We start from the raw sequence: 69,782 nt of genomic DNA on the forward strand, positions 1-69,782 counted from the left end.
GTGCCATAGATCTCCGTCCACGAGCAAAATCTCCATCTTCAGCTTCCATAACTCGAAATCCTATCCTCCAAACTTCTCTACTTCAATTAGCTATTGACAAGCCGATACCTTCCCAAAATTCGAATTTTTTTTTTTGGGATCTCTCTTCACCCAGAAACCCAACCTACAAACCTCACTCCAATACTGGATATTAGTATTCGATGCAAAATCACAACGAAAATAAGCGAGAAAGAGAAATCGAGACACAAAATTTTGTCCTAATTCACCCTTAAACTAAAACTACGTTCAGTAGATGATTTCACTATAATTAGCACATCGCACCTTTCATTACATAACTCAATTACAAACGAAAAAATATATATATAGCAATAGCTATTCATGGACGTAAGCTCAAACTACCAATGAAAAAAATATGAGCTTAAACTATAAAAGCCCCATGGTGAAGCTTTTTTAGATCCACGTACCTTCCTGTCGATGGAAAGTGCGAACCACATCCCACAAATATAATGTAGAACAAAGCCACTAGAGCTCATATTGATTGTGAGTCGAGTACGGGGCAGTATAATTAAATCACTACTTGCAAACCCAAAATGTTAATCAATTACTGATACGGGAAAAAGGGGATGGTTCGGTTGCTGAAACTGCGAAAAGTTCCGCATCTTCAGAACAGAAGCTAATTTAACCTATTGCATATGTAGCTCAGAAACAGAACTGGACAACTACATCTTCAGAAGAGATAGGATAAAGCAAAATTGGGAGAGAGAGAGAGAGAGAGAATATATCAAAAGAGAGGGGCATTAATGTAACAAGGTGAGAAGACAAAAAAAACAAAACAAAACAAAACCTAAGACAACAGGGGCCTTAACACTGTTCACAAATTCCTAATTTCCCCAGAACACCACTTAGATCGCTAGTTCTTTCACTTTTTGTGCAACCTCAGATTCTTGCTGCTGCTTGGCAGGTGCACTCTTCCTTTCCTCCACAATAGGGAGAGACCCATCACATGAAATGATAGAAGTAAAAGGAGGTTCTTTGTAAACCATTGGAGGATTCTCCCTCTGGGCCGGTGGTGCAGCAAATACAGGCACAGCTTGCCCGGTACAGACAGGTGGGGCCACTCCCACGGGTGATGCCTGCATGACCGGAGCTGGCAATCTCGCTGAAGGCGGTGGACGGAGGGGAGCAGCGTATACTGGTGTTACAGTCCTTATTGCCACTGGGGGTGCAATACCACGGCATGGTGCCCTAAACTGCTGAATGGGGATGTAAGGAACAGCTCCAGCAGCTGGGAACTTCTGCAGGCGGGCCCCAAGAGCTTCCGCAGATGGATTCCTTGGAACTGGCAAGGGCCTATCATTTGCGGATGTCGGTGAAGGTCTGACTTGAGAAGCTGCTTTTTGGAAAAATAGAGGAAGGATCTTTGATGTGGTGACAGGTGGAGGTTGTGGGCTAGTTGCTCTTAGATTTTGAATTTGAAACTTCTTCGCGAATGGTATGGAGCCGCTGGGGGAGTTAGCCAATGCTGCCTTCTCCTTCGAACGATAGTTTAGTAAAGCTCGTGCTATCGTTATCTGCTCCAGCTCATCATTGTTCTCTGTCTCAGATGATGTACTAGCAGTTTCTTTCGACACTGCACATAAACGAAAAATCAATACTATTCGAATATCAGAGACTAGCTCATCCACACATGAAGCCTTCATGGATGTTACTCTATAAGAATTGGACATGTGTAACCATATCAGGTGGGAGAGTAGGGCTCTAACAAAGATACAGGAATTGACACTTTTGCAAGAAGGGAAAGAAGTTTATGAACTTCAGCTAGAGTAAAGAGGAGACGCAACCCATTAGTAAATCTACTCAATGTAAAAAGAAGATTAGGACCTGTGACAGAAAAAACCACAGATAATTTCATATAACATAAAGGACTCCCGCAAAAAAGCAAACAGCTTTTTGCCTGCATTCACCACATTTTCAAGTGTCCTACATGCCTTAAGCTATAGAAATCACTGAAGGTGGGTTAGCTGAAACTATTTCCAGAAACTGCCATCACTTCAATGTAAAACAAACCCGGTCTTATCCCCAACCAAAGTGCAATCAAACTAGGTTCAGTCATCACTTCAGTCGAAAATAACCCCTCTCATAGCCTGTACTGCAAAAGGCGCAGTTTTTATGAATGCGACACAATTATACTTGCCATTCTTATGGCCCTTGAACCCCCGTGCTTCAGCCATGAAGATGTTATTCTACGACAATGTACTAATCGTGAATAAACTAAGACACACAGAAATCGGGAAAATGACAACAACATACAACACTATTTAGTTTTAAATCATCTTAGAAAACCCAAGGAGCCGGCCTTTCACATAGAGAGATTCAACAGGATTTATGCACTAAAACATGTAGTAAACGTACAAAAACCAAGGCAGTGTTTAGGCCTTTTCTTTTACCAGCATAGCATGCTATTATCACATAATTTTTAAAAATTTGAGCAGATAAAATTTAGAAATGCTTACATTGCTTCAGAGACGACCAAGCTGCCATTGCTGCATTCTTTTCTGCTTGTTTCTTCGTCTTGGCAGGTTCTCCAGTGAAAATGATTCCAGCTAACTCTACCCTGCCTGTAAACACAGGCAGGTGGCCTAGGCCTGATCGAAATGTAAAATATTGTGGCAATGGAGCTCCAACTCTTTGTGCAATCTCCTGTAAGAGGTTTTTATAAACCCCCGTCTCATCCTAACAATGGAAAACACAACAAAATTAATAAAGGAACACTTGTCCTGGAATGATGGATATACTAACAAGTAGAATTGAGCAATGGACAGGCAGCTCCGTCCAAGCCCGTAGGGCCCCCCTGAGGTAAATGGACGGGCTTGGGCAAACGTCTTACTTGAGAAAGACTTGCCCGCAATTTGCTTTACAAATTTTGTTGTATGGCCGGCTTGGACAGCAAGTTAGGAGAGGGCCTGAGCCTACCTAACAACGACCTCTATAAGAAGTTTAAACTTAAACAAAATACTAATGATGCTGACAAAAAGTACATAAAAGGTGTGGCCGCTTAAGAGCAATTACCATTATAAACCCACTAATCAACGAAGATATCATTTGACTATCCAACTCTATGTCTGAGAATGTAGAAAGAAAAGGACATAAATTGCCTATGAAACCATAATGCTCTGATGTAGATTGAACAAAGAAAAGAAACTCAAATGTAATATGAAATTCGGAACCATCAGAAAGCGGAAACCACAATGCCTACGATTCTCCAAGAATTCCCATCCCCAAGTCTGTTCAGTTATCGTCCTAGGCTTTTTCTTGTGCCAGCTCCTAAATCTTCCATGACATGAACCGGCCAGACCTCTATCTTGAATTGCCCATGTTAACTCGGACGAAAATATTAAAAGGAACACACGGTGAATCACTGTGATGGGCGTCAGCATGATTAGCTAATAAGCAAGAATCAAGTACTCTGATACTTTTCCGCTTCATGGAATCACAAATATCATCGATTAGCTTCAAAATTATGTCTGCCTGATTGAGATGATACAGATGTCAGAAAAGCAGAAAGAATTGACTTTACTCGGATCCATTTCCTCAGTGACCGACCCCACAAGCAGACGTCATGATAGTCGCTGAAATTGCTCAAAACACACACATGACACACCCCTAAACCGTGGATTTAACACTCTAAGCATGTTACCGACGCATGGCCAGCTAGAATCGGCACATCAAAACGGCACTTATCAACGGTTCGAGACCTAATCGGAGAGAAACGGACATCTAGTAGAGCTACTTAAAACAGAATGCTCGCACCCGCAGAAACCAAAGCATCGTCCGAATCGAACGCCACAGAGTTTAGGCAGAGGCACATTAAAGAGGAAACAGCAAAACCGGCGATCAGAAAGAAGGCGAGGAGGGGAAAAGGCTCACGAGGATTCGAGCGGCGAGGGAGTGAGAAGGGCCGCGAGTGGCGAGGGAGTGGAGGGCGACCTCGGCGGCGGAGTGCTCGGCCTGGCGGAGGGTGGAGCAGTAGCTGGGGCTCTCGAAGTTCTCGCCGTTGAAGTTGACGGTGGCCTTGAAGCGAGGGGCGTGGTCGGGACCTTCCCTGATGCACGCGTAGGAGGGCAGGTTGAAGCAGCTCCTCTGCGCCAGCTCCTGCAGCTGGTTCTTGTACATGTTCGCCCCCACCTCTCGAAGTCAATCCTCTCTCCGCCTGCAAAGGAGCCCGAACCCGGCCGATTCTAGCTCGAGAGCATTTGCCGCGAGGCGAATCAATCGAGGCTCGGAAATGGGAGGGGGGCCCCTCACGGAAGGAGACTCGTCGGAGATCGCACGCTCCGGCGAGATCGAGGCTTTCTTCTTAGGGTTTCGGCCTCTCGCACCGGCCGTGGACCGAGAGACGCGTTTGATTCTTCGCTGCAGAGAAAGCGAAGACTGAAGACCAGAGCGGGAGGAGAGGGGGGGGAGATGGGTGAAATTATGAAATGGGGCCTTTCCTCTTTTCTTTTCTCTTCTTTCCCTTTTTTGTATTATTTTTTTAATTATTTTATTCAGGGGAGTCTATGCTATACATATTCCATATGTATAGTAGATAGTCCGACATAAAGTTTAGGACACGCATGACAACACTTCTGCTTTAAAAATCAACTTCTCGTCGGAAGTTGATTTTTCCACTTCTATTTCTGAGCAGAAGTTGATTTTTTCTACTTCTGAAGAGAGGAATTTTAATTTTTTTTACTTCTTCAAGTGATTCCAAAATTACTTTTGAAGTAAAAAAAAAAAAATGCTTGAGAAATGTAATAATGAAAGTGCATAACCAAACGGATTTCTGTTACGTAAACACTTTTGGAGCAGAAATTATATATACTTCAAAAGTATTGTCAAGTGCGCCCTTAGCCGCATGGATGTGAGCTTTTTCACATATTTTCTTTACGACTTTTATTTGATTAAATAATTTTCTTTTTATCTTCGTTTTCCTCCTCCTCCTCCTCTTCCCCTTATATTTCCTTTTTATTTCGAACACAAAATTCGATGGAGTTATCTCATTATATATTTCCGAATAACAAAGTAGAAAAGCTGCAAAAGATGTGCAAATTCCGAGTTATCTTCCAATTCTATGGAAGGAATTTCGGTTAACAGTGAAATTGTCACTCTTTTTCTTAATATGATGCGGATTGTTTGAATAATTCTAACTTTTAATGACGTGTTCGAATAGTCTTTTATTGTATTTTTTTTAACCTTTTGTTTGATTCAAATCGTGCAATAGACACTCTTTGACCTTTTTCCCCTTATAATACGTATACTTTCCACGGCGTTATAATCTTGACATGTAGATTGTCTTAGGTTGTGACGATAAAGCAAAAGGTTGTCTTTAGTTTTTGTCGAAGCATAAACGAAACGTGCCCTTAATCTACGTATGATCTTTCCCTTATGCTGCGCTAGGGAAAAATTCTAAATAAGGGCCCAACATGCCCTTATTATCCTCAAATAAAGACTTGAAATGATCATTATTTCAAATAAAAACTTAAAGTATGTCATGTCTATTTCAAATAAAAGCTTCACCTCGTCGGCCCACTAAATATTCCGACCAATCAAGGGCCATTTCGTCAAAATACAATTCGAATTTAATTTTTAGTTTTAGCAATAAAAAACTAAAAGTTAAAATACAAAAAAAAAAAAAAAAAAAAAGGGAAACATAGGCGGGAGGATTGGAGGGGCGAGTATGCTTCTATGGTAGAACCCGAAATCTGGAACTAGATCGGTGGGAAACCCGTCCGATTCCAAATTTCAAGGTATGCATGGTAGGTTTCAAGTTTCAAAAATTTATGTGTGTAAATATGAGTTGTTATCAGTAAATTATAACAGCAAATTATGGTCGTTAAAAGTGATGATTCACTGTAATCGTTTAATTAATAATATAGGTGCAATATGTATAGACTCTGGAGCCAACTTTGAAACCTATGACAGGGTAGGTTCTACAAAATGATAATCTGTTTCGATGGATAAGTCATGAGTTTCATATGAAAATTGTATAGAACCTAAAACCGCTTACTCCTACCTATGGTTTCTTGCCTCACTGCTAGAGCCCTACTCTCCCACCGATATGGTTACACATGTCCAAGTCTTATCAAGTGACACCCATCAAGGCCACATGTGTGGATGAGCTATACAGATTGAAAAAGTATCGCATGAAAAACTATCGAAACCGTTATCCCAACGTTTTAGAGTAATTTTACGACAAAAGACGTTCGATATGTGATTATTATATTTTGCTAGCATTGTTAGGTTCGACTTACAATCGGGGTATTACATATTTTTTGGGCTGGCAACATATGCGATGAATCGATGACAACCCTCGCCATTTAGTGCATCATCGTCAACTCAATTCATCGTCATGGCATAGGGGACTTTTCATTTTTACAAGCAGGCACGCACAAGGGTCTTTACATTCGAACCAAAAATGGAACCCTCAAGATTCCACACTGGATATTAATTAGATCGAACATATCGATCATATTGTGCTCGAAATGCTGTCTCATTTATATGGGTAATTTGATATAGCTCGCGATTTTCAAGGGTTTATCCTCCACATTGGGAATACAAAGTGTTTTCCATGCGAGACACCTTGAAGTCACCCCCGAAATCATTTTTAATCTGATTGAAAACTAAAATACGAGTTGTGAAAAGGATTTTAAACCGACTTTTTCTCATTAATAAAAAGGAGGAGGACTGCAGTGAAAGAAAGATGGTTGGAAGGCAAATACAAAACTACGGTCCGCGTGGCTCGCGTGAAAAGACGAGAGTACCCTTCCCCCTCTGGTCAGGCCTCGCTGACTATTCAAATGCGATATCGAAACTTTTTTGATTTTTTTTTTTTGGGTCAATTAAGCATTTAATGAAAATGAACAGCAAAAAAATTAAAGCTGTGGGGGAGGCAGAGCTTTTAAAATTTTTTTAACCTCCAAAAGTGATGAAAGTTTGACCGGGGGGAAATAACGAGAATGCCACTGCTGGGGGTGGGTTGTGGCATTTAAAGTTGGGTTTGACTGGGATCGATCAATCTTTCCGCAGATCGGAAGGAAGCCGCGGCTCGCGAGTTCGAACGTGAACTGTGGTATTTAATCTAAGATTTTTATTTAGGGATAAATTCACTGGAAATTGAAAAACTTTGTCGCGAGAGTATAATTAACTTTTAAACCTTCTCAAAAAAATGCAATGAAATCTCAAAACTTTGTCAAATTAGTGTAATCCGGTCCTTCCATTAACGCCGCCAATTTATCCAACGGAAAATGCTGATGTGACATTTTTCAATTATTTTTTCTCTCCTAGATGGCTTTTTTTTTTCTTTTCTTAAGTGGCATTTTTATTATTTCCTTCTTTAATTTTAATTTTAATTTGATAAAAAAAAATATAGAAGCCTGCAATTTTATATATAAAAAACAAAGCTGAAAAAAGAGAGAGATAATGTTAGGAGGTTGGTGGGTGCTGTTGTGGTTGGTCCTCATCGCCGGAGGGACTGGCGGAGGTCGCTAGGCTCGAGTAAGGCCTCGCGCGGCCCTAGTGTGGGTGAGCCTCGTCGGCTATCACCCGATGTCAACGAGGCCTTATCCCGACCTAGCGAGTTGCTGGCCATTCCCCGCATCCGGCGAGGGCCAACGTCACCCAAGTCCGGGATGGGTGCCCAAATCCGGGTGATTTAGACCTGAGCAGGCCTCCATCGTGGCTAGCAAGTAGGCAACCTCGCTCGGGGTTGGCGAACTCCACGGATGAGCGGCGGCTGCACCCACCATCCCCCCTCCACTCTCTCTCTCTCTCTCTCTTCCAGCTTTATTTTTTAAAATTATAGTTTAGCTTTTTTTTTTTTTTAAACTGATCTAATAAAAACTTAAAGAAGAAAATAATTTAAAAAAAAGCCACCTAGCATATAGAAAAATGCCACATCAATATTTTTCATTAGATAAATTGACGGTGTTAGCGGAATGACTTGATTGCATTAAATTGACAAATTTTAGAACTTGATTGCACTTCTTGAAAGTTTTAAGATTTCATTGCATGACAAGTTTTAGGAATTTTATTGAACTTATCCCTTTTATTTAAGGACAATGAATACGGAAGATAGCTTTCGCTCATTTCAATGTACAATTTGATCGTGACTTGATTTTCTTAACAAGTAACTTGTAATCACTCGTTGACGATCCACGACCTATACCTTACTAAGCTTACCTTTTTGCATAGCACTGCCGCATAAACAATGGATCCGCTGGGTTGGATGGGCAACCTTCTATTTGGCCTCTATACCGGTAGTGGAGTGGCTTGCTAATGGGTTGTGTCCATGGATGTCCCGACTCGGAACAAAGAGCGCAATTTTTTTTTTTTTTTGCCGGAGAAACAGTGCCATTAGAGCGGGATGCAACGGGTAGAAGAAGATTCCACGCATATATTATCATGGAGCTCGGACGATTACACTACTTGGTAAGTGACTGAGAATAGTCATTCTATACTTATCTAATCCTGAATCGGGTGACAAATGGCGTAATGCTTGCATTTACACTATCGCCGTCGATTGAGTGAAGCCAATCGCATTGCGCAAAAGTCGCGTCGCTCATGTTAGGCCATGAACTCCATATGAAACTACTCCAAATTGCGGCCTTTTTTTTTTTATATTTATCACATCATCCATAAAAGGAGCACATTCCGTCCATTTTCCTCTTCCATGAAAGAGGATTAGGGACAAGTTTGGTCTTTCCAACTTCACTTAGATGAGTAGACCGTGCCTTGGAGTTAACCTATTGGGCTTCTGTCAGCAGAAAATCCGGCCCATAGACGTGTCATAACCGGGACTGCCTTAGCCCTTTCTCTGTTATTAGTAGTAAATAGCTCATTATCCAAACTTGGCCCGATCCACTTATTTGACAACCTTAATAATAAGCTTGCTTAGACAGAGCCCATTTCATTTTATGTACATAACAAATAATATAAGATGCAAATAACATTGAAAAAATTATAAAAAAAAGTCATAAAATTATTGTACTTTTGCCAATTCAATCCTAAACATTTTCATTTGTTGCAAATTGAGTACTATTGATCGAAAATCGCCGTCATGTATGCTGGCCATTCTACGTGGCACAACCCGTGTTGACGTGGACAATTGTTAGTAATATTTTAGTACATTTTCAATTTTTTCTCTCTTTTTTCCTTCTTTTCTTTTGTTTTTTATGTACTATTCGTGCAACCGATGAGGGTTGTCGGGGCCATAAATTTTGCTCAATAATTTTCATAATCTATTTAGCAATCACAATGGTGCCACCACCAATTAAAAAATCATGCACCCATCGATCCTCAAAACGGTTTGACCACTGTAGAGTAGAGCTGAGCATAATGAACCAACCGGACCAGTGAGTTTGGTCTGGCTCCGAGGAAGCTTCAGTCCGGTGCTCGGTTCCTAAAATTGGAATCTGCGATAGGGCGGTCCGGTTCCCGGTTCCGGTGGGGAACGGAATCGATGGACCGCCCGCTCGAATTGACCATTTTTTTTTATAAAAAATTTATAAAACTGTATCTGTCCATTGGTGTTCGCACCTCTTCTGATCAATTCAATCTTCACAGCAATCCCCTCGTGCAAGCATCTCCATAAGAATGTCTAATTCAGTTCCCTTTGTCCTGGGCCAGCTTACTCATCTCTCCTTTATCAATTCTAAGCGGGCCAGTCCCAAGAACACTGTATTTTCCAATTTGGGTTTGGTTTGTTGACGCCCATTTTTCTTCAGCCGGACCAGCATCCGGTTTCCATATCCATCTTCTTCCTCCTCCTCCTCCTCCTCCTCCTCCCCTGACTTGTGGGGACTTTCGACTGTCAGAGCTTCGACATCCCTTGTCGCCGGAAACAACACACTCATGGCTGTCACGCTTGTCGTCTCCCTGGGTCCATAACATTGCTTTTGAAAGACTACTCTTTAAGGTTATCTCAATTTGTCTTGTAGATTGATATACAGAAGTATTTTGTTCTTACAATAAAAAATTGATCCCAGCAGCTCTTCTGACCTTTGTGTCCACCATGTTTTTTTTTTCAAATGCATTAATAGGTTGGGTATCACGAGACATTGGACAGTTTGGACTGGCCCCATACTCGGTTCTGGAAATTGGGAAATGGGACCACTGGTCCGGTTTCCGATTCTCAAGGGGAATCGGACCGGATCAGACCGGGAACATATCACCCCTACTATAGAGCCCCGCACATCACCCGGGTGCAATCGTCCATAACAATGGAAGTTTGCTCATACGTATCCCCAATTGCCAGTACGTACCTATCAACCTGCGACCCCGGCAGCCTCACTTAGAGAAATGACTAAAGAAGGTAAAGAGCCCATTTAGGCAAGGTAGTCGGACTTTCTATTATCCTAGTTCGAATCCTTTGAGCCCTTCTCCTCTTCCGATCACGCGACTTTGAATATCGGAGCACCGACCCGGTTCCTAACCCGGCTTTGTGTTGCGGATCCAATTCCGGAAGCGGGGATGTTGCCCGGCGAGCTGAAATCAGGCATGTCGCTTTCGGCTCCTGGAATTGATTCCTCAGTTTATGGATGAACAATGACGAGAAATAAGAAATTAACTACAAAAGAAAGAAAGGCCAAGCAATAGTGCGTTTTGCACATCCCAGTCTCCAGTCCTAACACGAAGAATAGTAAAACTTTGCCCACAAATTATTCCTTTCTGTCGCCCACGATTTTCTTCTTGGGGAAGTTAGAACATATGCTTAGCAATGGAATTTCCAGATTTCTCGTTACTCAATCCTTTACTAGATTGTCCACTGCGTGACGACAAGTTTAAGTACTTTATCTCTTCATTCTAAGGAAGAGATAAGAGCCTCAATGGAATCTGGGCAAAATTTTTTGAGATTGAAATCCTTTTTGTGTTTGTTCTATTTGTAGTAGAGAATCTTGTGATGCCCAACAGCTTCAATGAAATTTTCTTTTATTTATCTATTCCGGCGATCCTTTGGATGCCATTAACAACAAAAAATGTGAAAGTTTGTCCTCCTTTTCGCTACGGGATGATCCCCGAACTTTGGCCCGATATGCAATTTGACCTGTGAACTTGTTAATTTGTTCAATGTCATCCATAGATTTTTGGTACATATTGAAGTGCCTCGGTGACCTTAATAAGAGCTTTTGATGTCCCAAGGCGTTGTTCGCACTAATTACGAGCTCTGTTTTAATCTCATATTTCGTATATATTAGAGGGCGCATGCGGAAGCTTAATCATCTATACACAAACAAGCGGCCGTACAGAAATACATGCAAGTGCATGCATAAAAGGAAAATGGCAAGCACGCCTAATAGGGTATAACCCTAGTAGGATTCATCACCTGTATCACATGCACACATTAAGATCATTCAGCAAATTGTTTTAAAATGCTATATATATATATATATATATATATATATATACATATATGTATGTACATCTTCTTTTATTTAAACAGAACTTAAGAATACACTAGGAGGAATTGAGGAAAAAACTACTCCAAGTACTATCCTCTTCTCCGCCAACGTGCTCTAGGTTCATCATTTCCATTTGCGGCCAGAAGAACCTAGCTAGCTGGAAAAGGGTTTAGCAACAAGGGGTGAACGAATGCTCAGAAAGTAAAGCATCTAACCTACTGACTAAACTATCTATTTATCACCCAATCAAGCATGACTCGACCAACCAATGGCAACCAAACAACCACACATGGATGAGACTCGACAAAGAGTTCACATATCGTGCAATACGGCCCTTACATGCATGAGCACACACAAGATTCATTTAGTTTTTAGTTTCCACTTCAGAACTGTTTCCATGAGACACAGGTCATGGTTATTTGAGGGACACAGGCCTCACTTTTATCTTCGAGGGGCACAGGCTTCGATTATAAGGGATAAATACCTCAACTTTTCGTCCATGGGACATCGGCCATGGAAATCATGAGGGACACATGCCTCAATTCTCCCCAACTCCGGGGCTTTCGAGGGACACAGGCCTCAGGCATTTCATTTCAATGGGACACATGCCTTGGACTTTTCGATTTCCACTAAGGTCCCATTGGGTATCATTCGGACACAAGCGGATGTTAAACGTCCTCGTTGGGACACAGGTCGTTGGGACCTCAATTCTTTTATTTATATTAAATGTAGTCCCACCATCAACCATACAATCCACATACATATGATTCACTTGACTTGTTACAGCGAACAATCAATCACACATATTTGACCGCCACTTTTCACGCCACAAGCACAATGCGTGCTTTGATACTTAGATGCCATGCAAACTGACACCACGGCAAGGCATCCCGTGACTACTCGACGCTATAAACTCCCTCAATGCAGCATACAGAACTCGAGCAATCACCATGACCCCATGCGGCCTCAAAGATGATTACCCACGAACACAGCCACACGAATTCACACCATTTCAACGACAATTCTGATGATCGGCCCATAAACTCCTCTTGCCCAAGATCCATAGACTTCAACTCAAGCGATGGATCTAACATGTAAACCTAGTTCCTAACTCTAGCAAGCCAAACTTCACTTGAACATACCCATAACCAAACAGCGTCGTCGTGCCCAATCAAGCGACCATAGCTAGTCTAGTAGGAAGGGTAGAGGCTCCACTTGCCTGAGGTCGATGCTCCAAAAGACAGGGTTTGAATGTTGCTAGAACGACTCTGACCATTTCTTCTTCCTTTGATTTACGCCCAAATATCCAGTCATCTTCCAACTCAAATTAACGACAAATACCACGATCAGAACATTGATTCTAATTAACCAAGACTTAAGGATGCTAGATCAAACATCTGATCTTCCATAAAAACTCATCTTCTTTAACATGCAAGCCGATTTCCTCCTCTTCATACTATTGATACCTAAAACAATCCAAGAGGGCTCGTGATAAGCACGTGAGGGGGGGCGGCGATCGGTTATAGGAAAGAACACCGAGGCAAGGTAAGTACCAATCAAAAAGGTGCCACGTGTCGGGGTAAGTTCTGGCGCCATTTCCTTCCCGAGCAAGAAAGGCGCGCGAAGGAGGGCCACGATCGAAGCGGTTGCTAAAAGATTGGCGGTAATCCCCACGAGGTAAAAAGAAAATGTACGAAGATTGGGAAACCGTCATCCACGTGGCTTATGGAAAAGGATGAAGCGTGAGGCCAAAGGAAGAAACCACTTGACGGTTACCAAAGAGTCTGCCTATAAATACCCCACGGTGGCAAAACACAAACACATAACAAACACAAAAACACATATTTTTTCAACTAGCTCTTAGTCTTTAGTCTAGCCTAGTCATAGCTTTCCAGATTCCCGTCGTTGATTCAATTCCGGCGAGTTTTATATCCAGAGTCGGGTGTCGTCGATTAAATTCCGACGTCTACTCACTAGGTTCGAGATTGTCGATTCAATTTCGATGTTGTACCCTTCGCTCATCTTGTCCAGTGCCGTCGATTCAATTCCGGTATTGTGTCCTATGATTCCCCGTCCAGTGCCGTTGATTGAATTCCAGCATTGTGTTCTACATCAATGCCCGATCCTGTCGATTTAATTCCAGAATTGTGTCGAAGTTTGCTACATACTTCTACTATTGCACGTATTAGGTTGTCGAAGTTGTCGAAAGTCCGTAACACGCCTTTTGTGTTAATAAAGACATCTATCGCATTTGACACTCTCTGTCCAAAACTGACCCAAAACCCCTTTTCGGAAAACGAACGGATCAAGTTCGATAAAAGATTCTAGCGTTAACAATCCCTTTTGGGCTATAGTCATTTTGGGCCCGTAACCCATGACCAAGAAAGCCCTGTCGAAGGATTTCGATGCGCAACACATACCCATTTTCAAAGCTGTCCTTTCAAGCTAAAATGAATAAAAACAGAGCACCTCATATGCAAGAATAGAAGTCTACTTGTCGGTTTCTTGAAGAAGAGAGAGAATTTGAAGGCTTTTATAGAGGGGGAGGGGAGTGAGGCTATAGAGGGAAGGGTAGGTCGATGGGGTGGCGTTAGGTAGGGGTGTCAAAAAAGCTCGCATCGGCTCTACCCGACTTAGTTCGGCCTGAAAATTCACCTAATTTTCGGGCCTTTTCCGGCCAGGCTTGGTACTCGGGCCGGGCCGGCCCGGCCCGAGCGGCTCCAGCTTTTTTTAACGCCCATATTTTCTTTTTAATTTAATTTATTTTTATTTTTATATTCTTTCATTCGATAGGTTTGTGAAGTGATTTTGATTTCAAAAAATTAAAAAAAAAGAAAAGAAAAAAAGTATCCGACCCGGCCTGAAGAGTTGGGGTACATGTAATTCGGGCTCGAGCCGAGTCGGGTAGGGCCGAGCTCGGTGCTGCTAAGTTTCGGGCTGGCCCGTTGACACCCCCAGCGTTAGGAGTCGGTTGGGGCTTTCGGGACCGAGTTTCATAGAGGTCATTCTTAAACTAGTCCAAAACCAATATCGATCGCCCATGATTTATTACTCGAATATCCATTGCACTACTAATCCAAGTACATAATCCCATTGGGAAATTTTAATCTTTACACATGTTCATCTTAATCCCTGAACTATATGAAAATGTTCAACATTGACCTTCCATTAATTCAAGTTTCCGGATCAACAATGAACATTTTCATATAATTCAGGGATTAAATTGAATATTTACCAAAGGTTCGGGGATCACGCTGAATATATTAGAAGTTCGGGAACCACGTTGCACATAAGGCTAAAGTTTAGGCACCATGTTGTCCTAAAGCTTGAATTAATGGAGGGGAAATATTGAACATTTTCATATAGTTCGGGGACTAAATTGAACATGTATCAAAGGTTCAGGAAACACATTGAACAAAAAGTTCGGGGACCGCATTGCATATAAAGTTAAAGTTCGGGGACAATAAAGTTTAGTGGCCATATTGTCCCTGAACTTAAATTAATAGAAGACTAATATTAAACATTTCCATATAGTTCAAGGACTAAGTTGAATATATACCAAAGGTCGAGGGACCACATTAAAGATATGCCTATTCGGTTATGAAAGGCAGTTCGTGATGGAGCTCGAAGGAGAAGAAGATATGTTAGACCTTAGCAACCCATAACAACAATACGAATTAGGAACCATAACACTAGTACCACAACAAGGAATTCCTACACTTTGAAGAAAAGATGGGCAAGCTGCGGGACCAAATAAACCTCAATGTGATGTAAACAGAAGTTTGCCAAACATGGAGGTCTACGTTTATTGAAGATTTGCTGTATTCTGAAATTTGAGTGGCTGAGAATATCCAAGAAAGAGATGAACGGGACGAATCGTATTTGGAACCTTCCCTCTTAGAAGACCATGTTCATCTACTGGTTTCAGAAATTGTTGCAAAATGATGATCATTACCAGAGATCATTTCTAGAACAGTGGCCATCCTGGAACCAGTGAAACCGGGCATCGTCTCTCGCAATGATTTTCCTTCCGGCAATACACAAAATGAGTTTAAACGTGACGTTCTCCTCCTCTTCCAGATCACATTGCGTGTGGTTCGGGTCGGCTATGTAGCTAGGTCCTTGAGGAAACCTCATGAAGACAACTTTTGGCTTGATTTTTTTTCCCACTCTACTTTTAAGACAAACTCACCATGGGTAAGCCTTCGGATTTAACAAGAAAGCATCATATTTAACAAGCACCATAAGGCAAACTCACGAGTCGTCCGCTAAACAAGAAAGCATCACACCTTTCTTAGATTGCTGCCAAAAGTCTTTTGCCTAATTTAATCATATCGTGTTGGGGGAAGTCCACATAAATACGTTGACAATTTAGTTGGATTCACGTTTACTAAAAAGCTTAATCCGTTGAATTATGAGTCAAGGAGGAATTATCAATTGCTTTTTTTTAGCTCTAGACATCCAATGTAGGATTTTTTCTTTCACCCATGACACGTGCATTCAACACATTTTGTGCAAGATAATGTGACTAGTAGTATAATCGATGTAGACGTTAAGGGTTTTTTTTTCCTGTCAGATGTAAGTGAACATCAGTGTTAATGTCTTGAAACATACTGTAACTGTCGCTACAAAACATTTCTTCTGCTCACGGAGAGAATATATACTTGTAAACTTCTCCAGTACTTCATTCTTCTCTTCATGGGGTAATTTTCTTGCATCGGTGGATATAGAATATGTATTAAACTTTCTAAGCACTTATTCCTTTCTTCTCTTCTTCGCAACTCACGGGCCTATATGTTCTGAGCTTTGTTAACGCATCAGAAGTGAACTCTCAAGTCATTCTCTATCATAAGCACCACTGATCATAGCCAAGTAGTGCAATATCGATGGCCGAATCTGTCGTTTCGTTTGCAGGGGAGACAATAGGAAAGCTGCTTGTCCACGAGACCAAATTATTGTTGGGCGTGGAGGGCAAGATCAAGGACCTGCAGAAGGAGCTGAAGCTGATTAAGGGCTTGCTGAGGGATGCGGACGCAAGACGAGAGCGTGAAAAAGCTGTTGCAGAATGGGTCGCGGAGCTCCAAGACATTGCCTATGATGCCGAGGATGTCATTGAGCAATACATCCTCAGAGTTGCGCTGAAGAAGGAACAAAGCACCATCAAAGCGTATGCTTGCTTCATGGCGAAGTGCCTGTGCGTACAAGTTCATGCGGTGGGGATAGAGATTGAGGGCTTAAAATCTAACATCTCTAATTTGAGAATGAGTATGCAGGTTCATGGCATACAATCTGTGAACGAGGGCGAACGGGAACTGGTGAGGGCTTCGACACCGAAACTTACTTTAGGCCATTTCGAGGAGGATATTGTTGGGAGAGAAGATAATATTAACATGTTGGTGGAAGAGCTGTTGAAGGTCAGAAAACAACACAGAGTTGTTTTCATTTGGGGAATGGGTGGTTTGGGTAAGACCACACTCGCTAAGAAAGTCTTCACTCATGACAAAGTGAGGAACCATTTCGAGGGTTTCGCTTGGGCTTGTGTGTCTCAAGAATACCACGTGACAGATATCTTAGTGGGAATTCTCGTTAAGTTGATCCCGGATCAAAGAGAAAGAGTTCTGCAAATGAGATATGACGAATTGTTCGTAACTCTATACAAGAAACAACAAGAGAAGAGATGTATCGTGGTTCTCGATGATATCTGGACTAAACAGGCATGGGACGGTCTTCGAGCCGCGTTCCCCGTCGAGAACACAAGAAGCAAGCTATTGATAACGACACGTAATAGAGAAGTAGCGGAGCTTATCGATCCTCATGGTTTTTTCCATCAACCTGAGTGCTTATCGGCCCGTGACAGCTGGGAGCTGCTAAAGAAGCGGGTGTATCCTGATACAAAAGGTAAGGATTCTCTAAGGTTATTATCTTCACACATAGTAGCTTCAAGAGATTAAATTTATGACACTTGCGTTATTACTGCAGAGCTAGTTCTTGGACTTTCTTCTGATGGTCCTAGAGTCGGTCAAGATACTGTTGCAGGCCAAGCTGTAAAAAGTACGAGCAGACAGTTAGAGACGGAGGGACAAATACGAGGTACTTCATTTCTCAGTTTGGCCTTTCAGAAGCATCAACAATTTATGAATTGTTCGAATTACCGATATGGACTATTAGGCACCAAAATTTCAATATTTGGTGAATGAGATGCCCCTTTTATTTCTTAATTTGCAAATTTTACTTCTAACGAAACATCCAAACCGTTGCTCCTCCTTACCTCGGATGAGGATAAATATCAAAGAGGCTTTAATAATTAAGCAATTTTGATGGTAATTTATGAAATAATGTAGAGTTTAGCTATGTTCCTTCTTCCATAGGCCTCATCTCAGGTCCGCCTTTTTCGCATTCGTGAATAGTTGGCCAATATAGAATTGGGAATGTTAGGAAAGTAGTGAATTCTTGTGCGACCAAAGAGAGCGGCAACATAAAGATTTCACTAGAATTTGCACTGCTATGGAGATTACTGGACTTCCCTAAGCTGACCGTCCCTCCAAAGATGATGATGGGACGGTTAGTTTATGGCCACAAACTTGATTTGTGGAAACCGGTCACTTTCTCATCCGGTTTCTGCATTTTGACTCCACATTTCTTGTTTTTTTTTTTTTTTTTACTTTATGTGTTTTTATTATAACCTAAAATTGAAAAACAAAATTATAAGAGGTTCCACACAATCAAGGTTCTAATGAAACAAATCCAATTGATAATATTCAAACAATAAGTTGCAACTTTTAAAATAGTAGATATTATTCTCCGGCCAAATAAAAAGATTAGGTGGATATTGTTTCAAAAATTACGAAAATATTCTTAAGGACTTTGCTTGGGTGACAGTACTATCACTTAACGATGCAACTTGAACCGGACATGTCGGACATAGACTTTTGAGTGAAAAGCATATTACGCAAATACGGGGAAAAGTATCGGAAAAGTATTAAACCTATTGTATTGGTACTAATTCAATCTTAAACCTTTTATTGGTGTCAATTCAGTTATAAACCTTTTGCATTTATGCCAATTCAACTTTAAACTTTTTATTGGTGCCAGTTAAGTCCTAAACCTTTTGCGGTTGTGTCAATGGAGTTAATCTAGCAAATTTTGGCTGAAATTGCTCATGGATGTTGGTTGTCCTACGTGGCACGATTGACGTTGATGTGGCATTTAATAATATTATTTTAATATTTTTAAAATATTTTTTTGGTTTTTTCTTTTTTTCTTCTCCTTCTTTTCTTGGAATTTTTTTTTTTGGATTGGGGACTAGTAAGGGTCGCCGGTAGACCCTTGGCGGCCCCGGGTAAGGCCCGACGACCCTTGCCGGTTTTGGGAGTCGCGGCCCTTGTCGACTTTGCTGGCCCTCGCCTAGGGCCGGTAGGGATCGGCCGGTGACCCTTGCCAGCTGCTAATCCAAAAAAAAAAAAATGCCAAAAACAAAAAACAAAAAAAACAAAAATAAAAAATGCCACATTAATGATTTTCGGTAAAAATTGATTGGATTGACTCAATTGACATAAATATAAAAGGTTTATGACTGAATTGGCTTCGATAAAATGTTTAGAATTGAATTGTCACCAATGCAAAAGATTTAAGACTGAATTGATACCAATGAAAGGTTTATGACTGAATTGGAACCAATACAATATGTTCGGGACTTTTTGACACTTTTTCCCGCGCATATGTGGTGAGCGTGGGTCTGTCACTCTCACGGATTGTTATCTTAGCTTTTCTCAATTCTTAATAACTCAAAGGAAATAGAAACGTAATTATCTTGTATACTTTGTCTTCTAATTTTAGCTTATAATAAAAACACATAAAAAAATGGGAGTCAAAATGCTGAAGCTGATCAGCAAGTGATACGGTTTCCTCAAATCAAGTGTAGATATTTGTCCTTGAAGTGTCTTCTTATTACAATGGCATCTTCCTATGACTGCTAAGTTGCAATTTGTTGCTTGATACTATGTAGTTATAATTGAAAACATGAAAACGTTAGGAGATGAACTCCTCAAGAAGTGTGGAGGATTACCCTTGGCTATCAATGTGCTTGGTGGACTTCTAGCGGTCAACGACTGGGAGACAGTTTACAGAAACATCAATTCACATTTTCGCGATAAGAGTGATGTATTAAAAGTGTTGGCCTTAAGCTACGACGATCTGCCATGGTATCTAAAGACATGCTTCCTTTATTTGGGTAGCTTTCCGACCGATGAAGAAATCTCTAAAACGGAGGTTCTTCAAATGTGGATTGCTGAAGGCTTTGTGTCACCGGATGCATACAACGAGAGAGAAAATACAGCGGAAGATGTAGCAGAGCAATATTTAATGGAGTTGGTTAGCAGGGGGATGGTTCAAGCACAATTCAACTGGAGTGGAAAAATCAAAACTTGCCGCCTCCATGATCTGATGTGGGACTTGTGCGTCTCCACGGCTAGGCAGGAGAGGTTTCTAAGCATTTTTAACATTCAGCAAGACGATGCAATTGAGGACTATTCTTCTTCAATGGCAGTAGACTTTGAGTCGAATTGCCAAACAAGAAGGCTTTCTCTCAACATGCGTGCGATTGCTAATGGAAACCCGATTCCCACAGTAAAACAAATAGGAAGGACTATGCTCCACCTTCGAACTCTCATCTTCTTTCCTACTGGGAAATTCGTCATAGTGACGTGGGAGGAATTTCAACCTATTTTCATCAACTGTAAGTTTCTCAGAGTATTGAAGCTGGAGGGTCTTTCTTGGATGAGCGGGAATGTACCTGAATCTGTGGGAGACCTAGTCCATTTGAGATACTTAAGCTTAGCAGGGAGTGCGTTCCAGGTCTTGCCGCAATCTATAGAGAACCTTGTATGCATGGAATTCTTAGACTTGCGTGCGGACAGACTTTGTGCTGTAACCGTGCCAAATGTGTTGTGGAAGTTGATAAGGTTGAGGCATCTCCATCTTCCCAGCAGTTTTTCCGTTGATGGTCAGCAGAAGCTGCGGTTGGACTCTTTAAAGTATCTACGGACATTGAGAAACTTTTCCCCGGAGAACTGTGATGTGAATGATATAGGCAAACATATCACCCTGCAAAAACTAACCGTCCCTCACCATTATGGTTCCGACAAGTTGGAGATAATTCCACAACTTGCTAAATTCACTTTTAAACGTCTTCGATCCTCGTCTTTTAGATTCACAAGCTACCGTCCATTCACTGAAGATGAATTGAGTAAAATGTCAAGCTATCACCATTGCTGTAAATTGTCCATGAGAGGGAAGATAGAGAAGTTACCGGAACCTAAAAATCTACCCCAGCAATTGAGGAAGTTGGTCTTAATGGACTCCGAACTCGAAGAAGATCCGATGCCAATATTGGAGAAACTGCATCACTTGACTGTTCTCCTACTGTGGACAGCTTTTGTTGGAAAGGAAATGGTTTGCTCTGCAGGAGGCTTTCCTCAGCTCAAGCGTTTGGATCTTCAAAATCTAAAAAAATTGGAGGAGTTGAGGGTCGCTGGAGGAGCCATGCCTCATCTTTCTCGATTAGGGATCAACAGATGCTTCAAATTGAGGAGGGTGCCTGAAGGATTGTCCATATATGACTGTGGGGAAGACATGGCCGAGGAGTTTCAAAAGCATCGTGACATGTGGATGAGGCCAATTTCCAATGTGAGTATTTGCACCACTTCTTATCAGAAAAATTAATGCCAGGGATTTAGTATTCCGAGAAATTTACAATACATTAAGAGGGGTTTTCTTCCTACCATTCATTTATAAAGAAAACGGTATAAATTTTCCGATCGGTGTTGAAACTATTGTACGGATGCCATTTTAGTCTTAAACTTTTCAACTCTGCTTATTTGTTGCGGTAAATTCCAATGGTAAACTTTATGGCCAATTTTCACCGAAAATCGCCAACGTGGCCTCCAGTCATCGTCACTTAGGACAATCGACGATGAATGGATCGCCACATCGGTGATTCTCATCTAAATTTGGCAAAAAAAACTATATTAGAATGTTTGCAGAAATGCTTACTACTAAATTAACGAAATTGAAAAGTTTAAAATTGGATTGACAACCCTCGTAAAATTGGTTTAGGACTGATTGGACAATTTCGCCAATTTTTTTTTTTTTGGCAAATAAGACCCATAAAATCTGTTCCCGATTATAGCCACGCGACAATTCAAAGTTATGGACTTAATCGACTCATGGGACTTGCAGCATGTTACATAAGCCTTCAACAATGCGTTCGCTAATTCATTTGTTCAAGTTGTTCCTATGCTCTTAAGACTATATTGTAAGTACGAACCTCTAATGATACGTTAACATTAAGTTATCTTTTTCGCTTAAATACATCGCACATTCTGTCATAGATTATTACATAATCCACGGATTACATCTAGTTCATTACATCATGGGCAAGGGCTAATGAATGCTGCTTTATCGTTTTCCACACCCTAATTGTGTCGAGCCTTTTGACTGCATGCAGGCGATGCGGGAGAAGAAAGCTACAGGTAAACAACAAATTACCGAGTCGTTAGCATTTTTTGAGAATGTCTGAGCAATCGATAAGTAGATGTCTTAACATTGCTCTTGCAAGAAAATAATTTAATCTTTAGTCTTATTTCTCATGCAGTGAGACGAACTTGAAGAAGAGCAAGGGAAGAGCACTGTGGCTTCGTACTAGGGGAGAGGAGAACTCTCTGGTAGTGCACTTTTACTATTATGATAGAGATAATTCCGTTTTAAATTCATTTCTATCGTTAGCATCAAAATAGTGTTGTAAATTAACATCTCTCCTTTCTTTACCGTATTTTCTCTCGTGTTCGCTTAAATGATTTCTTTTCCCTTTCAGATTAATCTCCTCCATCTATCAAGACATGGTATAATCGATCTGGTCTTGTTTCCATTCGACGGAAGAGCAGGAGGGGAAGAACATGAGACATTTGATAAGGGGACCATGTCCCTAATTGTGAGGATTCATTGCTTGAAGTTGAAGCTTTGGAGGAGCCCTCGGTGAATTTGGCATTCTCTAATCGTCATCTCTTGTGAAACTTTATCTATTATAGGATGTTATAGCGATATTGCCAGCGAAAATCATAGGATGAAAGTGAGATCGAAAGGCGTGAAACTTATCTATTTTTCATTTGGTGTCGTGTTTGTATTCAGACGAGTTTCTTATTAAGTATCCCGATTGATTTCTTCTTCTTTTTTTCCTTTTTTTTTGTTTTTTTTTGTTTTTCAACAAATTGATCAGCTATAATGATGTACTAGACTAATAACCGAATTCCGTCATTTATGTATTTTGGATCGAATCTAGCACATCACATAAATTCCAAAACCTTTTAAATTACAGAAAGCGAGGTGAAAAATCGTGAAATCTTCGCATGAAACAGAGGGGAACGAAAAAACTTAAGCCAAAGCTTCAAAAGTACAACGAATAACTCATGAAAAGTGCACCAAACACGTAACGACCGACGGGGCCATGATGCTGGCTAGCCTCTCTCGGGTCCTTAGTTGATTGAGACTCGCTTTCTTTTGAGTTAACTCCCTAATTTTTGGAGATTAGTATCTAAACCTGAAAAAGGAAAAATAAATAAATGAACTTTAGGATCGTGATGTAATTCCCCCTTGTGTCAAAATTTATTTTGATTTCTATTATCAAAGGTCGGTGATGATTTTCTTGCAATTTGAATCCAGGAATTATTTCGTTTAGTCGCGATTTCGGAGAGGTCATGCCTTAATTGTTGGAAGAAAAGAAGAAGAGGATGAACAGGCACAAGGTGCCACCACTAATTAACAAGTCATGCATGCACTGATCCTCAAGACGGTTTGGCCATTTCAGAGCCCTTAACACCGTCCGGGTGTCCATAACAACGAAAGTTTATTATTCATACACATCCCCAGTTGCCATTATCGGTCAACCGCGACTTTGCAGCTTCTAAAAGAAATGCTGGGAAAATTACCAAAAAATTCCTAAAAATATTGTAATTATGTCAATTCAATCATAAATCATTTTTTTTTTGTCAATTGAGTCGTAAACCTTTTCACGTTTTTCCAATTGAGTTCATCCAACCAATTTTGACTGGAAATTGATAACATGGATGCCAATCATCCTACGTGACACTGCTAGTGCTAATAGAAAAAAAAAATTATTAATATTTTTACTGTTGTTTTATTTTAATTTTTTATTGTTAAGGCCGGCAAGAGGCTGCTAGTCATTAGGCGAGGGTAGCGGCCCTCGCGGTGGCCTGTGAGGGCTTGCAACCCTCGCTAGCAGAGTGCGAGGGCCGCAACTCTCACCCGTGGGCGATGAGGGTTCGCAGGCCCTTGCTCGGTGGCTGGTGAAGGTCACCGGGCATCGACCGGCCTTAACAATAAAAAGAAGAAGAAGAAGAAGACAAGGACTAAAAAAATTAATTAAAAAAAAAAAATTGCACTTCAATACTGGCAATGCCGCATAGGATACCAACGTTAATGTCATTAATTTCTAGTCAAAATTGGTCGGATAGACTCAATTAACAAAATGTGAAAAAGGTTTAGGACTCAATGGTAAAAAAAAAAAAAGTTTATGACTGAATTGACACAATTATAATAGGTTCAGGATATTTTCGATAATTTTCCCAAGAAATGCCTTCGCAAGGTAAAGAGCACATTCTGAGCAAGTCTTCGGACTCTTAGTTCGAATCCTTTGCACCCTTCTCCTCTTCCAATCACTCGACTTCGAGTATCGGGGCACCAACCCGAGTCCCGCCTTAACCCTGCTTTTGCGTTGCAGATCGATCCTGGAAGAGGGTCCCAAGTTCAGAATCAACAATTTCCAGCTTTGGCAGCAATACAGGATGGAGATCAAGATGCCACCCACCATGATCGTCACCAAGTAGATGTTACGATGCACTTGTTCATCAGTAAATTGAAGCAGCCAAGTGCAAAAGTGCTTATTTTGTGTCGGATTGACCCAGGAAGGGAAATGGTAGAAAAGCAGAAAATGAAAGCACAGAGAACATGGAGAAGTGACCGAGACAGAATCTTTAAGTCACTGCCTCACTGGCAATGCCGCCTCTGAAGCAGGCAGAAAGCCATAAGGAGATGTTCATCTCAATTACTGAACATCGCTGGTTCGGACCCCACTTAATCACCTGCAAACTACCTTAAATCTGCACAAATAAAATAATAAGATAAGTAAATATTAAATCACCCCATTAATGTAGAACAACTGGTGTGTGATTTTTTGGAAAAACGTAATCGTCATAAATCAAGCAGATTTCACCGATTTGGGATCGGCGAGCTCGGATTACGCTCAAATTTGATCGGTTGAAGCAAAATAGCCTTCTGATCAATAATCATTGCGTTGCCATGATGTACGATGGATTTTCATGTTTCAGAGTCGTTTAGATAGGTTTTCGGATAGTTCTTTAATTTTAGGAAACTTAGCGATATAGATAATCGCAATATTTGATTTGAATTCCATTTGATTATATTATATTTGACTCATTTAATGTATCTTTGACTAATTCTAATTCCTAAAGAAGTCCTATCTATATAATGGACGTCCGCCCTATGTAATTTCCACGTTATCATTCTATCAAATTCAGTTTACCCTTTGGAATGTTTTTCCAGTTATCACTTCCACTGCATCACCCATCCACCTAAAAGTTTAAACATTTAGAACGGTTGAGAGTAATCTCATAAAAACTTGCTTAATATCGGAGCAGAAGATCTTGAGTTTAAATCTTTCGAGCCCCTATTTTGACTTCCTAATTGCATATTTCACACAAGGTTTCCATAACGTAACTGCAACCTTTTTTTTTTTTTTTTTTGCTCTCTTTTTTGACAAAGAACTCTATCATCTGTGCTTTTGGGCATTATCGAGGAAATTACCAAAGCAATCATAAATTTATTGCAATTTTCCATATTCAATCCTAAGTTTTTTAGCCAATTGAGTTTTAAACCTTTTGCATTTATACTAATTCGGTCTATTTGGCTGGTCAACGTTGACATGGTCACTTTTTATACTCTTTTAATTATTTTGTTCGAGTTTTTAATTAATTTTTGTTTCTTTTTTTCCTTCCTTCTTAGCTTTTTGTTTGTGGCCCTCCCGACGTCGCGCGAGGCCGCGAGCGAGGCCGCAGGCAAGGCCGCCTTCTTCTGCGGCAGGAGAGGCCATGGCGAGGCTGCCCTTGCCCATTTGCCGGCAAGCTCCGGCGATCTTCGCTGGCCACGGACAGAAAGTTAAGAAGGAAGGAAAAAGGAAAAGAAAAATAAAAATAAAAAATTAATTAAAAAAATAGAAAATATTAAAAAAATTTAAGTACTATTGAAAGTAATTTGTTAGCATCGGCTGACCAAGTAGATTGAATTGACACAAACACAAAAAGTTTAAGATTCAACTGGCAATAATTTCAACAAAAAAAAAAAAATAGTAATAAAAAAAAATTTAAATTGAATTGACACGGTTTCAATAGTTTTAATATTATTTCGGTAACTGTCCCGGTATTATCAAACTAGAACTATCCTTATCTTCCGAAAAGCAAAGAGTACCGCAATTATTTGGAGAATCATGCATAAAATTCAAAACGCGGAGTCTACTTGAATGCTATCTACGATAAACCAGTTTATTTATGTGTTATCCATTTCGCATTATCCAAAACATGAAGGAACATTTCTTTTCTTCTTCCCCCAAAAAAATCTGTAGGTAGGGACCCTTTTATCCACCCAAGGAGAAGTGAGATGTCGTTTTCTTCGTTACCAAACACACTTAAACGACCTGTCGCTTCATGAATAAGCCAAAAATATCAGCGAAACGGGCAAAATTAGAGTAAAAGAACGAAGTGAAAAAAGTTGAAAAAAAATTCTACAAGAAGGAACGAGAAATTCGAAAATCAGAGAGTACTACCGTGTCGACCCTTTGACCGGCGAGAACAGTACTTAAAAAAAAGAGCATAAAGACGAGAGGGGCACATTTGGAATTTCGCAGCGGAAATGCTTCAAGATGGGTCTCGCTATCGCCCCAACAGCGGCCTCTAGTTTAGACATGATCACGGACCGATTTGGACTCGGAACTGGCCCGTGAAAGAACCGGAACCGGTCCCTCAAGGGCCGGTTCCCGTTTTAAAAAATTAGAAACCGGCAAAAAGAAAAAAAGAATTAGGTTGCTCTTTCCCTCCCCCGACCCCACCATGGAACCGGCGGTTCCGAATCGGAATCAGAACCATCCCTTCAAGGACCGGTTCCGGTTCCATAGTGGCCATGAATCGGAACTGCCGGTTCATGAACCGAGACCGTGGTCATGCCTACTTTGGTTCGGAGCGGGCCCCACCCGCATTGGAAAGCGTGGAGTTGCATGTTCGCGGGTTATTACCACAATGCCCTCGCCAGGTTTTTTCCGGCACAATTCCAAGAGTTCAACAAGGAAATAACGAACGAAATCATTTCCAGAGTCAGAAATTAGAGTCCATCTAAAAAGCAATTTAAAAAGCAGCAAAAAGTTTAAAAAAAAAATTAGATTCTAGAATTAAAAATCCCAAAAAGGAAAAGGAAATAATCCCCTCTGAAATTCAATCCTGAAAACCGGTTTTAGCCCAAATGGCGTTCCGGACCCTGCTCAAGTCCCTCCCCTTCAGCGTCACCGAGAACGACGACGCCATCCTCGCCGTCCTCGCCACGAGCTCGTGCGGCGGCACCCACCTCCTATTCCTCCCCCCGTTTCCGCAGCGGCCCTCATCCTCCTCCTCCTCGCCCTCATCGTCGAAGAAGTCGTTCTCCAAGCTGCCCCTCCGCCGGTTCTCCCTGTACTCCTCCCTCAGGATCTTCGACCAGTCCGGCACGTTCACCGGCAGCGACGACGCCACCGCCGCTGCTCCGGGGCGGGGAACTGCGCGTGTCGCGGCGGCCGGCTTCTTGCATGTCCGGGAGTTGGGAGCGGATAGGTCGCACGGCCCGGGGGAGACGGAGCGGGGCGAGTTGTAGAGGTCGGACTCGTCGAGTTCGAAGGAGGGAGAGGAGGAGTCGCGGGTCATGGAGGTGGCCAGATCGGCGTCGAGGAATCGATACCTTGGCCGAGAAATGTAGTTTCTGGCGGTCGCCATGGGAGAAGAATCTGAAGATATAGAATGAGAGCGAGTGAGCGGAGATCAGTTGCTGTATCTTGTTCCTCTCCGTTCGGGCTTTCCTAGGGTTTCCTAGCCGTTTCGCTGTTCCGGTTTGGTTTTCGAGTTTCTTAAGGAAAGATTTTGGAGGTGGTTTTTATAGATTGTTTTTTGTTTTTTTCAGTTCGAGTGGATAAGGACTGGCTTCTTTTTTTTTTTTGGGTTTTTTTTGTTTGTTTCCTCGTTATCCTCCGGGATCGGCGAAATTACAGGGATGCCCTGCCGTTGGATCCGCCACGTCGGATTTCCACTTTATCCACAATGGGACGTGGCCCTACCTGACGTGGCAGCATGGTAGATGTCGTGCGGAGGGTGTTCGATGTGGTCCCACGTCTGCGTGAAAAAAATGGCTCGAAGGTGATTTCATGTGGCTGAGGTCCGAGCCCTCGCGAATAAATCGAACTTTACAGCACATTGCCAAATTGCAAGACGGATCGTTAGGCATGGTTTTTTTTTTTTTTTTTTTCGTCTATATAAAAGAGACTTTTTTTTTTTCGACCACCACCAATCGTGAATAAATCGAACTTTACAACACGCTAAGCTCGGCTGCCACTTGACATTGGAGCCGGCGACCAAGGGTAGCAAGGGGCGGAGAGGAGGTGGACGGAGATCCACCGGTGAACAGCACTGGGGCAGCGAGTAATGATCTTTTGATGTGGATGACGACATGAAGGATGAGATTTAAGTTCTTTGATGGTGATGGTCATGTGATGTATGACTTTTTCTTCACACCCTTAGTCATTGGAGTATGATTGGTTGGACAGCGATGGCGATTGGCGGTGGTCAGAGCCGATGATGAATGCACAGTGGTTAGAAGAAATGATGATCAACGCATGATGGTCGGAGAAACTGGCTATGGCACTCCATCTTGGAAGAAAATCGAACGATAATCAATTCAACCTTCACATTAATCACATGTATTCATCTACGACGATGCGAAATTGAGTCGGGCTTTTTGTAATCCGACCGTCTTTGTCGGGCTGTGGGTTTGTACCCAATCCTAACGTGCAAATCTTGCTATGGAATACTCAACGATGGCCGTTCAAAATAACACGTTATCTCATTGTCTCATTCAGCATTGTGCAAAATTTACCACATGGTTTTGACCGATTGCTTATAAAAAAAGATAAAGATAAAGATAAAGCAAAAAAAAAAAAAAATGGAGGGAGGGAGGGCATTTTGGGAAGAGAAATCTATCTCGCCCGGTCGCGACCGCAGTGGAGGACAAATAGTTGAACAGAGACGGAAGAGTCAGGGGAGTTTCACCTGAACGGGGTTCTGGGAATGTGGACAGGATAGACCTATTCCGTAACGACGCGTGTCGCATCGGAGTGCGATCGCCACGTGGCCCTCTTAAAGTTCTGGAGTCCCGAGAGGTGTAGGGTTGAGGGGCGTGATCGCACGTGAAGCTGGCCCCACCGCCTCCATCCTGATCTTGAAGATAATTATTGGCATTCCGTGACGCCACTTCCAAGTTCCGACCTCTCTCTTTCTATGCATGGGTTTCTAGGGCTTGGATTGTGGCTTATACCGTTCGACCACAAGAAGTGTAGTGTAAGTTTGGATTCATGAATAGTAATTATTATAAATATATAATATATTTCTTTCGTAATTATGAATTATAATAGAAAAATGCGATGTGCTAATTATAATGGAATTATCCGTTGAATGTAGAGTTAGTTTAAGGGTGAATTACGATAAATCTTTATATTTCAATTTCTCTTTTTTGCTTTCATTCTCTATTTGGTTATGGTTGTGCGGCTAATCCTAATAGGGACGGGGGCAAAGAAAAGAGGGGGAGGGTGGGGAATGGGCCGTCCCCATGATTCGACTGTCGCGACAAGTTTGCTTGTCGTTCAGCTATCATTATTGATAATAAAGGCAACCAGCAATGATAGTCGGAGATCCAAAGAACTCTGATGCTTTTATAACCTCATAAACAAGTGGGAAATAAACGAGAAGAAAAAAAAACCTGGACAAAAGGAGAATATACTCGTTCCAAATCATAATGACTTTAATAGCCCTCTTTTGTTTTGAAAGAGTATTTTAATGCTGTGCTCCAATTCTCTTCCCCATTGCTTAGGAAAAAGAAAAAGAAAAGAGAGAGAGCGTGCCATCCGTCATGGTTGCCAATTGCCATGAATCAAGGTGTTAGGGTTGTCTCACGTCGATTGTGAAAAGGGCTGGTGGTCATTTTATAAGTGCGAAGGAAAATCTTATCTTTTGAGCTAACTTTTAGGATGGGAGAAGATTAAGACCACCTAATACTAATATCAAAGCTTAAGTTACCAATAAGTCTGGATCCAATAGTCACACGGGTAATATACGGGTTGTTACGACTTTGACTTGAGACCCGATGTATGAGGGGGAAATTGTTGGGGTTATCTCACATCGGTTGTAATAGAGATTGGTGCTCAATTTATAAGTGTAAGGGAAAGTTTCACTCTTTAAGTTATTTTTTGGAATAATAGAGGCCCACGATCACTCAACACAAGGCGACCACAATGGTGTCGGTCACTATTAGTCAATGTGTAACGGTTGCAAGTTTGGCGGTCTAGGAACTCACTAATCTTTTTCCAATCGAAATTTTCATATTCTTCTTGGTTTTTATTAAATCTTGGATCCATCAAATTCTCATTGAGTTAGGAACATAGAATTAGTCTCTATCCACTATATCCAGCGTTTAACAATAGAAAAAACCACTTATGAGTCTACTAAACAAAGATAATATTAAAAAACGAAGGGGTCTTATATTCAATGATATCCTTTTACGAAAATTATTTGATTCGTACACGAGCATGTACGCTAGCTTGTGTCCCGTACCGTACGGGATAAATTGTGATTGACCATGATGAAACCATGAATCTTTACATGTATAGAAGAGACTTCGAATTAGATTCCGCTTGATACGAGACACATAAGTTATTTTATTTTTCTTGCTTTAGGGATTATAACTATATAGCCAACAATCATTGAGATGTAATCCCAGTTCACAAATTCACATAACATGAGTAATGTTAACTCTAGAATTATCCGCGATGCTAAACATGAAATGACTAGTCTATAAGAGCGGTTCAAAAACGCGACAAACTATCGTTAGCGCCTGAAAATTTCTCGTCGGGACCAAATTTTCATTATTCCCAACGCCGCTCTCTTGCAAAAGCATGATTACTTATTGAAAGATGGAGACGTGTAGGGTGAAGCTGCTTCTAGGGCTTCTCTATCTCTTGCCCGAAAAGGAGAGATGCTTCCAAAAGCTCCATGCATGGCCCGTACAAACCATGCAATTATTCTCACATGCAGATGCTTCGACCTGAGTTATGATAACGACTCACTTGGTGGGTCTTTCCTTTTTCAGTTGGGATCAGACTTAACCATGCAATTATCTTAATCAGAGGTTTGCGTCTCGATACTGATCAGAAGAAGATGCTCATCTCTCCACAATTATTGCCAGTCAGTTTTGGCATATCCTTCATCGCTCGTAGCTGTCGGCTCTTACCTGTTTCCCCCAGACATTTAAGTCTATTCATGGTGCCTGTAGCCGCTAGCCACTCGAGCCTCCTCTCTGCATCATCCAGTGGCGATGGAGCCTTTCATTTGCATGTGAAGTTTCTCTTTAGAAACTGCATCTCTTCCATCTGTTTTCGGGGTGTTACTGGGTTGCCGTCGACCGCTAGTCCTTATGCACTGCTTGCAATATCACAGAAAATGTTAGAGAGCATACATCCTCACGAGTTACGACTCTGTTTGGATGCATAAAACGTGCCTTCTCGTTTGTACAAGAAAAGAGAAATAGGATTGACTCCTTGAAAATGTGGTTTTTGCTTAGTTTTCAAGGCACGTCCCCATGTGTCATTACTTATTTCTCGATAGTCATACGAATGCCCTTAGAACCTATCAGCCGCGTCGAGTTCACCTAACCATCCGCTCAAAGCTTTTGGCTCGAGTCTTAATTAACTAGTCCACGAAGTTAGTGAAATATTTCGCGGATCCGGACCTTGTCACGAAAGAAGATACCGCACAGCTATAAACGGAAAAATCTAAAAAAAAGAAAAGAAAAGAAAAGAAAAGAGCACAATAAATAAACTGAAAGAAAAACGTTCGAGTGAAAACATTAGTATGATTAATCCCGGGAAATGCAACTTTAATAGTTCTTCTTAAGATATGATTCACGTGTTTACCCGCTTCTTAGGTCCGAAAGTTAGCCGAAGCACCTCCAAACACGTCTTTCCTTTTTTATCTTCCAAAATTTATGGCATGCCAAGTAATTTAGTTTCTTCATTGTGTGCTAGAGCTATAGTAATGGATTCTATCTTTGCTAGCTAAGGCAGACATAGATTGGAGTATTGGACCACTCGTCTCGTAGCCTTATTATATATGTCATCTAAGGGTGTCAATCGTTCAATTTGATTTGATATTTTGAAAAATCGAACTGAACTGAACCAATAGGAATATGCTTGAACCGAACCAAACTCGTCCTAAACTAAACTGAAAAATTGGGTTCGGCTCGGTTCGGTTTGTTTCTCGGCTTTGTTTGTTTGTTTGGGCTTTTTTTTTGTAAAAAAAAATTGGGTAAGAGATACAAGAGTCATGCACTGCGTCAACAAGCCGAATGTGCCCCAAGTCTTACGACTACGAGAAATGTCCTCTTCAACAAGCTGGAATTCCACGAAGTTCAGAACCTTCGTGTCCGAGAGAGAGAGACAGAGATGGAAATCCAGCTGGAATTCCACGAAGCTTCTAGAAACTTTTCTCTTCAACAAGCTCTTGTTCCTCCTCTTCTTCAGTTCCAGCACGAGAGGGTCAAAACAGAACCCGGAACATCGGTTGATAAAAGAGGATGACTAGACAAGAATGCGAGACAAAGGAGCGAAGAAAAGCCTGACAATCGGTGGGGACGAAGCGAAAGCCCCTCGCGAGTAGTACCTTCACTTGCAGAGAGAGACGCACGGATCTCGGAACAGGAATGGCCACACCTTCTTCTTCTCACGGATCTCAGAACAGGAATGCCCACGCCTTCTTCTTCTTCTTCTTCTTGAGGGGGACGGTGGGTTTGATCGAAATCTGATGCGAGCGCCTGCACCTCAACACCCGAGAGCGCTCGAACGAGCGGGAGAAGATAGACACAGAGACAGATTGACGACTTCAGAAGTGTGTCCGAACGTGAGAGAGAGACAGAGAGAGAATGCGATGGAGAGTGGAGAGATGTAGAACGAGAGGTATTCTCAATTTAGGGTTTTGAGTTTTTTAGAAGCCATCCGTAACTGAGGTCACCGATTCACGTTTTACTTTTATCTGTCGGCGTTCAGTTCGGTTCACCGAATCCATAAAATCTGAATCGGGGAAGAACAATGTGATTTTTTCTATTATCTGAACCGAAAATCCAACCGAACTGAAATTGCGAAATTTCATTCGGTTCAATTCGATTTGATTTTGGTTCGGTTTTTGGTTCGATTCGGACACCCCGTAATGTAAACCAGTGTTCATCTGTTTCTTGGAAAATTTACCGTTGGAGAACGTTTTCTTGGGTTTTGGCATCTGGATCAATGAGAATACTAAATTAGAGAAAAATATTTTCATAGTCAACGAAAAACTTGTGCTCTAATTTTGGGGATATGTCCCCCTCTTTTGAAAATCAAAATCCGTTTTCTAAGATACAAGAAGATCTCGCCGCTGGGGCTCGGGATCTCCGTGCCCAGGTTCGGGTTCCCCGAACTTGGGCTACGAGCCGTGGCATTTGGGTCGAGAACCACATTTTCCGGGCTCGAGACCCTAGGTCCCGGGCTTGTGGGCCCAGCGGCCAAGCCCGAGACCCCAAGTCTCAAGCCCGGGACCCCGACGCTTGCATTTGGTCCACAGATGTGCCCAAGACTCTGGTGGACATGCCCTAGACATATCAAGCGGTTAGGTCGGATCGAAAATGATTGGATTCACGTTGATCCATTTAATCTGTTTTGATTCATTTTCACACAACACAAATCTAGTGATTCATACCCGATTCTTATTGCTAAAACACTTCACTATTAGATCCAATTTATAGAAACCTTGTTTCTTGCAGATTTTTAAATAACATATATAGCTAAAATACAATGGACCATTTTTTAAAAATTTCAATTTTTTCTTTTTCTCTTTTTTTTTTTTTCCCTTCCTTCTATGTCCGGTAAGGATTACTGGTGACGATCGGCTAGATCCCGGCGAGGTTGAGGCTCACCTGAGGGCTTTGCAAGTTACATACATTTTGGGTTTAAGTTTAATGGGTTGAACATGGGTTTGCATCAAACCCATATAAACTTACTTTTAATATTTCAACTCATTTTGACCAATTTTAAAAATTTCAAATGGTCCATATTCAATCCGAGCCCACTAAAACCGAGTTAATAAATGAGTTTTTGATCAATATTGCCACCTCTAGCCCTAACCTCTCGCGGACGGGCCGAGTGCCCCTAAGCAGGGGACGTCAAAATCACAGGATTTCTTCATCAGCAAAGGTCGCTATTCCGTAGTTGTAATTTGACGATTCAGCAAATCTGTGCATAGAAATCGAATGAACTGCAGCCGTTGAGAAAGAAGCGATGAGGGGAGGAGGGCACGCCGCAACATCGAGAGGAAGACAGAGCATCCACGGGCTGTCCTGTCGTGCTGTGACCGGTGAAGTAGTATGGGACGCGAATCTCTCTGGCGTCTTGACCATGCTCGAGATATTTTCCTTTCTAGGGTTTCTTTGGACATTCCAAACCCATGCTTCTTGGCAAACGAAAAGAAAATCTCCTCCGCTCATCGTTATGCATGGGGTATGCAACTAGATCGGATTTACCTAAAAATCATATTAGATCACTCGAAAATAGGTTTGGGATTCCTGTTTAAATCGGACTGGATACACGTTCTAATTTTTTAGAACCGATTGAAATTGGTCCGATTTTCGATTCTAAGTGAAAACCCACCCGAGAACCAGATCGGCTTTCAAATCTATTTTTAACTACTGTTAAAAAAAAAAAAAAACTAGTCCCGCTCGACTCACCTCCTCTATTTTTGGTGGATTGTAACTTTTATTCCTCAGGATTGTTGCTTTTGGGGGATAGTGAGTTTTATTATTCATCTTTTTTTTTTTCGAATTATTTCATTACTACTCATACTTTTTTGCTGGAGAATCAGAAAAAGAAACAGAAGAATAACAAATTCTTAGCTAGCCTCTAGAATCGGATAAAAAAACAGGGTAGGTAACAAAATAGGTTCCAAATTTTAAAAACTGGGAACTGATTATAACGGAGAATGTTTCAGATTTTAGGTCTAAAACCTACTCACCGGACTATGCTCACCCCTAGGTTTGCAAGATGGGGTCCGTAATATTTACTCGTATTGCTGCCCTTTTCCGGAAAACAAAAGATCTACCGACGGCTAACGTAGTTACGTGGCTTGCGTTCTTGCCGTCAATGTTGTTCATGGCCTCTTCTATTCTTCAAACGCTCTTCTTTCGTTCGTTTGTTCCCTGAGCTCGCGTTCCTCAGTATATTAGACTCCCTCTCGCTCCAATCATCAGGCCGTCTTTGCTTATAAATTCTCAGAGCAAGTCCACACCATCACGTCATCATCTTCATCATCCCTTCTCTTCTCTTGACATCTTGCCATAGCCGAAGCAAACCTAGAGAGAGTGAGAGAGAGAGAGAGACAGAGGATTGTTCTATTTTACGCAGCCCGATGCGCCGGATTATGGTCTCTCGTCGATTGGCGACTAAGGCGATGGTCCCGCGTGCGAAGGCCGGGGTCGAGGTCACGCCTTCGCTGCTGGAGCGGCCGTCGAAGTCCTCCGTCTCTCCTCAACTGGAGACGATTAGAGAAGGGAGAGCTGAAGGATTTGACGAAGACAATGAGAGCTGAGTAGAGAGTTTGTACGCCGTTTCGCAGTGTTTCTATCGATTAGATCCGCATGAGTGAAATTTTTGAGAAATTTTACTTCGTTTTTCTGTGCAAGAGGTCATAATTTGCAAGCAATTTGAGCAGCCTCGGTTAGCGTTCTCGTATTACATTCTGACCTTGTTTACTGATCAATCGCGACATTGATCAATCGTCTAGTTATGTCTTGATAACCCGGTCCGATGTCGTCTTCGGGCGGGTAAGAATGGAAGCGGGTGGATCTCAATTAGGCCCAGTTGAGTCTGAGTCAAGCCCGACTATCCTAGAGAATTGCACAGGAAATCTTGCCTGGTGATGAGCTGGCCCTGGGCAAGAGATCAGCCTCGATCATGACTTTTCCGGCGATGAACGAATCAGGGTCCGGTTCGGGTCGAACTGATCTGGCCCCTACTCAATGTTCATCTCCAGTCCAAATCCTGGAGCATGGCTGCTTCACGGATCATTACGCTGATGATTGCAATCTTCATCCTAATTGCTCAAAAGTTAAGAAGAGAGCACGCTGTAATTTTTGCCAATTTCTTTTAGCATAATTGGGTTCAATTAGATACGTTGACCAGACATGAACGGACTTTTTGTCGTCTAGATCTCCATGTGACAAAATACTAAACTCTTGCGCTCGTAACAGAAAAAAAAAACGTATATCAACTGCAACTATCATAGCAAGGAAAACAAATATTGGAAAACAGCATAAAAATCACACAATCCTCATCAATTCCCATGTGCTTTTAGTCTTCGAAATGGAGCTCAAAATTGAGAAAACCTCGTTGACGATAATACATTAATCGGCTCATATTTCTGAATCGAGGAAAATTATAGAAAAAGTCATAAATCTTTTGTGATTTTGTCAATTCAGTCCTAAACATTTTAATTGTATCAATTGAGTGATAAATCTTTTCAAGTTTTGTCAATTGAGTCCACTTGATTAATTTTGGCTGAAAATTGCTGACATGGACCCCGGTCATCCTATATGGTACGGTCGGCGCTAACGGAAACAACTTTTAAGAATGTTTTAATATTTTTTTGAATTTTTTATTTGTTTTGTTTCCTTTTGTTCTTTTCTTCTGTTTTCCTTTACTTTTTTTTTTCTTTTTTTCTTCTCTTCTTCCCTCCATCGATTTTGTGCAAGTGCCGCCCTCGCCAACCTCGGGCAAGGGTCACCCTCACTTGGGTTAGTGAGGGCTGCCCCCGCCGAGCTCGTCAATGGCCGACGGAGGGTAGAAGGGAAGAAACAAGAAAAAAAAAAGTAAAAGAAAACAAAAGATAAAAAAATAAAAAATTTCAAAAATTATCTTAAAATATTACTGAATTTGTCCATGTGAGCGTTAGTCGTGCCACGTACGACGGTTGATGTCCACGTCGCCTAATTTCTATCAAAATTAGCGAAGTAGATTCAATTGGTAAAAAGTAAAAAGGTTTAGGACTCAATTAACAAAATTAAAAAGTTTATGATTGAATTGACGTTTATGATTTTTTGGACAATTTCTTCTTGAATTGTGTTGAACATCGTATCTGATCGGCCTAAAAAAAGAAAAAAGAAAAAAACAAGTGTCCATTTGTAGCCTCGACTCGTGTCCCAACTCGTCGGAGATCTAGATTCTTCTCGATTTGATTGTCTCTTGCCTTCGGCTTTCCTTAAGTCATAGCTTCCGCCAGTCTCGGGAGTTTCTCGAGCTCCTCATGGATCGATGTCACTACCCTTAATCCAACAAAGACACGTACGTATCACTATGCACAAGTGATGTGGAATTGCAAATGTTACCATCGAAGGATGAGACTAGACATTAGACCCGTGACTTAAAATAGTGGTGCAAACCACCGACCACGTTGGAGTCCATCTACACTTGGCCGTCTCTCGGCCATATCTTCAATTTACATGATCTACTACTTCTTCTTTTTTTAATTTCTAATTCGAGAGAGAAAGCAACGTTAATTGAAAAAAGCAATCTTCTGAAAAACTATATATTATTTTGAAGGTTGGTGGTGGCTGTCGAATTCAGCCATACCTTTCACAAAGACCAACCCCTCTAAAGAAAAAAGGTAAAATTAGACTATAGGGTTTGTACATATAGCCAAAGTCGGTTGGCTGTCGCTAAATAATTTCTATCACATTGTGGCTGACCAATGAATGGGTTCTCTTGTTATTGTTTCTTTATGAATAGATTTTTATTTTTTTTTGTCAGAATTTTAGGAATAGATGAATATGTCAACATCGTGGCAGATGTCATCCCATTGCTTCAAGAAATTATTGGGGTTGATAAAAGAACTTTCCAACATTGTAATTTTTATGAATTAGGATTAGGGTTTCGTGTGTTTCCTCCGTTCCTCGGCTCTTTTGATTCTTGGGCTAAAAGTGATGACCTCCACATTGTGTTTTGTTAGATTTATATTAGGATTATCTTCATGAGTTATCACTTGTTAATCATAGACAAACGAAAAACTTGAGGGAATATATATATATATATAGCGCAGCAAAAATTTGATACCTTTATCAACGAGATCGCCAAGAGATAGTTCGAATCCAAGCTGTCAATATATCCGGTTTGACCTACTCCCATTAAAAAGCTTAAGTCGATAAGTTATGGACAGCCTAAAATATATTAACTGCTCCACGGTATACCAATTTTTCGATATGGAGAGACTTGGCCAAGTCCAACCGACATGGTTATCAACGATACCAAAGTTTGATGGGGATTATTAAGTACTGTCTACATGGTCATCTTTGGTAATACTCAATGAGCTTGAGATGCCATAACTCTATTGACCATTTTTTTTTTGCTTTAGGCTACTTCTATGGATGTTTATGCTGGCAACATTTACTCTATGTTACACTCTGTCGTTGTCCGACGGTCATATCAGCTGGATTTAATCAAGTTTTGTGCCGAAGGGATTTTTTTTTAGTTTTGCATAAGTAGAAAGATTCGATCAAAAAAGTTAAAAGCACGATAATTTGATTAGAAAAGTAATGAAAATACAGGAAATAAAAATTGAATTGTCCCAAAATATAGCCCTCGACATTAGTAGTGCCGGTAAAATTTTGGATTTTTTCCCTCCTCCAAACTATAACTTCTCTAACTCTAAGTAAGAAAATCACATCATATAGTACTATATACGGACAATATTCTCTGTCTCTTTGTAGAGCACGAAAGTTGAATCCGTTATCTATGATACTAGGATCCCCATTCCCCCAATCTCTTTACCAGTAGGGCCTCGTGTCTATTGACAATGAGGTGGTGACATAGGTTTTTTTTTTTGGTCGAAATTTGTTCCAAAAGAACGATGGTTGAAAGGTAAATAAAAAGGATAACAACCTTTATACGATATTTTGGAGAGTGGGGAGAGATAATTTCGCTGCAAAGTATGCTAACTTTGAATCTAATCGATCTGTTCTCACAAAAAAAAAAAAATCTTAAATTTCCCTTCATCTTTCATCCAAATATGATGAATAAGACATTCCAAATCGACCCAATTCAAGAAACAATTTCATATCCATGTGGTTGGCATGGACGGAAGGACCGAATCATAAAAAATTACAAATGGGAAAATGGTACCTGCGATCAAATTATTTTGTTTGTTCTTCGATGGGAGCGATGTAAAAGGATAAGGTCCGTGACGAAAGATGCTTCGATGTCCAACCAAAAGGGCCCGGAATACTCAATTCCATCACAGGGTTTAGGTGCAAAGTACAGATAAGTTCATCTGGCAAACCCTAATTATTGCAATAATTGGAAGAATTATCTATTTATTTTATTTAATCTTTTTTGAAAAATTGAATGGTATTCATTCACGTTTCGTCTGCATGATCTGTTGGGATCGCTTTTTAGATTAAATGGACATTATTCCCCAATTCTTACCTGTTTGGCCTGGAGTTGAACCAACATGGTCCCCCTATTCGACCCCAAAAAAAAAACCATGGTTCCCGTAATTTATTCGACCCCTTGGTCCCATTGACAACCTTGCCATTTGGACCAGCTTGCCAGCTCCTTTATGAGAAGAATCCCCAAAAAAAAAAAAAAAAAAAGATTCATGCAGATAATTAGAATAAGTAGAGTAGGAAATAGAAACCAGAGAACAGCTAATTAGAACAACATTGATCGTCGGAAGTGCTTTGAACGATTTGACATGTCCTGGACGATAAAACACCGCATGATTGATGTATCGATACCAACTGCAAGAATGAATACGAGCCACACAGGGAGCTGGTCAATCCTTCGATCCAGTGTCGAGAGAGAAGGACTTACGATCTGGTGTCGAGAGAGGAGGAGGAGCTTATGGTGGAGCGATCTCGCTGGTCTCCCCTGCGAATCGGTCGACCCTATTTCGCGTGGATGGGATTGGGGATGAGGTTGGTCAATGATCGTTTGGAAACCTTGTTCGGGGTCCTGTAAATTAATTTGGGAGAGAGTGAGCAGGGCCAATCTTGTACGTGAAGATTGTGGTGAAACTTTGAATGTGGAAACTTAATTGGAATAATTAGGGGCCTCATTTGATAATTTCGAAAGTATAGGGGGGTGGGTATCCTTTCAGAAACAGAATTCTGAGGGGCCACCTGAAAATGACCAAAGAATTGGTGAGGGAACATAGTTAGCATCTGCTTGGGAATGAGTAGAATATACTTTTTTGCTATGATCTATCAAGTCATCAACAATCATACGCATATTTCTGAGATGCCTATAATTGATGATGCTTCAAGTTACACACCTCATTATTAAACGAAAAGTACTTCCTAATCTTACCAATTAACTCAAAGCAATTCGGTTAACTTGATTTCTATAAAACATTTCTATGTCCACATTCCATGTTCGGTTGGTGATAAATGTATCTTTAAAACCTAAAAAGACAATTACTTAACACGGGCATCATCCAATTGTCGCTCGGAAATATTTTTGAGTGAACCGGTATGGTTTTGATTTCTCGAACTCGTGTCATCTTTTAAACTTTGTGCTGCAACCATTTTTTTGAATCTAGTCTTCTAATTCGTCGGGTTTTTACTTGAAGTCCTCTTACTACCGACCGCCTTCTTAAACTCGCCCAAAGACTTATTTTTGCAGTCGGATTCCGTAACTTGGCGTTTTGCCATCGAATCGCGTCAACACTCGGTACTTACTCCATCGAATTGTTGAGAGGACACGACGTCGAGAAACTGTCGGACTTTCGTGTGCTCTTCTACATGAGCACACCATATGCCTGCGATTTGTTCATTCCAATAAACTCACAGAGTAGGTGACGGGAGGACTTGATTGAAAATCGGCTAAGTTGGAGGGTCCAATGCGATTGCAAAAAGGAAAACGAAGGGCAAATTCGAAAAACAGTGGAAGTCAGAGGTCCAGAATTAGACTCGAAACAACATTTTTCGATTGCTTCACCAACTATCATCCCTAGAAATCATTGCATTCTTTAAAAGGAGAAGTGGTTGAGAGCTCAAGGCCATCATCCTTTGGAAACTTTCCTAAACATTAATAAGTGGATTGAGATGGTTTGGCTTGTTAATTCAAATATACATCATATCCATGTGCTCACATATGCTAAGTTAAATTAAAAAATAGCTAAAAAATTAAAAATAAAATAAAAAACAAGAGACAAAACAAAATAAAATTTTAAGGCATATGATAGCCGCCGAAGGACAAAGGTGGGACCCAATGCCAACCTAAGAAAATCGAAAGCAAACGATGTGGGCGGCCAAAAAATAAGCTTAATCATGTCATTAGCCACACATAATCGCCCCTTTCTTTATTCACTAATCCCCCCTCGTTTCACTCATAAATACCCTTTTTTTGCCCCCACAGTCTTCCTCACTTCCACTCTCTAATCACTAAGCCTAAGCAAAACCCAGCTTCTCTTGTCCATATCCGATCCCGATCTCCGACGGAACCCGGGGTTTGAATTCTGATAACGCAGCCGGTAACGATGGCGAAGGACGTCGAGGTGGTGGAGCAGGGCGAGTTCGCGGCCAAGGACTACCAGGACCCGCCCCCGGCTCCGCTCATCGACGCCGAGGAGCTGATCAAGTGGTCCTTCTATAGGGCCGTCATCGCGGAGTTCATCGCCACGCTGCTCTTCCTGTACATCACGGTGCTGACGGTGATCGGGTACAAAAGCCAGACCGATCCCATCCACAACGGCACCAACTGTGACGGCGTCGGTATTCTCGGCATCGCCTGGGCTTTCGGCGGCATGATCTTCGTCCTTGTTTACTGCACTGCCGGCATCTCCGGTACGTTCTGACGACATGATCGTCCAACTCCCTACGAAAACGGATAAATAAGCAGCAGTCTATCAGAGAAAACAACGAAACTAAATGGCGAATAGGGTAGCTTATTTTAACTAATTAAACCGGCATAAGTAGCAAACTCTTGAGGGTGCTATGGCGAGCTGGTGACAAAACGTTACGTCCCGGATGATTAAATTAAGAAGGATGGTACACATATGCATGAGACTTAGGCGGGGATTTCAGGTTATGACCCGTGAACGGTATGATCTTGGAAGGAGTTCAGATTATAATCTCTCATAAACTATGCTCAGGAGGGCACATCAACCCGGCGGTGACGTTCGGGCTGTTCTTGGCGCGCAAGGTTTCGCTCATCCGGGCGCTGTTGTACATGGTGGCGCAGTGCTTGGGCGCCATCTGCGGTTGCGGGTTGGTGAAGGGCTTCCAGAAGGCCTACTACCCCAGGTACGGTGGCGGAGCCAACGAGCTACAACCGGGCTACAGCAAGGGGACCGGTCTCGGCGCGGAGATCATCGGCACCTTCGTCCTGGTCTACACCGTCTTCTCTGCAACCGACCCCAAGAGAAGCGCCAGAGACTCCCACGTCCCCGTAAGCACCCCTCTTAACCCTTTTCCGATCTGTCGTCGGCCATGTCCCCGGTTCCTATGTCTGCGCAAACACCATGTCCTAGGAAGTGTTTTCGGGCGATTTCGAGTGAAACTGATGTTTTCTCCTCTGTTGTTGTTGGGTTGGTGAAACTGAAGGTGTTGGCACCACTTCCAATTGGGTTTGCTGTGTTCATGGTTCACTTGGCTACGATCCCTGTCACCGGCACCGGCATTAACCCGGCCAGAAGTTTCGGTGCTGCAGTCATTTACAACGAGAAGAAGGCCTGGGATGACCAGGTAATTCAATCTCATCAACACCCACCGTCGACATAACTTTTTCTACTTGGGTCCTTAAAACTTTGTTAATCATGTCAATCTGTTTGGTTTTTTCTCAGTGGATCTTCTGGGTTGGACCGTTCATTGGGGCTGCAATCGCTGCATTCTACCATCAGTTCGTCCTCAGAGCAGGCGCCATCAAAGCCCTTGGATCCTTCAGGAGCAATCCTTAATCATCAGCTCCAGCATTGAGGTCTCTCAGAAAACGACGAAGAGGGGAAAACCATGAAAATAGGAAAACAAAAAGAGAATAACAGTGAAGGTGATAAAGTCTGTATCTTTTTAGGTCCTCTGCATGATCTGTAGCTGTTTCTTTATCCCTTTCCTGGGTTTGAGATTTGGCAAAGAATGAGCTGCTGCTAAGGAGAAAGGAAACTGTAAATAAAATTCAATGTGGGGGGCAAGAGTCGAGAGTCAAAGAGTGTGATCTGGAAGTACCCATCTTCTGGTTTTTTCCTTCTTCTTTTTCAAGCTTTTTGCTTTGTATGTATTTTTATTAGAGGGTGTTTGTCGTCTGCTTATGCTGTTAAATTTCTATTATCCTTCTCATCTTATCCTCCTTCACCAATTGGTGTGCTTGATGTTTTATTTCCATTTTTCTCTCAATTAATACAAATTCGCCTCTTGGGATATCTTTCGAATGCATTGCTTCGCTCTCGCGACATGCACAATTAATACTTTAGAAACAAAGAATTTTATTAATCCCGAACATGATCCTCCCTTACTCTTGATGTTTCCCATCCTTTGTATGAAAAACCAATCTCCAACAAAAAGAACACAAAACAGATGAATTCATCCAAAAATTATGATCATCTTCTTTTGTGCCTCTATTAAGTACTTCATTTTGCCCCCCAAAGGAACTTCACGTGAGCCAAAGAAACTGTCCCAAGAAAAAACACCAAGCCTTGGTGGTCATTTTGTCATTAACGGAAGCGGCCTCGTTCTCAAGTACGGTCTTATCCTCAACCCCTGTAGACAAAACCCTAGAATCCGAACCAGGAGATGGCATCATTAAACATCATAATCCCATTTGATGCCAGGTGGTAGAGAGCTGATGGCCCTAAAAAAAAAAAGAAATCAAGTGGGGGGTCTACCTTTTTGTCGTGGTGGTGGTGGTGGTGGTGGTTTTGGAGAATGACAAGATAGAATATGCCTTTGCTTCTTCCCATTATTTTAATCAAGTTGTCAGGGGAGATAATTATCTGAAAAGATAACCACCAAAAAGATTAAAAAAAATGAAAAATAAATAAACGAGTTAGGTCAACACAAAGCTAGGGATTCCTCCCTTTTCTTTTGAAATTGGAAAAAAGGGTGGATGGTCCTCTTTTTCTTTCTCCAATCGTGAAAGGGCACAAAATTATTAACGTTATCTCGTCCTTATCATGAGGTGGGGTCTTCAATTGTCATTTTCCAGCGAGCTGATTAGGTGAGGCTTTAGTCGCCAGTTGATGCATTATTAGGATTAGTTTAATTAGTGGACGTAAGGACGTTTGCTTTTCGACATCCTCCTTTTTTTTTTTAATTTAATTTAATCGTATTTTTCTTTTTGTCAAGTACATAGCTGTGACTCCAATTGGGGGCATCTAAACTTAGGTTTCATGTCCTTTTTAGCTGAAGATAAGTGCAAGGTGTCTTCTTCTTTGCTGACATTACTAATTGGAAATACGACATCCCAGCTTTTCCTTTCCCCCCCTGCTTTGGTAGGGCACTAGCAAGTGCTCACTATACACTGTGTTAATACACAAGATTACGGATGAACTTTGGGTCAAGTCCAACTCGACCTTGAATTTCATGTAGTTAATACTCAAGAAACTAATGTTTTTAATGCTAATTTATGAATTTTTGGTCCAAGAAATGATTCTCAAATGCTGCTCTTACCAATGAGAAAGCCAGCTTACACCTCTAAGGCCACGGAAAAGAGAGAGACCCTGAAAAAGAAGATACCCCGTCTTTATCACATGCACATGGAGCTGTGAATCAAAAGTCATCTTCTTCTCAAATCCATTTCCAAGAGAATTCTGGAAAGAGAGGGATGGGCGGAGTGACCCTCTAGCTATCAGAAAATTCGAGATAGAAAAAATTTCACCTACGAGACAAGGGGCACATCAATCGCACCATCCCCCTATATTTTGGATGGAGACTTTTGAGCTGCACATATCACCATCTTTTCACATCATCTACACTTGGCATGATTATCATATCCAAGTAATCCTCTTGGTTTGCTAGGCTTTTCCAAGCAGAAGAAATAGGATTAGTACTGATGAAACTTCTTGAGGATAGGGATGAGCATGGTCCGGATTGGCCCGGTTCTCTCAAGAATTGAGATAGGATTAGTGATTCCGATTCTCAATTTTTGGAACCGGGACCCCGCCCCATTAGGTTCCTGAACGGTAAAATGAAGATAAAAAATAAAGGAAAATTAACTCCCCCAATTTAACTTGTTTGATCAAAGGAAAAAACCCAAAGAGAGGATAAATGAAGTGCTCCCTTGTCGTCCTAGGCGAGACTTTTATGCGGAAGATTATCTTGGATCCGGAAGAATTTTTTTTAGGATTCTACTTAGTTCTTGCCCACGGTGCTCCTTAACAGCCAAGTCTGCCCTTAGTTTTCTGGAACATTAAGTTTTTTTTTTTTGGTCGTGATCAGAATTAAGTTGTGTATTTAAAAAAAGTAAAATTTGTTGGTCCAAGTGGGACGTTTGATCTGGTTTCCCTTTGAATTGGGATCTGGACCACCTGGACACCAATGCCATCTTGAGGAACCGAGGACTGGACCGAGGACTTCCAAAACTGGATCGGTGACTTTCGGAACCGGACCAAACCCGTCGGTCCGATCTGCTCGGTTTGTCTTACTCATCCCTAGGGGATTGTGTCCTAAATTCACTACGATTGTGACAATTCAGTTATAAATTTTTTTTTTCAATTTTGTTTTTATCTTGCTTTTTTTTTAATTGAGTTCCAAACTTTTTGCATTTGTCCCAATTCAATTCATTCAGCTAATTTTGGCCGAAAATTGATGATGTGGCGCGTGTGGACTTTCCTTTAATAATAATTTAATATTTTCCATATTTTTTATTTTATTTTTCTTTTCTTTTCTTCTTATTTTTTTTCTTCTCTTCCTTCTTCCTCCAATCGGTCGCCAGACCTCGACAACCGGCTAGAGACAAGGGTGGGTAGGGGCGAGCTTCACTAGAGACTAGCGAAGTAGACCTTGCCGGCCCTCAGCGACCGTTTGAAGGAAGAATGAAGGGAAGCAAAAACAGAAAGAGAAAAAAAAGAAAAATAAATAAATAAATAATATCAAAATATTATTTAAAATTATCCACGTCGGTGCCGGTCATGCCACGTCAACGATTTTCAATCAAAATTAGCCGGATGGACTGAATTGACATAAATGAAAAAGGTTCATGACTCAATTGATAAAAAAAATATTTATGATTGAATTGATAAAAAAAATTTATGACTTGAATTGACAAAATTGTAATAGGTTTATAAGTCTCTTAGTATTTTTTTTCCTGAAATCCTACCCATGCCTAAAAATACATATCATCCCTTACACTCCCACATCAGCATCGACATATTTTATTTGCACCATACTTTGGCATTGTTTGACGATCACGTCAGCCCTTGCACTTCTAAACCTATTGCAATTGTGTCAATTCAGTCACAAACCTTTGTTTTTTCAATTGGTCCTAAATCTTTTACATTTGTCCCAATTCAATCCATTCAATCAATTCTGACCTAAAATTGCTGACGTGGCATGTCCGGCGCTAATGTGGCGCCGCCGGCTCTGACATGGACATTTTAAATCTTATTTTTAATTAAATTTAAATAAAATATTTAAAAAAATCAGACTTGGACCAAAGTAACGTCGTCTTAATAACATCATTGCCACGTATTAGAGTGAGAATATTAAAAAAAGTCACGTCCTCGTTGTTTGTTAGCCACGTTAGACATATATAATGGAAGGACTCGATTGTACCAATTTGACAAGTTTTAAGACTTGATTGCACTTTTTGTAAATCTTAGGACTCAATTACACTTTCATGACAAGTTTTAGTACTTCTAGTGAGCATATCTCTTTCCTTTAAAATAACCATCTTCTCTCATCTCTAATTGAAAAAAAAAAAAAAAAGCTTCTCTTATACTTTTCTGAATTAGGTACAGTCGTTTTTATTGCATTGTTCTAAAAGATTGCCGGGAATGAACGAACTTGAATAATGCATCGCGTTCCTGGAGCAAACCCTTTCCTCCATTAAATTTGGCTTTCCAGAAGTCCTCCGGGTCCAGGAAGACCTAACCAACTTTTATTTAACTTTATTACCAACACCTTAAATTTACAGTTAATGTACGAAATTACTAACTTTATTCTCGATTAAGTAAAACGATAGAAAAATTAATTTATATTTACAAGCCAAATAAATGGTGGTAGCTAAGTCAAACGAAGATTACTAACCAATGCTGGTTGATAACTTAATAGGGTATTTGTTTTTGGTTCTATAACTGGAGAAAAGTTAAAATCACTTAAAGTAATGTTAGAAAATCCATATGAGAGTTGGTAACTTTTAAATGAAATTAAAAAGGTAAACAATTTGGTGAAAGATACAAAGTTGGTAATAGAAATGAAAAAAGAAGCTTGGTAAGTAACTCAAATGAGAGTTAGTAACCCAAAACTAATTGGTAACTTAATCGAAGAAAAGTTAGTGATCGCTCTAATAAAGGTTAGTAATTTCTAAAAAAGTTGGTAAATTGTGCTTACTGAGTAGTAATTTGATGGGAGATAGTTGGTGAGCCATGCCAAGTAGGTTGCTAACCTCTAAAAGGAATTTAGAAGATGGAAGGAGTTGTCGATCAAGACAAATAAGCATTTATAACTCGGTAGAAAAGTTGATCAATCAGAAAAAAAACGATCAAACATGAGTAAGTTCTTCAATAAAAATTAGTAACTCAAAACTAGTTGGTAATAGAATCGGACAAAATTTAGTCAATTACTCCATTTAGCTTGGTACTTTTACATAAGAGTTAGTAGTTATGAAACATTGGTAAAGTCATGCAAATAAAAGTCAATAAGCTAGTAAAGAAATTGCTATAATTTTTTCAAAAAAAGTTGGTAATTACATAAAACTGTCGGTATACTACTAACAAGTTACTTGAAATAAAATATACTGGTCATTATTTGTACCAATAAGTTGACACTTTCCAACAATTAATAAAATTTATGGGCACAACTATAGTCTACATCACTTTGCATTAAAAAGGAGTGGTGAAAAATCCATAAGCCCATTAAGATCGATCCCGAACTATGCTCAGTGTGACTCATTGAAACCCCAAATTTGTGCCTATATGATACATTTATCCCAAACTTATACCGGTGTGACGCATTTACACCAAACTTTTTCTCGTGACACAAAAAATCCAAAACTTGTATACGTGTCGGGTTTTTGATGTCACCAAAAAAAAAAAAAAAAAGCAAGCTTGGAGTAAATGTGTCACACATGTACAAGTTTATGATTTTTTGCGTCTCGTAAAAAAAATTGGGGTAATTATGTCAGCTTAGAGTTTTTCATGATATATTTTTTTTTTTTGCCCTAAGTAAAATATGGATATGTAAAAAGCCTTACAATTAGAAGTGCACGGAGGAGAGAAGGGAGATGGGCGTCTATGAGCTTGATAGTATCAAGCCCAAATACAAAACCAAAGGCTTTGTGGTTGCATGAGGCCCAAAAGGAGGAGTGATATTTCTCCGTTTTGTTACTTGTAGGCCCAGATTTTCCTTAATCATTCCCAATGCCTAAATATTTAGAATTAATACGAAGAGTTTTTTTTTTTTTTATAACCGAGATTTCCCACGTGCAATGGACTATTCCTCGGAGTAGTGGGGGTATGCCAATGTCACCGGGTAAATATCCCAAGACGTGGTCATTGGAAGTCGAACCTAGGACCTCATCGGTTTAACTGTCTAAGGCCCACGTCCAAGGCCCATGAAACTTAACCAACTTGTCCAACGCCCCATTGACGAATTAATACGAAGAGTTGAAGTTTCGAGTAGCCAACAATTCTAAGAACTTCAAAAATAAAGAGCAAAGAGTCCATGTAAATCTCCCAATTGGGCCACATCACAATTTTACTGTTCATCACCTAATCGTTGGAATACATGTAGAATCTCCGGAACTACCAAATTGGTTGGATCGGTGGTAAATGACTCACTTGTCATTCGGGAAAATTGTCCAAAAAAATCTGAAATCTATAACACCTTTATCAATTCAATCATAAAATCTTTTGATTTTACCAATTAAATTGTAAGTTTTGCCAATTGAGTTCACCCGGCCTATTGTGGCCGAAAATTGCTCACATGGATGCTGGTTATCCGACGTGGTATGGCCTACGCCGACGTGAACAATATTTCAATATTCTTTCGACTTTTATTAATTCTTTTCTTTTCTTCTCTGTTCGGCGAGATTGGCGGCCGTCCATCCGCGACCACAAGTGAAGGGTCGAACGAAATCAATTGGCAAGACGTGAAAATATTAGGACTCAATTGATAAAATTAAAAGGTTTATGAGTGAATTGGTAAAAATGCAATAACTTTATAACTTTTTAGAAAATTCCCTCATGAGATCGAGAGTTTGACTCGTATCGTGAGAGAACCTCCGAAGAACTCGTCACTTGTCATCTAACCGTGGCATACCTTACGTGGAAAGACTTCCTAACAGATAGCATCTTTTTGTGTGGAGGGAACGTCAAATGGTGACGAGCCCGCCAAGTTCGGATGTTTAGGTGGCGGGTGGTGCCGGGTTTTTGTGGCCCAATACAAATATACAAAAGTTAGGACCCTTACGCCCTATTGGTTTTTACAACATTGAGTACTATACATGCGTGTATTATACGATGTTTCTCCCTCCTCGGTAAGAAACTGAAATTTTATACGTAGATATACTTTTCTTTTTATCCGCATTATACATGCGTGTTCTGTATCTTGTATACAATAAGTGGCCTTTCATATTACCACTATCAAAAAACTGCTGGAAGATTTAAACTCCGACGAAGTGGGATTTAGGTTTATTTCGAGGGAGCGAAGTGCGTTCGACTGAATCAGACTTATTGGGTAAAAGGACGAATGGGTCTGTGGATTGGGCACGCTTTCGGTCTTTCGTAAGTCCCAATTGCCTAAAACATCATTTACGCACAATCAAATGTTCGGGCCATCGGTTCTGTTTTTGGCTTTGCCCCCTACTTCGGTTTCATGAAACTACGAATTACGGGCGCGTTTGTTTCGGTGAAAGTGCTTTTCGAGAATTGATTTTTCGGACTTTCGGCATTTGATTCCCCGAAAATGACCCACTCAACGAAAAGTATTTTCCGGTCAACGGAAAATTCATGCGTAAAATTTGGCTAGTGAGTTCGTAAATCTATAGAGGTGTAAACACTTTTCGAGATTGTTCATCTCAATTTTTTTAATATTTTATTTTGTTTATGCATTATTTATGATTTTTAATATTTTTATAATTTTTGGTTCTTTAAATATATATTTTTTTCCTTTTCCTTCCACCACCGATAGCCAGCGGCCGGCGACTAGCTACGGACGTGAGCTGAAGAGCTCGAGGCTCGCTTGCGACCAGCGAGCTCGAGTTTGCCCATGGCCGCCACTAGCCGATCGCGGTGGACGGAGAAAGAAAAGTAAAAATAAAACAACTAAAAAATACTTTCAAAGTTCGATCTTTTTGTAGCACGAGATAAAGTTATGAGATTGAGATCATTTTTCAAATTAGATTCAAACACGAGAAAACGTCTTTGATCACATGTCACCAAACATAGGAAAATTAACAATTTCTCTGGAAATTTTTTTTCCTGAAAAGCATTTTCCTTTTTCGCGAAGTTTCCTCCCGACCAAAGGCAACCTGTGTCTGGGTCCCAACACAAACTATTTATGGGACTTTAGTGAGATTCTCGATTCTTTTTTTCAGGTTTGAGAATAAATTTAAAAGATGAGAAAATAATAAATATCATAGTAGAGGTTGGTTATGTGGATGATTCACTCAGCCTGCCTAGACCCGACCAATTGATTGGGCCAAAAATAGGGAATCTTTGTCGACATCATGCTCCCTATTTATGCTCGACTTGCTTAGAAAGGCTCACTCATGCCCGATCGGTTTCGTATGATACCTTAAACCTTTTCAAATCACGAGCCAGTTTTTTTATTTTTATTTTTTTTTCTGGTCAAAGTAACATTTTCACAGAAATTCAAGAAAGGAACAAAGCAATCTAACTGCAAATCAAGATAAATCCCGGAACAACTTCAAAACAAAACAAACTCCATATTACAATATGGATCATTAAAACAAGGTTAGGAATCACACGCTCAAAAAACAGATCCGTGACTTTTTTTAAATCAAAATGGGAGATCTATCATCAAATCCATCTTCAATAACGAACACAAATTGAGGCCTCCAACCGTTATTACGCCTATATTTTTCGACGTTGCGCGCCTAGATTCCGCAACCGTTATTACAGTTTTGTTTTTCAATGTTGCGCAGCTAGATTCGGTGTCCTCAACACTATCACCCTTCGTAGTAACAAGTTTTTTTTTTTTATTGTTTTGGTAGTCGAATTTAGAGGAACAAGGTTGAACAAGCACAAATCTGACACTTGTGAGAGCGAATCCTTCAAAAAGCTCATCCGATCTACTTGAAAACCGAACTTGTACATCAAAGAAACTCGAGTGAAGCGAAATCACAAAACCATTCACGTAAAAATCTCCAAATCTAAATTAGGTCGGGGTAGAAATCTTGTCGAAACGGGAGAGAAAAGATTCCATGTCTAAAGGAGAAAGCCAAAAAAGGATCTTTCGTGTGATCAGAAGAGAAAAGCTCCTTAAAGCATGAGGAAAGAAAGAAATAGAATATAAAGAACCAAATCAAACAAAGAAAAAGAAAAAGCAAAAGGGAGGGGAGGGAGAGATCTAACTCGAACACTCTCGTCTATGGAGCTTGAGATGGCTGTGTGAAGATGAGAGTGAGATGGAAAAAACCGAGGGAGAAGAAAGAGAGAGAGAGAGAGAAAAAAGAGAGAAGATAATCACGAGCCAGTTCAAGCAAAGACACTTAGTCCCCACATGCTCGACCTAACTATTGATCACATTAATGTCTTGAACCGGCTTGACTATTTATGTCCACAAATCGTTCTAGCTATCATCATTAGCAAGAGGAATTGTTTGGAAGGCCGAAAACAAAGCTCAAAGGTATTGGATAGATTCACTCTGTTGCCATTATAACGGCTGGAAAGCCGATTCGATCCTTGCGAGACCGAATCGCAGTGGATTCCATGATGGGGTGTAAAAAATGTGCTCGATTCAATCTACAACAAGGAGTCTAGAGAGGGATTTCGAAGCTCTTTTCAGACTTTTTCGGGGTAATCCAGGGACACGAGCAGGGATGGAAAGCATGCCTTCAGAACCATCCATTCCGAAATAGCACTTGCGAGTTGTGGGGGGGGCCCTTTTTGAATTTGGCAAAATAGGTAGAACGTGACATGTTCTGCCGGCAACAAAGGAAAGATTTGGCACAGCTGGCTGATTGGAGAGACACCAAAAATTCTTGAAAGTCACATGACTACGACATACCTTTTGCCTCGTTGGCATCCTCCTGTCATCCCTTTTTTTTTTTTTTTGCCCCCTTTACATTCACGTTAACCTCAAAATTAAAAGAGAGAAAACGCGTTTCTTTCGGCCTTATCAGCCCACGAGCGACCCATCGAGGCTTGTGGGACGATATGAGCGGGCCATCAACTAGCCATCGCCGACGTCCCACAACCAATGGGGTGGTGGCCACAGTAAGAGGGAGGGCCTGGCCCTCGCCTTGGTCGGCGGCCACCTTGCTAGCCATCGCCGACTTCCCATTGACGATGGGGCAGCGGCCACAGGAGAAGGGCTTGGCCCTCCTTCCATCACACGGTTCTTTTTTTTTTCATTTGGTGTGTTTTTCTAACTTTAGCTTTTTTGTGTTTGTCCTTTTGGGATTTTTTTTTTCCGATTTTTTAAACCTAATTTGATTAAAATTCGGCCTAAAAATTAGGATTTGGATCAAAGCGACGACGTTTAAGTATTTTGGTTAACCTTAACGCCATGTAAGATACTATGTAGAAAAGAGAAGTTTTAGGATTAAATTACACATTTACGATAAGTTTTAGGACTTCTATAGCACTTATCTCTATCTTATTTTAGCATACGGAACAGGTCTGGACAATGAATTCAAGGTCGATAACAAGCTCGACCGGTTAGCCCGGCAGTCTCGTTCTCTGGCCCACATCTTCATTACAAAGTTCTAACTCCCTCACTTTCTCCCCCAGCGTGCCAATTCCGATATAGGCACTAATCGCAACAAGTTGTACGATTAACTTTTTGAAGAATTTCCGTTGGTAATTGGCATATGTTTTATTTGACGGACCAAACCGCACTTTAATTCCAGGGGCTAATGGCCTAAATTCGTCTCCATCGATTCGATACAATCACAACCGTCGGATCGTACAAAACGAGTAATGACGTACCTGATCCACATCAGTTCGGTCCAGTTAAATTTTAAATTTAAGTTGCCAGATTCAGATCGGCCCCCGTTGCTCGGATCAAGTGGACCGCCCCCATCTTAAACTGTCTGCGATCGCTACGTGTCGCGTCCTCATTGAACCTCGTCCCCTTCGGCCCCCCACCTATATATAATCTCGTCGCTGGAAGTCGCCTGGCTTTCAAATAACACTCTCTCCCTGCTGCTTCGCTTCCGCTTCCTCAGATCTGCGTTCTCTGCTCCTCATTTTTTAATTCTCCGAGGTCTGCGTGGTCACATTTCGGTCTCCCACTGCGAAGATCCCACCGCTTCGCTCGTCGTCGAGCTCGCCAATCCTTCAGTTTTGCCGTCGCCTCCCATGGCGAAGCTCTGTCTGGGCACCCTCCTCGCCCTCGTCCTCCTCCCCCTCGCGCTCTCAGCAGATCCGCCTCAGATCCCGCCGACCCTTTCCCCCCAGCTCCCCCCCGACGCCCCTTCTCCGGCTTCCCCTCCTCCGGACGCCGGAGCTCCCGAGAACCACCCGGCGATCTCCCCGGCCGGCTCCGTTTCGTCCCCGCCGTCACCTCCCCCGTCGGGCTCGCCTCCCGCTCCCTCTCCCTCTCCGGCCCCCGCGCCGCCGTCGCCGGCTCCGTCCCCGAGCAGCAACTCCACCGGCACGAGCCGCGCGGGGGTGGCCGTAGCGGACGAGGACGTGGGAGGCGGCGGATCGTCGGGCGGGGGGCTGAGCAGCACGAAGAAGGCGGGGATCGTGGCGGCGGCGGTGGTGTTCGCGGGGCTGGTGCTGCTGGGAGGGATGGTGTACAAGAGGAGGAAGGACAACATAAGGCGGTCGCAGTACAGCTGCGCGGCTCGGAGGGAGATCCTCTAGAGAAGTCTGCGGGGGCATATTAGGTATAATTTGATTGATTGTGATTTCTGATTTGTTCGATCGCCATATGATTATCGTTTGGGATTGGGATTGGGATTGGGATTGGGATTGATATTTGATTGATTCGTGACCGTGGATCGAGTTGCAATAAGAATACTGTTTAGAGGATTACCCTTGAGCTACTGTGCTGCCCGCCATTGGAGTGGAGAGCATCATAATGCGCATGCCGAACCCTGACAAATTTATAGCGATCTCGATTCAAACTCCTCTCCGAAAGAAATGGCAAATTGTTTGTACGACATGCGACGCGGGGTCAACGCACTTCCCGGCCATCGTCAACGGCATTTGCAGCGATTTCTTGATGATGGTGATCTTAGTCATGCATTGTATTCTTTTTTTTTAATGATGTTTTTACGCTAAAAATGTATATCTCGCTGTTGATTTTGATGATGATTTTGATAAGCTTAATAAGCTTTAGGAAAATCAAAGACCAAATGGCCCTAAAAAAAAAAAAAGGCGCATGCCGCCATTTGGTTGCCGTATCTGCATTTCGGTCCAAGCATTTGGTGGACCGAAAGACCAAGGATTTTATTGTTTCGCAAAAAAAAAAAAAAAATGAACGATTTGAGAGACATTTTATTTTTAGAAATGATCGCTCGTAACCGTTGAAATAATTGATCGATTGAAATTATTTTCATTATTAATAATAATTAAATATTCTTGTGAATAATGAAATGTTATATTTCTATAAAATATTTTTTAAATTATTTATTTTGATATAAACGAAGAGAAGTTCAAGGATTATATGACGCCCAAAAAAAAAAAAAAAAAACAGCGAAGACAATGATTTTCAAAGACCCTGCTGCCAGCCATCGTCCTCTAGTACGCCTACTAACGGAGTTATGCTACTTGGAAAAAGAAAAACTCGGTCTTTGACGTTTCTATATATCTCTGGTTCTTCAGACAAAACCATTCCGTTCCAACAATCACCCAAAAAAAAAAAAAAAAAAAAATGGCCCTATCGCGGCCTGGAGGAGGAGAACCAATCCACCCAAACAAATCTGCAGACAATTGCGATTAGTCCTCTCATGGGAAGCTGCAGAAGCTTTGCTGCCAGCAACAGAGACGAACGCATTCTTGATTCTGCATTTGCATGTGTGAATCGTGCACGGCGTGCATCGTTCGGGAAACGAAATGATTCCGTGTCGCGCATGCGACAAAGGTTGCGGGGAGAATCTGACTCGGAGTCGGCGTAATCTTTTGCTGCATCGGTTGTTACTTGTCGCTTCAACTCCATTGATGTGTCCCCGGACTGTTTAATTCGGTATGATGGCTGTAAAGAGGGCCTAACAGCGGCGGAATCATGGTCCTGGGGTATCGACCAGGCCGAGCAATCGGTTGCGGAACGTGCGACTGCACCGACGGAGCGTCCCGTCTTCTTCTCCACCTCAGGAACTCCACGACGATGGAGCTCACGCTCATCGCGATCCCAAAACCGGCAAACGTCGCAAAGAGGACCGCTAAGACTGCTTGCAGCCGAATCTGCAAGACGCAAGATATGAGAAGCATATTGATGATAAACTCAGATTATATGACATGCGGAGTCAAGAGTAACGAGGAAAAGCTGTTCCTTCATGTCCACTTCAAAGCTCAAATGACAAAAGCAAAAGTCAAAGATAGGCATAAGCAAAACCCCAGATTAAGTAGGATCCTCTTACCAAGGAGTAAAAAACGTGAGCAAAGAGAACCACCAGGGCGAACTGTACCGATGCATAAATCCAAACATATCTGCTTCTCACTAAATGCAGAGATCAAAGAGATTTCGGTCAGGAAATCCTTGACTACGATCTGAACACGGTCATGAAATCAAACACAGATTCGAGGAAATCTTTCGGCAAGAGAATCGACTGTCGACACATGCCTGTCACGTATCTTTGCCGACTTACCCATAGTCGACGAAGTCATGGATGCCAGAAGACCCAAGACACAGGAAAATGGCAGCGATATCGCAATTGCACCGGTACCCATTTTTCCAACCTACATGAACGGGGGGAAAAGCCGACACTAATATGAGATTCCCGCAAGTAGGTGATGGTTTCATGTAAGCTAATAATCTTACCAATAGCTGCTCAAGGAAACAAAAGTAGGCAAGCATGCTGACGATGATGAGCACGGGAACTTCCTGCCACATCCTGATAAGATAGAACTCAATGAATCGTAATGTCGACTATTCCACGGACCAAGGTTACATCTCTAAGGAAAAAGTCACACGAAGTACTAACTGGTATCCATTGAGATCCAACGGCTGAACTCCACTTGCTCCGGTATTCCAAGTTCGGGAACTTTGAATACGTAGCAGGGTGACCGGCAGATTCTGAACTTCTTTTTTGCACACATCGCAGGTTTTGTTACCTTTGATGCTAAACCATTTGATGGCGCATTCTTTGTGAGCGAGAGCCATTTCACCTTTGCAGCTGCATTCCATCTTAAGGGTCTCACCTCCTTCACATAACTCGACCAGACAAATTCTACAGACGGCCTCTTCCTCCGGTATGTCTTCGCCATCAGCATCATTTTCTGAGTTAAGAGTCTCGGGTTAAAAAATTGATAAGCACCATCAGAAGTTCCGTATTAACAGCCAAAGTAGTAACTTTTACTTTCTATGCGGAAAAAGAAGAAACATCTTTGTTGTTTCATAGGAAGAGAACATATCTGCAAAAGTGAAAATCTAAAAGATGAAGTGACTAGAAACTAAAAAGCTCCTTTTCTGAAGCCGATCGACTCCAGAGCACTGTAAATTTGGTAGTAATACATGATACAAGTTCAAAAATTTAGTCAATATCATAAAGAAAACACAAGATCGATCTAATAGTAAACTCAAGCAGTTTACTGCCCATGGAGTTCTGGAAATGAATATATTGAGAAGAAGAATACCAGGATTGCTTGACATATTGGATGCAGCATGTCCTTCTATTACACGAGGAGTGGAAGGTATTACGCGGAAGAAAGAATCCATCCTTCCAATGCTTCTTTCTTTGTTGAGAGGGACTGAGAGAGATCGAGATATCTGTTTCTGCGATCCTTTTCTCTGCAATAGGATATTCCAACATCAGCATGCAGTTAAAAATGAACTTTCTTCGAATCGGTATGATTTAAGATCAATATACTTGGCGAAGGCTGAAAAACATAAGATGTACCACATCTTTAAGTTTAACTTCCTGTTGATGAAAGAGTTTAGGAACCTCTGGCCCGGCAAGTGTCGTCGTACAAAATTGATGATTGTAAGTTCATTGATCAGTCCAAGGAATACCATTTTCAAGAGTTGCAACAACGCACTACTAGATCAGTAAATGGTCGGTAGCTTGTATGAGGCTTACATTTGGATGTGGAGCACCACAGGCCATTTGATCTTGCGTAGATTCTTGATTTGAATTAGTGACTGGAGTAACTGGCAGGGACGAAGTTCTCCTCATTCGTGGAGTGAATATCTTCGTAAGGGACAACGACCTCGAGATCGAAGCCTTTTCTTGCGAAACTTTTGGCGACCCTCCTTCTACCGTGTTGGCTGCTTTCTCAACATCACCGGAGGGACTCCGATACAAGAAGCTTAATCTTGGTAAAAGACTCTTGAAAGGCGATCTGCTTCTGGACGAAGAAGAACCCGGTGATTCATTAACTCTTGCTTTGCTAGGACCAGAATTCGGTGTCAAGAGGAAATTCACTCTCTTGGGCGTGGGGCTCGGCGTTATCGGCATTGCTATCCCAAGGGCATCTCGAGAAGATACCTCCTTTCGCGGGGGTATGTCGAGGAAGAGGTTTGGTCGCCTCCAGTGACGAACTTGTGGGGCTTGTTCAGTTACTCTCACGGCATTATCGACCTAAAAGAATGAAGGCGACATTATACACAAGCAACGAACAAAGCGATGGGCAACAACATCATCTGTTCAAACTGTGCTAGGCGGCATATCTTTGACTGCTCGAGATATTTAGCACATCAATCTAAGAAAAAGCAGCTTTAGTCTACCCAGACACAATAATCTAATTGATATCTTCTGGCCCACATATCGTAAAACACAATCCAAAAATCTTTGGTATCATAATAAGCAGCAACTTCTGGGGTCGAGGCTAATAACTATTTCAACCGAGCAAGAACCATTCACTGACAAAACCTTGATCTTAAAATTAAGCAGAACAAGCAAGCAAGTTGACGATTATGATCTCTAACGCCAGCCAAAGCCTGATCCACTAGATTACCACAAATGGGTCAGTGGATTCACATGTAAAAGCAGGCCTATCTAAACTCAGTGATGATAATAGTTGATTCTGCGGGGAGCTTCGTACGTTCGTTTGAAAAGGAAGAAGAAGAAGATGGGCTTATTACCGTCGGCGGCAGAACAACAGTCGCTTCACGCGAAACAGAATCGGCCTCTGCTTTCTCTGCGGCCTTGTCAGGAGCTTCCATCGTTATGCGTCCCAAGCTCCCCTCAGCGTAGCTCCGATCAAACAAGAAGAGAGAGAGAGAGAGGAAAAGGGTAAAGCAGGAAAAGGAGGGAGGAGTAATGGAAAGACGGGGGAAGGAGGAGGAGGAGGAGGAGGAGCAGAGGATGTAAATGCGATGCCTTGTAAGTGAAGGGTCGCAATTTATGGCAAAAGGTGGTGGAGTGGAGTGGAGAGACTGGCCTACCCAGAGAGAGAGAGAGAGAGAGATGTGCCACCGCAGCCTCAGTCTCAGTGCGCGTGGACTTCGTAGCAATTTTAGAAATGAGTACGTTTCGGAGCTACGACCATACCAATACATCCTCCAAATCGAAAGAGAGAATAAAACCGTTTTCGTGTCGAGAACGAACCACAATTTGATGGTTAGCGAGAGATCGGAAATAGATAGAACGGTTTGGTGCAAGTAATTTCTTTACATCGGCGCTCCAAATTGGTTCGATTTATCCCATCATCTTGTTTGATCTATTGATAAAAAACGTGAAAGAAAGTCCGAGCATCTTCCATGCAAAGTAATATTAACTCGGAGGATTGGTTCTCACCACATTTCGAAATTATAGTTCAGCTTCGGAAAAAGGGGTTATGATTGGAGGATCCATTCACCTTAGTATTATTAGTCCACATTGACAAAAAGTTGGAGGGGTCGAGATCTTCCGTAAATCTTTTTAAGTCTTCCCACTATGTTATAATTTGTTTGTCACAATATACCACTAATTTTTTTTTTTTTTTTTAGGGACGATAGGTCGATTTTAAAATTCAAAGAATTGGCAAGATCAGCCCACAGACTTCGTTCTTTGCTTATTAGCAAGGTGGCTGCTTCCTAAAGAGCAGGCGGCGGCCTTCAATGGAGGGAGTTCCCGTCACATTGTTACCAATTGCAGTCAAGTCTTGACATCGTCCCAACTATTTTGCAAAGAATCGAGGATCTCCTCATCATTTTGTAACGAGTCGTGTAATCGTATAGCACGATATCGAATCAATAGAAAGGCAAGAACACTCGACGTTACTCCTAGCACAATTTAAGTTTCGTTAACGACGAACTTCACATGAAATACCCAAAGCCTATCGCGAAAAAAGTAATTACATCGTCTAATGACGCGCCTTCACAATTTCTTTTGACCGGACTGAACAGCCATACTTGCTCTAATAGCAAACATCAGTGTCGATAATTATATGCGAGAGAGAGAGAGAGAGAGAGAGAGAGAGATTGCTATATTAGTCTTAAGTTTAAGGTAATCCCTGAGTAGGATTAGTGTCACAATGGAGAGGAGAATGTTGTGCTCCTCCTGTAGTGGTAGGCGGGGAAGTCAATGATTGAACGGAATAAAGATGACCAACTTTTAATCATGTCTCCACAAAAAGATAATCCCGCCTCGTCAAGTGGGGCGTAGAATTCCCAGCCACTTGATGAACCGTGTCGACATGATGTTAAATGGTCACCATGTATGCGCCTAGAACCATTTAACACTCGGGCAAATGGTACCACACCACATGGCCCAATTCGAAACCTGACTTCAAAAGTGAGAAAATTAACAAGAAAATATTCAACCTATTACAATTATATCAATTTAATCTTGATTTTATTTTATTTTTTATCAATTGAACTCTAAATCTTTTACAATTGCATCAATTCAGTTCGTTTGACCATTGATGCTAACGTGAAAGTTTTTTAATTAATATTATTTTATTTTATTTTTCTTCTTCCTTTTTTCCTTTCCACTGTGACCAACGAGCTGTGGGATCACCAGAGCTCGCCGGCCATTGGGCGAGGGCATCCTCACTAGGGTCTCGTGGGCGAAGGTGGCCATTGCCTCATCCACTGGCTAGCGAGTTCCGACGACTCTATCCGGCCATAGTGGGAAGGAAAAAAAAATAAAAAATAAAAAAATAAGAAATATTAAATTATTCTTTAAATTATCAACATCAGCCCGATCAAATGAATTGAATTTGAAAAAATGCAAAAATTTTAATACTCAATTGATAAAAAAAAAAAATAGAACTGAATTAACATAATTATAATAGATTTAGAACCATGTGAGTAATTTTCCCTTTCAAAAGATTGACTCTGCCTGCTCCATGTCTCCCAGCGGGGTGGCCACGCACCATTATACACCGTGTAAGATATGGAGGGTAAGGTAGGCAGAAGAGAAGAGCTAAAGAACCAATATGACTTAAGAAGAGAAAAAAGGCATATCTGATGAATCTGGGAGACTTTTAACAGGTCCAGCTTTGTGATTCTGGTTTTGAATTTTTGAACAGTTCTGGGGGTGGCAAGGTAGGCACAAAGAGATTTTTATGGAGAGACAAGCCTACTCTTGACCACAAATATCACACAGGACAGAACGTTGCACCTTCCACAACAATGTGATATTTGTAGTGTTACCTAACTTGAAAGAACGTGGTGATGGATTAGTCAAAAGCCGCCAAATTAGGGGTAGCTCATCGACATAGAACAGCACCAACATTTGATACGCTAAAGACCCCGAGACCTTACAGATCCATCATCACACCCCTCTGAAGCTCCTTAAATCAAAGAACACAGTCGCTTGTGTCAACGATGCCTAGTGTTGGTAACTTCATACATCTTAGAGAAACCTGGGACTGTCAAAGGTTAAAGCAAAATTCCAGTCACCCACTACAAGTTAATCACTTGTTTAGATCCAGCTCGGTTGGACTTAAATCAATCACAACCGTAGTGATGGCGGATCCTGCACAATATATGGCTCCGATGATATTTGATGGCCATGTCAATATCTAGCCATGCACGTTGTAAAATAAACTGATTCTCGCACCAGCATTGCCAGATCAACCAAACAAAAATAAAACTTTTAAAATCTACTAGCACGTTACACAGGTCTATCAGTCACACGCATGCAAAGAGATGCACCTCAATTATCTTAAAAGAATCACAAAATTTAAGACGTAAAATCTAATCAGTTGCAAATCAAGAGAAAATTGAAGGGAAAAAGGAGGAATAACCTAAGACCAACTCTCTTTCTGAAGGGGAGGGACGATGGTGGGAAGTAAAGCCCTCTTTGTTAGAGCAATCCTATGTGATTAATGTCACGTAAACACCCGCCAATCAGAAGCACCTTGTGAAGCCTATTAAGCCATGACACATGTATATGGAGAGGGCAATTCCTTACCTCTCCAGAAGCATCACCAGTTCACAGTGTGGAGTATGAGGGAAAAGATCGACAGCCATGGCTTTTACGGGATGGAAAGGCTCTGAGTTAGGCATAGACTTTACCCTGTGCCGTGCGAGGCCGGCACTGCTCATGTTTCGCCAAGCCCGGCTATCTTTTTTCCCTTTCTCATTATTCTCAGGACTTGGTGTGCAGAGCTCAATAGCATTTGCCACTAAGGTTTCAGGATTGCAGGAGATATATCTACATACAAGCAAGGCAGATAAAAACCTCAGAATTCGGTTCAGTAAGAGAAATCAAATGAATTTGGCGATGATAAAAGTTCTTTGCATGGGACTCACACAAGCTTTCGGAGATGTGGATGAGTTCTCAGAACTTTGATGACCTGCAGTACCAAAAATACGGAAGGACGAAGCAAGCAATCCTATTAGAACATAAACAATCGAGGATGCAAAAATCTCAAAGAATCAACTTTTAGGTGTCTCCAGAATATTCTTAATTAATGGTTATATACAAGAAAGATCTACCACAACATGTGCCTACTCCAATTAACTGAGGGTGCTTAATGAAATATGTAAGGCAGAAATCCCAGCCGAAGCATATTCTTCCATTACTTCATATCGAGGTACGACTTTAGAATGTATAGGACAGCATTAGCAAACATGGAAGATCTGGTATAACAGTTCAGCAGTCAATCTTCACATCCCAGATGATTGAAATGAGGTACGACTTTATAGTTCGTAAATTACTCACAGTTGGATGGAGCCCCATACGTGGAGGATCAACAATAGCAACAACTTTCTTAAATTGCTGTGCCGGAGTACGTCCCAATCCTGATGTGGAACTCTTTTCTTCTAGGCATTCCGATACTTGTTCCTTAATTCCTGGAGAACCAGATGCCTCCTGGTTGATTTCAGGACAATTATTTGAACCATTTTCAGTTTCCAGCATCTTATCTGCGACAGCACCTTCACTTTCAGCGGAAATAGGTTCTTCGTGACTTTGTGATGCACTTGCAACCTCATCAAGATTCTGTGTTATAGCATGCAGGTACTCCTTCAAAAGAGATCCCATGACATCCTCAGCCTGAATAATAAAGAAGTAAAAGAAAGAGAGAATTCACGGTAAGTACCTGGTTGTGAACTAGGACAAATTGATTACTTAGTAAATGGTAGGACCACAACAATCACAGTTTTTAGTTAATAGCAACCACTACCCAGTGAAACGAATAGTTCACAGTAGTTCTGTAGTGACCATGAAAAGCTTCATGTGCCATTGCTCCTGTCAGGGACCTCTAGAACAACATAGAAACTATAAAAGACCAAGAAATGGAAGGAACAAGTTACATGCCTAACCTTTGCACAGACAAATTTACAGTTTCTTATGCCATTAATCTCTGCATTTCTTTGAGCATCCGAAACGGCAGAAGCATTCATTTCAATGCCTATCACCTGTATGATATGAAGGGAACACAAGGCTCAATCGCTGGAGTGAAATGTCAACTTCACCATATGTTACTCAAAATTGCTAAACATGGTCAAGAAATACTCAACTAGTTAAGCCTTTAAAAGTTATTCTCCAATGACATTAAAAAGGGAAAACCATACGGCATAAAAACAAGGATGTTTCGTCTTATTCCCCCCATATTCATTACTAAGAGCAACATTAAGAAAAGGATTGGATATTTACCATACCAACACGATGTGCCAAAGTGAGACCAATTGTCCCAGTACCACAGCATACATCAAAGAGCAGAGTATCCTGATCTAGACCAGCCCAATCACCAGCAAGTGAATAAAGCTTCTCTGCGGCAAGGGTGTTAACCTGCAGAACAGCACACATCAAGGAAAAATGGGATAACTGGAAAAACACCTTATTCAGCAGTTTCAGATAGGAAGGTAGATCTGAGTTCTTACCTGGAAGAAAGCTGTTGGTGATATACAAAACTGGAGATTGCTTATGTAATCATGAATCCTTGCTTCTTTACCATCCTTTGTCAACTCTGCTGAAACACCATTATTTGGCTGAGGAATGGGTAGCAAGCGAAGTGGAGCATTGGCTGGTGCTGCATTCGATATTCCTTGGTGATCCTGCATATAACATCCTTCACATACTAAGAGAGAATTTGTGCCGTTGCTAAAACTATCCAAGAATTTTACCAATTATTATCTACCATGCTGTATTCTGCACTCTTTTGCAGAAAATATTGAACATGCCTAGAAATTCTGGCATCTGACAAATGAAATTCAACTAACGAGAAAGCAGAGGAAGAAGCTAAACTAAATTTTGAATGGTTCCTGAGACCAAATGACTAGATGACATCTGATCTCATCTAGTTTCAAGAGAAAACCATGAACTAATGAATCTGACCTGAACAACCACAGCTGTTAGTGGCATCGAGGGTATACTTTCTGCAGCTCCAGCCACAAATGCTTGAACCAGCCTCTCAAATTCACTGCTGACAATGGCATTATCAAGGCCCACTGAACAAACCTACATATTCATGCGAAGAGGGGACAAAGGAAGCATGAGCTAAAACACTGGCATATAAAATGATGGGCACTGTATCCAGTCCAGACTATTGTCACAGCAAATGAGGATAACAAATGTTGGGACTGCGAGAGAAGTCGAATCATGCCTTTTTCCATGGACACTAATAAACAATGACAACCAAAATTTTCAGTTCAGCTACATTAATTGCCAAACCTGAAGAATAAGCATGACTTCTGCTATGCTACTCTCCCTATTTTCAGAATCACCGCTTTTCCTGTTTGTCCTTCCTTCTCGAACCTGAAAGGAGGGATCACAGCAGATATAATTAAGCTAATGCCACGTGAGATCAAACAGTCCACAACAATTTCTTCAGAGAAGCAACACAACTGCAACAATGGTAAAGTCAACTCAATTCATCTAAATGCCTGTGATTGTGAATATCAAATGATTAAACACATGATTTTCTTCATCAAGCACGAACAACAGTCTTCTAATACTCAATATACCAAAATCAGTAGACCATACCGTCAATTGACGCCAGAACCCAGTATTGTTGAATCTATTCCAAATTGGTAAGCCTGAGCATTGCAGAAACTCCTGAAAGATCGAAGCATACTTGCATGCAATTCTAGACACATTTGGGCAGTCAATTGGCTCTTCAACTGCAGTCACCCCTTCCCTGGAATGATTTCCATTTTCAGAATGTGTATCAGTTGCAATAAATGCCTACAATCGTGAAACCAAGCAAAATTACCTGTAGTTTCCAAGCATGAAACCTACAGTCGGTTTCCCTTGAAGGGAATATCCAACCGAAAACTCACACTTATTGCGGTATCCATCAGTAAGGGGGGATTCCATTATACCTTCTAGTTCACATGGAAGACCACCTGCAAAAGAAGAAGAGCTCCGTAATCATATTCACTCTTCCCTCCTCTTCCTCTGTAGCAAGACAAGAGCGAACAATAGAGTAGACAGGTTCAGTCTATAAATTTTACTCGGCAGTTTAAATGTACAATTCCCCAAGCATCAAAGTTAGCTTCTATGTTGATGATGTAGTGCAATCATTTAGTAAAGCAAGACAAGCACCTCTTTCTTTCGACTTGAGAATCCAATCTGGAAGTGAAATGCCACTAGGACAAGCTTTGCGTGCATTTCTGGTCTGACAAAGATAGATATAAATTTTATTTCACATGCAGAAAATGAGTACTTTGGGCAACACAAAATGCATACAATAACAAGGGAAAGAAAGCATAGGCATAGACATGAAACGAACCAGTTTTTTCAGCATTTGCATTAGAGCGTTTACTTTGTGTACCAACTGATCAACATAAGACATATGGGCAAGGGGAGTCACAACGTCACGAGCACTTCTTGCCCTCGCAGATGAACCACCAAGTGCTGGAGTATTGGTGTTAGAGCAGTCATTCCTTGATCCATCTGAGACAGCATTCTCCTCCACTTCATCATTAAGAGATTCTCTTTGGGGCACCGCAACTCCTTGTTTTGCTTTGTTCTCAAATGATCGTGGCATAACATCTGCGATTTTTATATTCTTGCTGCCAATAGATTTTCCTTCAAGGCCCTGGTACAACTTGCTTCAGGGTTACTAATCTATTCACAGAAAAAGACAATCAAATTTGAACAAAGACACCAATTCCTTCTGCAAGAAAGCTGGAGATACCTCAATTGCACTTTTCAATTGCTCGGCATCTTCAAAAGTAACAAAACCAACAACCATGCCTTTCTTTTTCTTGGCAGATTTATGAATGATTCCCTAACAAAAGAATCAGTTCCATCATGCACAGTCCGACCACAATAGATGTACCTATGTTTTCAGAAAGAAAAGAAATACTGAAAATAGCAATACCGATTAGAAAGCCCATAAGTGAAACAAGCAGATGCAGAGGAATAAGGAAGTAAAAGAAGACTGACATAAGCAGAGTCAAAACCAACAATAGAATGCCTGTACCCTCCAGATGCACGGCTAAAACAATCTAAATTCCCAGAATCAGACAAAAGAAGTCTGAAAATTTAAAACAGGAAAAGCCACCAGAAGAACCAGAATGATGCTTTTTGCAGGAAAATACATTTTTAGCGCCGTATCCGGGCTAGGTTCATCCTCTTGGAAAGTGAGGAATACTAAATTCGTTCTTCCTTATGATGCAGCCCATTCGCAGTTCTCAATGAACCAGTTCTAATGGGCCCCAATTAATCCAACGCACACCATTATCTAAGAGAGACTACTATCAGAAAAAGCAGATTCTCATTTTCACCAAGTAAATTCTGCAAGACATTCTTCCTTTCTGTCGCCGCAGTAGTTGAACTATACCAGCGCTGCAGCGCATACACTCCAGAACCAGAGGGTGTTACAATCAGTTTAGAAGTAACCATACTAACAAAAAAGCACTTTGAAACTGTATGAGAAACCAAAGACCAAATCCCACTGCGAGCAAAATAAAAGAACCAAACCGACTAATTTTCTCTCACCTGCTCATCGAGAAACTTCCTCAAGTGATCGGAACTCCACTTCCTGGGCAAATGCACTATGCACTTACTCAACTTACCATCACCACCGTCGTCATCGACCATCATCTCCGTCATCAGCACATCCTCCTTCGCGCTCTCCGAAGCGTCGCCACGCTTGCCCCCGTCCGCTGCTCTCAACGCCTTCTTCGCCCTCTCCGAAGTGGGGTCCCACGTCTTGTCGGGCCGCAGCCTCAGCTCCTCCTCGCCGTGCGCGTACCTGCACGCGGCGCCATGGCTGCAGGACCCGGAGTCGCGCCTGAAGTAGGAGCAGAGGCTGGTTTTCCACAGAAGGTGAGGCGATGGGTGATCGGAGCCATCGCCTTCGGACTCTCTCTTGCGTTTTTGGCCCGAAACTGCATCGTCGTCATCGGCCGCTCCGGCTGCAGCGGCGGAATGAGGATCCGACGGTGATCGGAGGTCGGGTTGAGGGGTGGAATCGTGGCCGTTGAGTGTTAGCGGGGGGTTTTCGCCGTCGGTGGGGTTCAGGGGTTTGGGCGTCGCCATTTCGTCGATGGGAGATGCCGCCATGGGAGCGTTGGAGTTTTGCCTTCGCTCCGAGAGGCTGCGAAGGCTCTGGTATCGGGCCGCAGCTCGATGGATGCGAACCTACGTATCCCAGGACCGAGACCATTAGTCATATGGACCTGGACGCACCCGACCCGACCCGACCATTATTTTTATGTGATGTTTTGATTAAAAAAAAAACAATCAAATGAAATTGGAGAACTGGAATGCAAAATGCAAGAATGAGAATAAATCGATTTTGCAGTGAAATGGTTTTACATCACATTATAAAAATTTGATTTTTCACACAAAGCAAAACATGGGCCGATTTCCAATAATCAAGAACTTGACCAAAAGCGAGCGTTCTAGAAATGATTGATTCAATTTGTATCGAATCTCGATTCTAGGTCGAGAATCCACCCGTCGCATTGTAGCAACCATCACAAATTTGTTTAGCAACTGACTAGCTAAATCACAGAAAGTATAATGTGGATCGCTTTAGGTAACAAATTTAAATTGTTTTAGGATGGGAAAGATTTGGTTGAAATTTAGAATTTATGAGAGATTTAAAGGATCGTGGATTTCTATGTTGATCCCTTGAAATTGCCATTTTCTATTCTGTTGTCGTCTCGTTGCGTGTGTCGAAGAAGCTGACATTCCAAAGACCAAACTTGTCATGAGAAATCTAAACCATGCAGAAGCAGATTCAAGATGGCTTTCAAGTCCAAATCGATTTCCATTACAAACCCGATCTTCCATCAAACAAATTGTCCATAACGAATCCCTTTTGGCGTTAAATCCGCGAGCAGTTATTCGACACGAGCAACCAAGAGCCGAGCTGGAGTGCAAGCAGTGGCGAAGCCGTCTCCAGGCGAGATCTTGCCGAATGTACAATTGAGGTGGACAGGGAATATAAAACAGTACAATGTGAAGATAATTTACGTTGCTTTAGTCGTGGACTCTTCAGAGTCGTCGCTGCCATTGTTCACCTTAATTTCCAGTAGCCGCTCTACCGGTTGCCGGCAAATTGGGCACCTGGTCGTCCGGAACCTGAGGACCTTAGCACAGCCGCTGCACATACACTGCACCAAAAGGAAAAAAGGAGAACAACCATAATTGGCAAGCAGGCAAATGGTCTTCAGTCTAGCTTTTCAGAATCTATAAAGAGACCAAATTTAGAGGACAACTAGACGTATGCAAACTGGAAGAAACAAATTCGACAGCCTCATCGTGATCATCAAGGTTCACAAGATGTTATTATGTTTCATCCGGCTCATCAAAAACTGAATCTCATCAAAGGCGTCTACGCCATATTCTTATATTTCATTTTTGTTCTTCTCATGGATCAATCAATTCTGGAATATACGAGTATCTAACCAGTTTCTTGGAAGCTCTGCGAGTCTCTCTGGTATCAAGCACTAAAGGCTAAACCAGTTTGCTAAGAAGATTTTAATTTGTTTAAAGATTCATTCCACTCATAAAAAACTGAATCTTGTCAAAGGCATCTACGCCAGGTTCTTATATTCCACTTTCGTTCTTCTCATGGATCAATCAATTCCGGAATATCCGAATATCTAACCAGTTTCTGGGAAGCTCTGCGAGTCTCTCTGGTATCAGGCACCAAAGACTAAACCAGTTTGCTAAGAAGATTTTCATTTGTTTAAAGAGACCAAGCTAAGTATTGCAATCAGACTCTAGTCTCCAACGACAGTATAAGTCCTAAGTATGCTCTTTTAATCCACACAGAACAAGTACTAGCTAGATCTTACCATGTGTCTGCAAGGGAGGACCGTCGTATCCCGTGGTTCTGACAAACAAATGACACATTCCTTCCCAGAGTCATTACCATCGAAATCCCCCTCGACCGCGTTTCCAATACCATAAATCTCCTGCAGCTCATACCTCATCCCATTAACCCAGAGAATCTGTTTCACCACACGCGCCTTGTATTCTTCTTTCCCTTTCTCAATCAGTGCTTGGGTTATCTGAGAATTTCTAGCTGAACTACTATCCGTCTCTGCAGCACTCAACGGGCACGCTTCAGCCTTCACCGCAAGAGGATAAATCTCGACATCACCATTTTTTCCTGCATCCATTTCCTCAAGCATCGAGGAGTCAACACCAGTCCTGGAAGGTTGCCGAAACTTCTGGCCTAGACCTTGCTCAAAATCTACTGTGACAGGTTTGCGTAGGCTCTCCCTTGTCGCGATTAAGTTACAGCCTTCAGTTTCCTTGGCGAAAAAGATGAGAGTGATGCTGTTGCAGATAAGAAAGATACATAAGATACAAAAGACAAACTCCATAAAAGCACAATACTTTACGCTGGTCTACTTTCTCAATGGCTTAATATACGCATTTCCATCCAAGCCGAGCAGATAACAATGGCGGTTGTCAGGGACAAAGAGTTGATGGGATGACAATTAGCTGGGAATTCGTGAACACAGATAAATCCAGTATCCAACACAAGTGAAGATGATTATTCCGTGGCTACGTTCAGGCTGAAAGAGGAGATTCATGGACATCTTCAAGCAAAT

General features: G+C 41.5%; 8 protein-coding genes across 10 annotated transcripts in view; 3 read left to right on the top strand and 5 right to left on the bottom strand.

The window, feature by feature from the left end:
* Positions 1-512: 512 nt before the first annotated feature.
* On the bottom strand, positions 513-4,471 carry LOC115738182 (double-stranded RNA-binding protein 2-like). The gene is made up of 3 exons (XM_030670720.2): positions 3,928-4,471; positions 2,514-2,733; positions 513-1,630 (listed from the first exon to the last, which is right to left on the bottom strand). Exons 1-3 carry the CDS (start codon positions 4,171-4,173, stop codon positions 903-905), a joined length of 1,194 nt encoding a protein of 397 aa, XP_030526580.1. The 5' UTR covers positions 4,174-4,471; the 3' UTR covers positions 513-902.
* Positions 4,472-16,146: 11,675 nt separating this feature from the next.
* Positions 16,147-21,247, top strand: LOC115738160 (disease resistance protein RPP8-like). The gene is made up of 3 exons (XM_048283944.1): positions 16,147-17,336; positions 17,418-17,528; positions 19,444-21,247. Exons 1-3 carry the CDS (start codon positions 16,325-16,327, stop codon positions 21,156-21,158), a joined length of 2,838 nt encoding a protein of 945 aa, XP_048139901.1. The 5' UTR covers positions 16,147-16,324; the 3' UTR covers positions 21,159-21,247.
* Positions 21,248-26,903: 5,656 nt separating this feature from the next.
* On the bottom strand, positions 26,904-27,681 carry LOC115738223. Its single transcript, XM_030670783.2, has one exon. It carries the CDS (start codon positions 27,539-27,541, stop codon positions 27,011-27,013), a length of 531 nt encoding a protein of 176 aa, XP_030526643.1. The 5' UTR covers positions 27,542-27,681; the 3' UTR covers positions 26,904-27,010.
* Positions 27,682-41,279: 13,598 nt separating this feature from the next.
* On the top strand, positions 41,280-43,300 carry LOC115738222 (aquaporin PIP2-4-like). The gene is made up of 5 exons (XM_030670782.2): positions 41,280-41,723; positions 42,032-42,327; positions 42,483-42,623; positions 42,722-42,871; positions 42,920-43,300. Exons 1-4 carry the CDS (start codon positions 41,417-41,419, stop codon positions 42,833-42,835), a joined length of 858 nt encoding a protein of 285 aa, XP_030526642.1. The 5' UTR covers positions 41,280-41,416; the 3' UTR covers positions 42,836-42,871; positions 42,920-43,300.
* Positions 43,301-53,161: 9,861 nt separating this feature from the next.
* Positions 53,162-54,256, top strand: LOC115738199 (vegetative cell wall protein gp1-like). Its single transcript, XM_030670745.2, has one exon. It carries the CDS (start codon positions 53,576-53,578, stop codon positions 54,083-54,085), a length of 510 nt encoding a protein of 169 aa, XP_030526605.1. The 5' UTR covers positions 53,162-53,575; the 3' UTR covers positions 54,086-54,256.
* Positions 54,257-55,127: 871 nt separating this feature from the next.
* LOC115738197 lies at positions 55,128-58,761 on the bottom strand. Its single transcript, XM_030670742.2, has 8 exons — positions 58,467-58,761; positions 57,463-57,963; positions 57,020-57,173; positions 56,368-56,662; positions 56,205-56,277; positions 56,032-56,122; positions 55,804-55,883; positions 55,128-55,627 (listed from the first exon to the last, which is right to left on the bottom strand). Exons 1-8 carry the CDS (start codon positions 58,545-58,547, stop codon positions 55,373-55,375), a joined length of 1,530 nt encoding a protein of 509 aa, XP_030526602.1. The 5' UTR covers positions 58,548-58,761; the 3' UTR covers positions 55,128-55,372.
* A 2,208-nt stretch (positions 58,762-60,969) lies between these two features.
* On the bottom strand, positions 60,970-67,363 carry LOC115738196 (zinc finger CCCH domain-containing protein 24). Of its 2 annotated transcripts, XM_030670740.2 has the most exons (15): positions 66,706-67,363; positions 65,900-65,992; positions 65,492-65,800; positions 65,305-65,377; positions 64,973-65,105; positions 64,744-64,897; positions 64,432-64,515; positions 64,096-64,218; positions 63,642-63,815; positions 63,415-63,549; positions 63,081-63,176; positions 62,479-62,811; positions 62,067-62,110; positions 61,726-61,968; positions 60,970-61,287 (listed from the first exon to the last, which is right to left on the bottom strand). In XM_030670740.2, the coding sequence occupies exons 1-15, from the start codon at positions 67,270-67,272 to the stop codon at positions 61,260-61,262; spliced, it is 2,589 nt and encodes an 862-aa protein (XP_030526600.1). In that variant the 5' UTR covers positions 67,273-67,363; the 3' UTR covers positions 60,970-61,259. The 2 variants fall into 2 exon arrangements, with proteins under 2 accessions (XP_030526600.1, XP_030526601.1); XM_030670741.2 differs by lacking the exon at positions 60,970-61,287 and having other exon boundaries at positions 61,385-61,968; positions 66,706-67,362.
* A 605-nt stretch (positions 67,364-67,968) lies between these two features.
* LOC115738198 (probable E3 ubiquitin-protein ligase LOG2) overlaps positions 67,969-69,782 on the bottom strand; it is a 3,443-nt gene continuing 1,629 nt past the window's right edge. For both annotated transcript variants that reach the window (XM_030670743.2, XM_030670744.2), the window contains exons 3-4: positions 69,018-69,504; positions 67,969-68,330 (exon numbers count right to left, since the gene is read on the bottom strand). In XM_030670743.2, the coding sequence (XP_030526603.1) occupies positions 68,187-68,330; positions 69,018-69,504 (631 nt within the window). In that variant the 3' untranslated portion in view covers positions 67,969-68,186. The remainder of the gene's footprint in view (positions 68,331-69,017; positions 69,505-69,782) is intronic.

The sequence above is a fragment of the Rhodamnia argentea genome, chromosome 8 (genome assembly GCF_020921035.1).
Source record: "Rhodamnia argentea isolate NSW1041297 chromosome 8, ASM2092103v1, whole genome shotgun sequence".
Classification (NCBI taxonomy): domain Eukaryota; kingdom Viridiplantae; phylum Streptophyta; class Magnoliopsida; order Myrtales; family Myrtaceae; genus Rhodamnia; species Rhodamnia argentea.

Coding starts and splice junctions, on each gene's coding strand:
- LOC115738223 (XM_030670783.2), bottom strand. CDS start 27,541: ATGGCGACCGCCAGAAACTACATTTCTCGGCCAAGGTATCGATTCCTC.
- LOC115738199 (XM_030670745.2), top strand. CDS start 53,576: ATGGCGAAGCTCTGTCTGGGCACCCTCCTCGCCCTCGTCCTCCTCCCC.
- LOC115738196 (XM_030670740.2), bottom strand. CDS start 67,272: ATGGCGGCATCTCCCATCGACGAAATGGCGACGCCCAAACCCCTGAAC. Junction 65,106..65,304: donor TCTCAAGTCGAAAGAAAGAG/GTGCTTGTCTTG, acceptor CTTCTTTTGCAG/GTGGTCTTCCATGTGAACTA. Junction 64,516..64,743: donor GGTTCTGGCGTCAATTGACG/GTATGGTCTACT, acceptor CCCTCCTTTCAG/GTTCGAGAAGGAAGGACAAA.
- LOC115738182 (XM_030670720.2), bottom strand. CDS start 4,173: ATGTACAAGAACCAGCTGCAGGAGCTGGCGCAGAGGAGCTGCTTCAAC. Junction 2,734..3,927: donor CCCTCGCCGCTCGAATCCTC/GTGAGCCTTTTC, acceptor TTCCATTGTTAG/GATGAGACGGGGGTTTATAA. Junction 1,631..2,513: donor TTGGTCGTCTCTGAAGCAAT/GTAAGCATTTCT, acceptor GTTTATGTGCAG/TGTCGAAAGAAACTGCTAGT.
- LOC115738160 (XM_048283944.1), top strand. CDS start 16,325: ATGGCCGAATCTGTCGTTTCGTTTGCAGGGGAGACAATAGGAAAGCTG. Junction 17,337..17,417: donor GGTGTATCCTGATACAAAAG/GTAAGGATTCTC, acceptor TTATTACTGCAG/AGCTAGTTCTTGGACTTTCT. Junction 17,529..19,443: donor GACGGAGGGACAAATACGAG/GTACTTCATTTC, acceptor GATACTATGTAG/TTATAATTGAAAACATGAAA.
- LOC115738197 (XM_030670742.2), bottom strand. CDS start 58,547: ATGGAAGCTCCTGACAAGGCCGCAGAGAAAGCAGAGGCCGATTCTGTT. Junction 57,964..58,466: donor CTGTTGTTCTGCCGCCGACG/GTAATAAGCCCA, acceptor TCATTCTTTTAG/GTCGATAATGCCGTGAGAGT. Junction 56,663..57,019: donor CAATATGTCAAGCAATCCTG/GTATTCTTCTTC, acceptor CTCTTAACTCAG/AAAATGATGCTGATGGCGAA.
- LOC115738222 (XM_030670782.2), top strand. CDS start 41,417: ATGGCGAAGGACGTCGAGGTGGTGGAGCAGGGCGAGTTCGCGGCCAAG. Junction 41,724..42,031: donor CTGCACTGCCGGCATCTCCG/GTACGTTCTGAC, acceptor AACTATGCTCAG/GAGGGCACATCAACCCGGCG. Junction 42,328..42,482: donor CCAGAGACTCCCACGTCCCC/GTAAGCACCCCT, acceptor GTGAAACTGAAG/GTGTTGGCACCACTTCCAAT.